At 41.7% G+C, this 72,089-nt stretch overlaps 1 protein-coding gene across 4 annotated transcripts; it reads right to left on the bottom strand.

Moving 5' to 3' along the window:
* Nucleotides 1-29,658: 29,658 nt before the first annotated feature.
* PDK (pyruvate dehydrogenase kinase) lies at nt 29,659-57,830 on the bottom strand. 4 transcript variants are annotated; one of them, XR_015540448.1, is made up of 8 exons: nt 57,669-57,830; nt 56,794-57,618; nt 37,673-37,931; nt 37,117-37,297; nt 36,756-36,903; nt 35,997-36,207; nt 31,686-31,778; nt 29,659-30,501 (listed from the first exon to the last, which is right to left on the bottom strand). XR_015540448.1 is itself a non-coding variant. In XM_087369727.1 (8 exons), the coding sequence occupies exons 2-7, from the start codon at nt 57,040-57,042 to the stop codon at nt 30,443-30,445; spliced, it is 1,107 nt and encodes a 368-aa protein (XP_087225853.1). In that variant the 5' UTR covers nt 57,043-57,618; nt 57,669-57,830; the 3' UTR covers nt 29,659-30,261; nt 30,439-30,442. The 4 variants fall into 4 exon arrangements, 3 of the variants coding, with proteins under 3 accessions (XP_087225853.1, XP_087225851.1, XP_087225852.1); XM_087369727.1 differs by lacking the exon at nt 31,686-31,778 and having other exon boundaries at nt 29,659-30,261; nt 30,439-30,501; XM_087369725.1 differs by lacking the exon at nt 31,686-31,778 and having other exon boundaries at nt 29,661-30,501.
* Nucleotides 57,831-72,089: the final 14,259 nt, after the last annotated feature.

Below are 72,089 nucleotides of genomic sequence, written 5' to 3'. Positions count from 1 at the left end.
TATGGGTCACATGCAGTGACGATCTGGCACTATGCCTAGCAAGAGGTGTGCCTGTGGAGCCCTGTGCTGAGGTGGCAAGAGTGGTCACATGAACTGCCTGTGAAGCACTGTGTGTGCCTACAGGGGTCAGTGCTGATTGGACAGTTGAGGTGGCACTACTGAGGTAGCACAGATGATGATGTCAATAGATGCCATGGCTATGCTGACATGGTAGTTGAGCTGGCAATGATGACATGTTTGTTGATGTGGCTGATGAGCTGGCAAGCTGACATGGCCTATTGACGTGGACTTAGGTGACGTGGCACTTGATTGGACTACTAACATGGTAGTACACTGAGGTGATGATGTGGAAGATAAGGTCTGCCACGTGGTAGATAGGGGTCGACATGTGTCAACCCTCAGACCACACCTCTGTGTGTGGTAACCCTTGTGATAGGGTTGGTCACTTGTGCCACATGTCGTTCAATGGAGGACTAGAATCTTTGGAGATTTCATCCATCGATTCCGTCTGTGGGATGACTATGCTTCGCTATTGGAGTTTGGTGTTGGCACCGTTTGCATGGAGCCTTGGGCAGAGCTGTGGACATCTCGTGCTATGGCGGAGCTTGCATGTGTTGTTGGAGAAGCATGCATAGGGAGCCTATCGAAGAACACTGAGCGGGCGTCATTTCGTTAGAGCCTAGAGGTCGATGGAGTCTTTGATGGAGAGGCAGATGTTGACGAGGAGTCTATTGCGAGGCCTGAGCAAAGGAGTTAGTAGCTCATAGAAGAGGTTATGGCCGACGAACTGGCTGTTGAGGCAGCTGTGAATGCGCCTTTTCGTTGCATGGGCTATGCTGGGCACTGTTGCCTGTTGGAGTTACAGGAGCCAGTTGTGGAGCCTAGGCTTTGTTGTGAGAAGCTTGGGCCCATTGGAGCATGGCGATGCGAACGAGCTGTCCTTAGAGACTATGCAACTATGTGGAGTGCCTCTACTGCAGGGTGATGGGCTCGGCTTTGGACGTGGAGCCGTTGTTGTAGGTTAGTTGTTGTAGATGCCGTAGGTGTTGCTTGGAGAGCTGCGAATTGAGCACAACTGGGAGCTATGGTAGATGGTGGAACCTTAGCTACGGCTGCGTGAGGGCTATAGGAGTTTCTTGGTCGCGGACATGCTATGTGGTGGCTGGCTTAACAGTGCTATGATCACATGATGTTGAGCGTGAACTCTCAACACCAAAACAAGATATAGTATTGTATATATACTCTTGTTTGGAGCAGTATTAGTATAGAATACATAGTATGCATGTATCTAACTATTAGTTCTATCAATTTTAACTATGTATATAGTACAATTTAGAATAATACTAGTACCAACTAAATAACATGTAGCGTGCATAATATGTGCATGTATCTGATTAGGATGTACCATCACTCTCAAAGAAATCCAACTACGTATAGTACTACATATGTAGTATTATTAGTGCAGAGTATGTACTTATCTAACTATCAATTCTACAAAATCTAATTGTGTATTTAGCACTATTTAGAGTATTACTAGTACTGAATACATAGTATGTATTGTGCATAGTATTGTACTTAGCAAATCTAATTGTATATATACTTCTGTAGATGGTACTATTGATACCAAATACATAGGGGTCATTTTTTGCTTGGGTGTAGCCATTTTTGTTGAGGTTCAAGGAATTTTTTGTAAATAGGTATCTTGCATGACCCATAACTTATGCATTGCCCAACAGAATTTGGCAAACTTTGTCTTCAAGTTGTAGTACACATTCCAAACTTGAACATGAGACAAAAAAATTATGGAGTATTGATTTGGAGAGAGACTTTTAAAGCATTACAAATGCTATGTTGCATGTGAAGCATGCATCCTAAAGAGTATAGGAAATAGCAATTTATTCAAAACATCAAAATTTTGTTATGTACATACATGAAACCAAGTAATTATTCGTACTATGTGAGCTTCTCCTCAACCCAAGGACACACCTAAATGAGAATATTAGGCATGGGTTAATGGGCCTCCAATGTTGTGCTAGAGTGATGCACACCCATTTGAGGGCATGCTCCATAACCTTTTTTTTTATTTGTTGAAAACCAAAACATATTGAAAATTTGGAATCCAAACTAGTGGACATCTGCATGGTGGTCTTAAAACATTGATAGTTGTAGATATTGGTATATAGATTCACCCTAAGATGGAAGAAGTTGAGAATGTGCAATTTGTGCATGTGCAAAGATCTTTTAATAAATCCAACACTATTTACAATTTTGAATTGTTTCTTTTTCCATGCAGGTTCTTACTATAATGCTCATAAGCATGCCAAAGGTCAATGCATTTCATAACACATAGCATCAAACCCGATAGCATGCCCTTTGGCCTATTTGTGTTTTGAAGCATTTCACTATATGTGATTGTATTGAACCAGCCTAGGTGTTGAAATTGTTTCATTTTCCCGAAGGTTGATTAGTTTAAATAGATTGCATTTTTGCATGTACTATGTTTTGTTTTGTTTTCCTCATAGTAGTGTAAAAAGGGGGCTCATTATACTATTGTTCCCACATGTTAGGTTTGCAGATGGAGCTATATCTCAAGTTTATGGATCAAAATCCTGACATTTCAATTATGCAGAGGAGCTTTGAGTATTGTAAGTCTTGGTATGTCAGGAAACTCAAAGACAAGAATGTTTGTTGTTGCAAAACACACATGGACTTTGACCTGGCCTAGCAAGCTATGAATGACTTGAGATTTGGTCGTGTTGGAGCATTTATCCATGGGGATTGATGCCCATGTCTCCTCGATGAATGTGCAGTTTGTAGGAAACCTAGATGCTCATCATGTGTTGCAAGGGAGACCAAGTTTTGTAACCTAAGGTCTCTTTGGGAGGAGTGGTTTGTCCAAAGGGAGACCATGAGTGGCACCACATTGAATGCATTTGTGGCACATGTAAGCATTGTAGTATGAAGGTAAAGAAGACGCAATTTCATGTCTATCCAAATGAAATGTGGAAAGACAACCCTGTTGCTCTAAAATGGAGGAGATTTGAAAATGTCAATGTTGAAGGATCTGATAAAAAAGAGATGGCTACTATCATGTAAAAGCACTCAGCCAAGGGAGCTTATAGTTCATGCAATTCAATCTATCCCAAAATATGTGCTTCAAAATTTCACGGCTAGCTGTGGTAGGATAGACAGTTTAGAACCTACCTTGCCAAATTTTCCCATGACATTATTGTCTCTGTCATAGATTTTGTAGAAATTATTTATTTCAAGAACAAGATGAGATACAAAGTGCTCCACTAGTACAACAAGCATAACAATTCTTATGCATATCATGTGCAATTATTTGCTTGATTCTTCTATTATTGATGCCAATCTGCTTGCTGACTCACAAGATTCTAGGTCAGTTCAACACATATATCATTTTTACATTTCAGATGATAGGGAACATTTTGTGCATCATGCTTTTCTATTGCATTGGGAATGGATGAAAAAAGAAGATCCCCATGCAAAAAATATAAAACCAAATTGGGTGTGGTCAGATGGTGTTGCCTCTCAATTTAAATTAGCCCGTGGATTCTAATTTGTCTCAAGGTTCAAACCCCCGACCGGTTGGTCTCTAGACTTGATGTGGAAGTTCTTTGGGTCTAGCCATGGCAAGGGTGAACATGATGGATGTTTTGATGTTATTAAGCAAGCTTTGTTTAAACACCAATTAACATGCCCTCAAGAAAAGCTCAATGATGACCATGATGCTATAACATGGCTTACAACCAACCTCTCCATAGGCATGCATTCAACATACAATAAACAAAGCCTTAAGAATAGTGTAATGCGCAGAGTGTTCCATGAAGTGAAAGTGGATGAAATGTGAAGGAGAAGACGGCATGATTGTAAGAAAATTAAAGGAGTTCATTGTTTGCACTGGATATGGATATTTTCAAACAACCACCTGATCAAAACAAGAAAAATTTCTTGTTTCTATAATGCGTGCATCATAGGGGATCATGACAATTGTGAGAACATTACAATTGTGAAGACATGCCATTGGGAGAGCGAGTTCAAGTTTTCCCTCTACATTCAAATGGAGTGACAAACAATGGAGAGACAAACAACGACTCACCAGAGTATGGGGAGAGTTTCTATGACCTCACTGACTATCCGTAAGAGGGGGATAACTTTGCAACTGTCACTGCCTTTGGGGAGAACGAGGAAGATGACCCATACTTTCTATTACAGTGTACAAAACCTAAGCACAAGGTTGAGGAAGCATTTAAGGTTTAAGAGAAGTGGGATGTAGTAATCAGAGCTTTTTAGTATTGAAAGGTATTAAAAAACATCCAAGAGAGGTCGCAATTACAAACTACTACATAAGAGTCCACAAACATTTGTGTACTCTCATCTAGTAAGAGCTATTAAGTTCCAAATGCAACTTGTGCCACAACAAAATAAGGGCAAGATTGTCTTCAAATCAGATTTAGACACATGGATGAGCACATCTTAGGTTGTCTTGGAGAAGTGGACGAGGAAGACTAAGACAGTACTAAGAAAATGTAGTCTCATTGCAAGGAAACAATATTCCACTTATCCTGGAATATGGAAAATGTATCAGTGAGACTGCACTTCTTTTAGCAAATCCTAAACTAACCACAATACTTGTTTTTGTAAATAACACCATATTAGAGAATTTGGGAAAATCCTGATAACTTGGGAACTTTTGAGGGGTTGTAATTATGTAACATTCAATGTTTTTCATTGATTTTTCCCATAGATTTGGGAGTCCATCCAAATCTTGCAAATGTGCATGGTTTGCATCAACATAAATAAAATGTCAAATGTTGAGGTTTCGACCAATGCATGGTATTTTTTGAGGGGTTACAATTACAATGCATTGAGTGCACTCCATTGACTTTCTCCCTGGATTTGGCCGTGTATATGAAATTCACAATTTGGAGTGTGCCTGTTCTGCATTAGCCGAGAAAAAAACATCATATGTTTAAGTTTAATGAAGCATTTTTTGCCTCTTCTCAAAAAAAGGTGGTGTTCAAAAACACCATTTTAGTTTAGTTGGAGAAAAAGTAAGAATGCAACACTAGTCCTTGATATTTTGTCGAGTGTGCAAAACTTGCAACCACAAAGCAATGGTCTGCAAAAAAAAAGATAAAGAAAAAAGATCAATGTCATACCTTCCAAATATTTGTCAGTATTCAAATAAATTATTGTTGTGCAAGGAAAAAAAAGTCATGCTTTTCAAGTACCTTCACTCCATTGTGGAGTCAGCATCAGAGTCGGAATCTGTTCTATGAGCCAAATTGGATAAAGCTCACTTGCGTGCAATGGTTGGTATCTTCACCTTGATGGGGAGGTTGCTGCTCTTCGAGGAAACCTTCTTTGAGAGGTTACATTTTGGAACCCATGACCATACAATAGCATCAACAGATTCCCAACATGGAGGATCACCTTTATTGCACATCCAAATCTTGTTCCAACAATCTGCATACACCTCCTCAATTTCTGCATTGTGTCTTTTGCATATAGGTGCCCAATATTGTATGAAAACCTTCTTGAAATTTTTAGATTTATTATCCTTCTGTACATCAGTTTGAGCAATGCCTAGCCAAATTGGGTAAATTTTTTCTGCTGGTCGGACCAAAAGAAAGTGTCCTTTTTGTACATCAACCATTGGATCAAATGATTGTTTTGGCTTTTTCCTTTGAGGTCCACAGTAATGATCATTCAACTCTTCAATTCCTTGAAACTCATCGTTTTCATTATCAAATACTTGCACACAATCAATGTGTTGCGTCTTTGGCCAAAATCTCTCGTACATGCCCTCTACACTATTGTTTGGTTTATCAAGCTCATCAATCATGTTCTTCCAGTACTTCACTACTGGCTTGTAAAACTTTGTGAAAGATGCATCTGGACCTTGCAGGTGTGCCCATTTTTCCCAAAAGCGTACATATTCCTTGATACCAACTATCACATCTAAGTGATCCTTCACATACTTGAACATGGTTACATAAGGCGGCTCTCCACTTGGTAGCATTGGATGACCATCCGAATGTCTCTTCCACAACTCAATGCCACCTTCACTTGGTTGCCAATCTAATGATCGTGGATGCACGTTATATTGCATGATAGGAACTTCATTTCGCATAAAGAACCGAAATTGGAGAGGCTTTGAGTGTCCCACTAAAGAATCTTTCCCATCGCATAGGCATTCATCAACAAAGCTCTTGAAATCAGGGACTTCCATTACCAAAAATGGCGTTGGAGAAGACTCCTCACATTGTCTAAAAGTATCCGTGAGATGTGCAAATGTCAATGTTTGGCTAGTTCTTAACCTCTCTGAAAACCTACTAAACATTGCATCAATATCCTCATGTGTATGCCCAACCATCAAGAATCCCAATTGAATTGACTTGAAAATCCCTCGAGCAACAAGTAATGATAGGTATGCAAACAAGTACCTATTCTTGTTTTCAGAACCACAATTATCCAACTGCAACAATAGGTGTTCGGGTAGTTTCTTATAAGGATTTTCTTGATGGGAACTTCCAAGTCCAAGGTCTTTGAATGTTCCACCCACTGCTCCAAGATGAAGTTGTTGCTTGGCATTAGAAACATAGTAAGAATCCAATGCTTCTCTTGAGGTTAGTGCATTTAGCAGAGCGTTGTCAGACCTTGGCATCCCATCATGTACTAAATCTCCAAGTGCATGGTTATCAAATCTTTCAAGATTTCTCAAACACAAAGCCAATGAACCAATCGTGAAGTTAGGATCCGACGGCCACAAGGATAAAGAAAAGTGACCATAACGTCCTTGACCATGTCCATGTGTTATCATGCCAGTCAAAGCCACTGGGAGATGAAAGGACTTGTCTGTGTCCTTTGAACGATTGCGTAATCTAGGGATGGCTGTCTTCTTTTGGTCCATCTTATCATGGATAATGCACAAGTATGTCTGAGGATACATTTCAGAAAATCTGCGCCAAGTGTAGTACACATTTCTACAACTTTTTTGTTGTAACATGTGTTTTCTTCTATCTTCCATCAACTTATTACGTTCATTTTGGCATTTTGTCACTGCAAGCTGAGCCTTGATTGCACTACATAAACCACACTTAGAGAATTCACTTGTTTTTGACAAAGTTACATGCTTGAATTCAGAGTTCCATATGCGGTTGAATGTGGAAGTTGACATCTCTTTACAACCCAAACTATGCTTTAATTGCATGTTAACTTCATAGAGAATATCAACCTGCTTGTATACATCCGGTATCACCAACTGTGTTTCCCTTGATCCATCCTGAAGTGTTCTACTTTTGTGTGGCATACGCTCAGAATTGTTATCCACAAAATCTTGGATTATGGCTCTACCCAGTTTTGTGTGGTCCCAACCTCTCCGCACGATTCCTTTATTACCATGTATGCACCTTCGTATACCAATTTCAAATTGCTCCCTGTATCGATAAAATGTTGTTTTTGGAATACCATGCATTTCATACCATGCTCTACAACAAACTTGAATACCATTCAATGAAAAGACATATTTGAACTGCCCATTGTCATCTTTTCGACAAGCAACCCCAAGAGTGTCATATACATAATTGGTGCGAGCCTCCAAACTTTGGCCCCAATACTCTATGCGTAATTTGGATATCATTTGACGATCGGCAAATTGACAACAATTTTGTTTACAACAATCAATCATAGATACTTTTATGACTGCATCCCTTGTGAGTCTAGATGATGCTAATGGCATGCCATGTTTTTTAGCTTTTCTCTTTATCATGCAGTAACGCCTCTTTTTTGTGGATTTTTCCATTGGGTCCTCATCTTCCATGTGCTTTTTCCCAAAACCACTTGAAGAATTCATGGTGTCATCGATTCTTAATGAAGTTCCATCTAAAAAGGTTATTTTTGCAATGGGCCATTTTATTAAGTGGATGGTATCGATGCCTGATACATCACTATGATACTTTTCAATTCCCACACCTAGATTACCTTCACCAAGCATCTCAAAATTTATAGGTTCAAATGGGTAGACATACAAAACAACACCCTCTGCAATGCTCTTGGTTTTCTGCTCATCCCATATTAAGGCTTTCTTGTCCTTCCATGATTCTCGAATGGAAAACTCATCATATTCACATAGAGGTTCAACGTCAATGGTATCTGATGTTATATCATTCATTGGTACAATAGCTCCATTGACATTGTCCACACAACTCATTGATCGTGCTTTCCAACGAACAACACTACCCAAAGCCTCATAGACTAAGAATGCATCCATTGTAGGAAATGAAAGAAGTGCACTTTCATCCATACAAATATCGATCGCCACTGATACATTGTTTTCTCCCAAGGGCACACCTTGGCACATGTCATCATGTGATGTAGAGAATATTGTCCCAATGGCAACAATCTTTCCACTGACAAGCAAGTTGACTTTAACCCCCACTTTCAATGTGGCACCTGCATAGTACATAGCATTTGTTATAGTTCAATATTGATATCTGATGGTGTGACTTAGGATGAAAATGCTTTACAAGATTTCATTGCAAGACCAAATCTTCCTAAACCTTGGTGCTTTGAATTTTAGGCAGCAAAATTTGGCTACATGGCCAAATCTTCACAAACCATGGTGCTTTGAAATGGAGATAGCAAGATTTGTCCACACAAACAAATCTCCCGAGACGCTGGTGCTTTCAAGAAGCCATCAAGATTCATCCACACATCCAAATCTACTTAGACCTTGGTGCTTTGAAAGAAGCCCACAAGATTTGGCCACATGGTCAAATCTCCCCAGACCTTGGTGCTTTGAAAGGAGCCAAAAAGATTTGGCCACATGGCCAAATCTCCTAAGACAGTAGTGCTTTGAAAGAAGCAATAAGATTTGGCCACACGGCCAAATCTGCTCAAACCTTGGTGCTTTCAAAGAAGCTAGCAAGATTTGGATGCACGGCCAAATCCTTCGAGACCTTGGTGACTTCTTTCAAAGCACTGAGAAGATTTGTTTGTGGCATTCTTTCAAACTTGGGGAGATTTGGTCATGTGGCCAAATCTTGTAGGCTTCTTTCAAAGCACTAGGGTATGGAGAGTTTTGGCAGTGCAACCTCCTCTTGCATGCTTCTTTCAAATCACCAGGTTCTGGGAGATTTGGCCATGCAGCCAAATCTTTCAAAGCATTAGGGTTTGGGAAGATTTTGCCGTGCTGCCAAATGTTGCTAGCTTCTTTGAAATCACTAGGAAGATTTGGCCACATGGCCAAATCTTCTTTCAAATCACTAGGAAGATTTGGCCACATGGACAAATCTTCAAACGTTAAATTTAAAAATTGAAAATCCAGATTTTAAAATTTAAAATTTAAAGTTCAAAATTCAAAATTCAAAATTTAAAATAAAAAATTCAAATTTCAAGTTTCAAGTTTCAAATTTTGAAATTCAAATCTAGAGATCCTACTTTCAAAAAAATCGTACATGCTTTTCATGATTCACGCTATTACACTTTAAAATCATACTATTACTTTAAAAGCAAACTAGAAAATCTAAAACTATTAAAAAACCAAAACTTTAAAAGGCAAAGCTAAACAAACCTTTTAAACCAAGCATAAAAAGTAAACCTATGAGAAGGAATTGAATTCGTCTTCATGGGGGATCAAGTGCTAGGCTCACCTTGTTCTCTCCCTTCCTAGATCTCCAATGTGTACGTAGGGTGGTTTGAGAGCTTTAGGACAACGTCTTAGATGGGGTAGTTCTTGGAAAACACTCCTCCACCCTTGCTTAGCTAATTGCAAGCAAAAAAGTTCAAAACTATGTCAAAATGAGAGGTCCCGGGAGGCTCCCCATCCCAGTTTTGTCCTAACAATGTGTACTTAACTATGTAGGTTTTAAACTTCCATTACCAATTCAACTCTCCATAGATTCCACACACAATAGTTGGATTAGAAAGAAGTCTTTTTTTTTTTTGGCTCTACATGCTTTTGGGTGGATTGCTCCTTCCCCCCAAAACATGCTTTTTTGGGGGGATTGCTCCTTCTCCCCCTAAAACGCATGCTATTTTTGGGTTCCTCTTCTCCCCCTCTCAAGCCGCTCCTCGTCCCTCCGTTGTCTTCTCTCCCGCTGCTCCTCCTCCTTCTCACGGTTCGTCGTTCCTCTTCTCCCCCTGCTCAAGCCGCTCCTCATCCCTCCGTCGTCTTCTCTTCTACTGCTCCTCCTCCTTCTCATGGTTCCTCTTCTCCCCCGCTCGCGCCGCTCCTCCTCCTCCCCGCTTATGCTCCACTCTCCTCGTCCCTCCATCGTCTTCTCTCCCGCCGCTACTGCTCCTCCTTCTCACGGTTCCTCTTCTCCCCCGCTCATGCTGCTCCTCCTCCTCCCCGCTCATGCTCTGCTCTCCTCGTCCCTCCGACGAAAGCTCGCTCACGCTCCGCGTTACTCCTCTCCGTCCCTCTAGAGCTTCCCAAATGAGGAGGTGCTGAACAGCCGCTTCAGAAGGATCACCACCGAAGAGCTTGTAGAAGGAATACACTGATATGAATACTTGCTGTAGGAAACACTAGATTACACAGGGAAGTAAAGAGTATGGTCGTCTGCCCAAGAATTTTTTGCAAGACAAGAGATAGGATAGGAGCCAAAACGTGGAGTCCCAATCCGGCACTGAGAATAACGAGAACACTGTCCACAATTGAGATCACACTCCCTTGGTCCGATGCATGGAGATTTCTCACACTGTGCTTCAAATGCCTGAACAGAGAAGTTTAAAGGTTGTCCTTCATACATTTTCACCACGTATGCTTTTGACAAGTTGCTCTTCATACATTTAGGACTTATCTTTCCAGACTGAGCTGCAAATCGAAAGCGGACATTCGCTCCCCTCTGGTGCTCTTCTCTCCGTGCTTCTCCCCTTTGGCTCCTCTTCCGTTTGCCAGCAAGAAAGAAAACTCCTACAATTGCTACAGCTACTCTCTCTACAGCTCCTACGATTGCTTGAAATCCAAATAGCACAAGCTCATGAACAACAATGGCTACTCAATCATCCAAGTAAGAAAATGAAAGAAATCGAAAGTGTACCTAATTCTTGCATCTTCTCCATTTTTTCCATTTCAAAACACCACGATTTGAAAGAAAGAGTCTTGTAAAAGTAGGAATCTCGAAGTGTGATTTGAAAGTAGGGTCTTTATTATATGATTTGACTTTTAGATCTTGAAATTTGAAATTTGAATTTTGTATCTAAGATTCAAAATTTCAATTTTGAATTTTGAATTTTAAATTTTGAATCTAAGATTTTGAATTTTGAATTTTGAAATTTTTAGATTTGAAATTTGAATCTTAAGATTTGAATTTTGAATTTTAAATGGGGAGATTTGGCCATGCGGCCAAATCTTCTTGGCTTCTTTCAAAACATACAAGATTTGGCCGTACGGCCAAATCTTCCTAGACCTTGGTGATTTGAAGAAGCTATAAAGATTTGGCATCACAACTAAATCTTCCTAAACCTTGCTGCTTTGAAAAGATTTGTCCACATAGCCAAATCTTCATGGACACTCGTGATTAGAAAGAAGATAGCAAGATTTGGCCGCATGGCCAAATCTCCCTAGACCCTCGTGATTAGAAAGAAGCTAGCAAGATTTGGCCGCATGGCCAAATCTCTTTAGACCTAGTGATTTAAAAGAAACTAGAAAGATTTGGCATCACAACCAAATCTCCCCAAATCCTGCTGCTTTGAAAAGATTTGGCCGCACGGCCAAATCTCCCTAGACCCTTGTGATGAGAAAGAAGCTAGCCGCACAGTCAAATCTCCCTAAACCCTCGTGACTTATAAAAAGCTAGAAAGATTTCACATCGTAGCCAAGTCTCCCCAAACCTTAGTGCTTTGAAAACTTGGTGCTTTGAAAAGATTTGGCTGCACGGCCAAATCTCCCCAAACCTGGCGCTTTGAAAAGATTTGGCTGCATGGCCAAATCTTCCTAAACCTGTGCTTTGAAAAGAATTGGCCACACGGCCAAATCTCCATAGACCCTTATGATTAGAAAGAAGCTAGCAAGATTTGACCACACACAAATCTCACCAAACCTTGGTGCTTTGAAAAGATTTGGCTGCACGGCCAAATCTCCATAGACCCTCGTGATTAGAAAGAAGCTAGCAAGATTTGGCCGCACGGCCAAATCTCCCTAAACCTGGTGCTTTGAAAAGATTTGGCTGCACGGCCAAATCTCCCTAAACCTGGTACTTTGAAAAGAATTGGCCGCAAGGCCAAATCTCCCTAAACCTGGTGCTTTGAAAAGAATTGGCTGCACGGCCAAATCTCCATAGACCCTTGTGATTGGAAAGAAGCTAGCAAGATTTGACCGCACACAAATCTCCCCAAACCCTGGTGCTTTGAAAAGATTTGGCTGCACGACCAAATCTCCATAGACCCTCGTGATTAGAAAGAAGCTAGCAAGATTTGGCCGCACAGCCAAATCTCCCTAAACCCAAGTGATTTAAAAGAAGCTAGAAAGATTTGACTGATTTGAAAGAAGCTAGCAAGATTTGGTTGCACAGCCAAATCTCTCCAGACCCTAGTGCTTTGAAAGAAGCCCACAAGATCTGGACACAAGGCCAAATCTCCCCAAACTTTGGTGCTTTGAAAGAAGCCCATATGATTTGGCCACACATCCAAACCTCCCCTTCCTTTAAAAGAAGCCCATAAGATTTGGCCGCACGGCCAAATCTCCCTAGTGCGGCCAAATCTCCCTAGAATCTAGTGCTTTCCAAATCTACTACTATGTCTAGTGTCAATTCTAGATTCTATTTCAAATATGTTTATCGATAATGTATTTTGTCTAACATTAAAGATTATAAAGATGATAGTTTGTATATTGCTTGGGTTTTTTTATAGGAAAGACACAAATGTGAAGAAGGTTGAGAAAGTTATAAGTGGATTTGCAGAAAAAAGCATACCTTGGTACTTTGACATATATAGTATTGAGGGAGCACAGTTGACACGAGTTCACTTATTTGTTTTGTTACCTAATAAAAGTGCATACACTTGTGTTGGATCGGTACATCAAATCACTGAAGATGTGGTTGGAAAAGAGGGAGATATTGGATTGTTGATCATTATAAATCAAAATAAGAAGTTTCTCTTGGATCCCAGCGATTATGAAGCATCTCGTATGAAGTCTGATGTAGATGACAACATGCACTCAAGAGGCTGGATAAGTGTTGAATCAATTGATGGAAATGAAATTGACACAGTGACAACAATCATTGAATCATATCGCAAAGTTTCAGCAACATTAAAGAAGCGTAAGAGTGGGGAAGGAACAAAGAAAGGAAAATCGGCTGTGGTTCAAGCACCAGGTGGTAGCGGAGAAGGGGCAAAGAAAGGAAAGCTAACTATAGTTGATGTACCACAAGAAGGAACACCTCCAGAGGGTATGCTAGCAGTTGTGGAAAGAAGCAATGGTAGTGGCCAGGTGGAAAGGTCATAGGAAAAAAAGGGCAAAAGAAACCATCAGGCTTGGTGGAATATGAAAAATACTACCCATTCGGGTTGCATGCAACATTTTCAATTCCAGTTACAAGATGTCAAAAAGCTCCTCCAAGCTATGTATATAGAGGGTTGAACAAAGAGCATGTGGAGAAGCTTGCTGCAGACTTCGGTTATAACTCTAGGCCTCCTGCTGCTGTAGCGGATTTAATGCCTTTCAATCCTGAAACAAAGCAGCCCCTGGAAAGGGTAGATAAAAAGGATTTAACCAAGTGCCACTACTGGATACTATCTGGACAACATTCAATATATGCTGCTAAAATATTCACATCTAATGATGATAACAGCACGGCCCAAAGAAAGAACTACTACCGCACCCGCCAGGCGAGGATTGTAGTGAATTGTCCCGCACGCTTTTGTGTGGAGATATCAAAGATGGCAAACCTGGAGTCTCAAAATATCTTGAGACAATCTCCATACATTGATATACTTAAGCAGGCGAGGGGACAATGGATTCTCTTTAACAGACCCAAGAAAGCACAACAAGGGCTTGCAAAAGGACATCCGGATCGTGAGAATTGGGATGTAAGTACAGATTTTAATTATGAATCATTTTTTACAAGTCGGTTTTCATAATTATTGCATTCTAATGGATTCATATATTTTGCAGGCTTTCATTGACACTGGCAAGGTAACATTGGGCAATAGCTTTGCCACGAAGGATGTACATATGATAATCACAAGCGATGCCATTTATGATGGTTGGATCTCCATCCTTGAGGATTACATTGCAGGCAAATATTCACAAGATGGAAAATGCCGTAGGCAACCCACAGTCTCAATGTTTAGATGCTTGCGTGGATTGAGTGATGATCAAATTGGTCAAATTCAAAATGACATTAAGGAAGGTAGAGTAGTCATAGCTAAAACAAAGACTGATGCCATGATTCTTGATATTGAAGGACGAGCTATGTAGATCAAGAGAGATGCTGCACTACAAGAAGAACTTTATATGTTTATATCCGCAGAACGGCCTTCTTTAATGTTAAAAAATTGGGATGAGTGCAAATTACATTTTAAAATTACTCCAGAATTGTATCATCGGATTCGTGGTTGCTCTGACTCATGGTTAAAAGTGAAGCTTCAACAAGGCAAGGAAACTCCACCATTGCCTGATGCTGCAAAGGGGTATCTGAGGTGGATTATGGGACAAAGTGAAGGTGCAAGTCATGGACCGAATTCCACCTGGCCTTGGAGGTTCTACACAGTCAGTTCAAACATGGAGGGAATGGAATTTATACATAATGTGTACCAAGAGCCAATGGCAATAGGGGTTGCCTTTTTGGATGTAATGTATGGACCAAGCAGAAGTAGAAATTGGAATGAGGATCGCTTTGAGTGTTTGTTGAAAAGCTTGATGACAATCGCTTCTCCCCCAATGCAATTCCTTCTTGTGGTGTTCTTGACCATGGACCATGTATCATGTTTGAAGAATGCATTAAATAAGACATGCGGACAATATAAAATACACTTCGGTTGCCTTAATTTTGAAACTGCAGATATATTTGTCACTGGATCTATGGATGGCTTAATTGCCTGTGTATTGGTAAGCAAGGAAAAGCATTTCAATGATATTGAGCGCTATACCAATGCACAATGTAAGCCATCAATATATGTTGCAGATGAAAAATATGAAAAATCAAGTGGTGCAGAAGAATCATGTGATGAGGATGATGATGACGAGGATGATGATGATGAATTTGACATTGAATTGTCCTTGAAAAGAAAACGTTCAAGTATCATGAAAGACATGATCATGGGTTTCTGTCGAGAAGATGAGTATGTATTGGACTTGTTCTCTGAGGGGCTTGCTGCAATAGAGTCTCTTTCTTGTAAGAGGCGTGTTGTTTCAGTTGTTGAGACTTATGAGGAGTTGGCAAAGGTTGAAAGTATATGTTGCACGTATGCTTACAGTAATCATGAAATTCGACAATGGGCTGGCTTGCAAGAACCAATATTGGCAATAGAGGGGGTGCTAAAAGAAGATGATACAATTGACGGTGGAGGGGATAAAGAAATTGATACCATACCAGGACAAAAAGAGCTTCAACCCTTCAATGAAGAGCAGCGTGAGCATTTACAAAAACACGCTTCAAAGTTTTGGGAAACAGAAGAGGAAGCAACAGGTCCTTGAAATTGTCCTTTTATATGGTGTTCGCGTTTTCCATATGTTATCTTGCTATATTCTACGGGTTGTGTTAATCCAGCAGAAAATTGCATTTTCCCTACAAAATTTGATATAGATTGTGGTGATTCTATTTTGCTTCATGAGTTATTACCGTACCTATAGATGCTAGATGATGCAGTAGATGTGCGCAGTGCCATCTCTTCTAACAGATTTGGTCAAGCTCCGATTGTCGAAGGGCATGATATGTTCTATTATTTTCAACCAGTGATCCTTGAATTCAAAGAAAAAAACAAAGAAGTTCTCGAAAGGATGAATGTCGAATCTCATATGTCTACTCGTAGTTCAAAAAAAGACACAGAGAAAGGTATTACTTCACCTATAACCAAAACTAGAGTGAGAGGGACTTGTCCTACTACAAGAAGTATGGTGCATGCTCAACATGTTACATTGAATGAAGAGGAAGAATGCATGCTAGGAAAAATTGCCAAAATGGGGCCATTGAAAGATAGTGAGGCAAAACGCTTTGCTATGGTTCTTGGATGCAAGGAAAGGGGAATCACTGCCGATGCTGCAAGGGCATTCTTAGCCAACTTGATTCGATTTTATTGTATAGACAACCCTTAGGGAATGTGAGTGATCTTGTTAATTAGAGTTGCAAACACAAATGCTCAACTAAAACATTTGTACCTACATTCTGATTTATACTTGGACACTATTTGGTTAGATTTGATTTTCAAAACATTATGTTTCAATTTGTTTTGTGAAAGAATTAATAAACATTGAGTTAGTACCTTGTCCAAAAAATGCTATGTGCTTTATGATGTGAGTTTGTATTCCTCCACTAAAAGAATGATTCTTTGATTTTAAACATATGATAGGTGTTGCAGATTGTCCTGAAAAGTTGAAGAGCTATCTTATTACAAATTTTGATCCTGCATCCAATGGCTTAAGGAAACATAAATTGCCCATACCCATTGAGCACGTGTTCGAAATGAATGGCATCCATTATGAAGTAAAGAAATCAACAATACCTGGGGCAGGATATGGTCTTTTTGTACATACGAGCATCAAGAAAAACAAGATTTGATGGTATATAATGGTCCAAAGTATGATTATGATACTTGGAGATCTCTCCTCAAGTTTTTCCCAAGGATGAAGACTTATGGAATGTTTGAAGATCCATTTATTGAGCCATTGACAGATGTGAAATGTATTGTGGGAGATGTATTGTATGGAAACATTGCTGGATATATAAATAGCTCAATGTATTATAAAGAAAGAACAAATGTTATATTTGTATACATCCCTAAACTACCACCTTGGGCTCAAAAGTCACAAGGAAATTTGAGTGCCCATGGCTACATTACTGTGCAAACCATAAAGGATATCTCCTTCGGAGATGAGCTACTTTGTGAGTATGAATACTAGTATGGAATTGTTAATGATTATGTTAAACAATGTGGTGAAAAATTGGCTATGTGTCAATGGTTTTGATTATATTTAGTACAAGAAAGCAATTTAAAAAAAGGTTTTTATCAAGACCATGTCTCTGAGTTTCATGAGCTCTATTATGATGGAACGGTGTTTTTGAACACCACATTTACATGATGGATGTCAAAGCTCTACCATAATCCTATTGCATATGTTAATACTGCAATTTATCAACATAGAAACATAAGCATTTGACATTAATTTGATACATCTAATATACCAAATAAAAATTGACAGTTGTTGGAAGTTTAATTTTGTTTTTGAAGACCACATTTATATGATGGATGTCAAAGATCTATAACAATCCTATTGCATATATCAATACTCCAATTTAATTTACTCCAATGAATCTTCCTAACGCAACATCTATAAATTGGCTTTTCTTTGTGGTTTCGATGCATACGAAACAACAAACATCTTTCTTTCACTAGTAAATCAACAAATGTTTTGGCCATGGAGCCATGTTCACATCTATTAAGGCCTTTTGCCATAGCAACATACGGAAGATTTTTGCTTGGGTTTCTAGGAATTGGGAAAGTATTGTGCATGTCATTACTGCTGCAGTGGCTTTCCATCTCTATTCCTTCATTGTTCCTTCACTGGTTTGTATTGAAGAGCATGCAACTTTCAACAATCTTTCTACATCACTTCGATCACTTTGGAAATATCTCAAGGAGACGGTGGCATCCAAAAGGGATCATGGATCAATTTTTTCAATACACTATTTGAATGTAAGCCTATAAATTCTTCAATAGTGTGGAAGCTTGAAAGATCAATTGCTCAAAGCAAGGTTTTTATCCTTGATGATGTTTTCCACGGTGTCGAAGTGCAACAAGGGAGTACAATAATTCATGCATGATCACTTTGTCCTGATGGAAAGATTGCAACACACAAAAAAAAATTGAGTCAGGAATCCAAAGATAGGGATATTATACAGTTGTAGGTATAATTCCTAATTAAAAGGACTTACAACAATCCTTGAGTGTTGGATTAGGTTTCGTGCAACACGCTACTCTCACAAAAGTGAAATTGTTTCAAACCTTATCAATAGAAGAGACCTCATCATGCCATTCCCATATTCTAATTTTTGTTTTGTGCTGCATGGGAATGGCATGCAATGAAAATGTCTTAATGAATGACAGAATAGTATACTTTTGGTTTATCGAAGCTAAAACACATGCGATACTCCTTTTCGTCTCTACATGGGAAGTGAGAATTTTACCTCTGAGAGTGCTCTCAACGGAAGCGGAGTGGAGAGAGAGAGAGAGAGAGAGAGAGAGAGAGAGAGAGAGAGAGAGAGAGAGAGAGAGAGAGAGAGACACACACACACAAGTTTTGGTGGGTACAGTACATGCTAATCTTCTATGTCATCCATATATATATGTGTGTGTTTGTGTGTGTGTGTGTTTGAGTATTGCACATAACCGGGGTTAAGGTACAGTGTCCTTCTCACATCAAATAATTATGACACTTCTACAATGTAAAGAAATGCAGCAAACAAGGTTACTTATGAAAACCTCCCACTTAAAGGCCAATGTGCCTTTAAGAGAGAACAACTAGTAGACATACTACCCAATGCCCATCAATACATGGCAATTATACTCAAGCCGCCATTGACTAGGTAGACTCTTTATCAGCATATCTGTAAGGTTTTCATCTGTATGAACCTTGACAAGCTCTATACGTTTGTCCTCAATAAGTACCTTCCAGATGAAATGGTACTTGCCCTCAATATGTTTGCTCTTTGCATGAAAGACCGGATTTGGGAGTCCGTGCTCTCATGGAATCACTATGCAATGTCGGTAGACAAAGCATCACACTTTTGTGTGCGAGACATCCACAACACTGCACCACCTACAAAGGTGAACACATAACCAGAAGTGGATCTCCTGCTATCCACATGCCCTGCATAATCTAAATATATCTACCCAAGTACACACATCTCTCCTCTACCAAATCAAATGCACATCTCCTTGGTACCCTTCATGTACCTCATGATACACTTAACTACCTCCCAATGCCTCTTTCATGGATTAGCCATATACTAGCTATACTAACAACTCCCACTACAAGTGCAATGTCCGGTCTAGTAGCTATCATAGCATACATAATACTCCCAACCATTGATTTCTAGGGAACCTTGGCCATCATGGCCCTCTCCTCATCTGATTTGGGACTATCTGCAGTGATCAATCTCACTTCTACTGAAACTCTATTGATACCATTCTCTATGCGCTTGGCCATAGAGACTCTTTTTTAGTTTGCAAAACAAATGTTCTTTGCCCTTTCTTCAAAGCCTTCCAGCAGTGCCATGTAAATTTCCTCATGCAGTTTCCCATGCAAGAAAGCTATCTTGACATCCATATGCATAAGCTCCATATCCTCTCCTGCCACCAATCCAAGTACACATCTAAGTGTGGTCATCTTCACAACCAGAGAGAAGATCTCATAAAATTCCCCTTCTCTTGCTTGAACCCTTTAAATTAACAACCAACCGATCCTTCTACTTAGGCACATCGTCATTGTGACCTTCATCTTGTAGACCCATTTACATGGAGTACTCCCACTTGCGCTGATCCTTGTGCATCATAGCCTCCCTGTAGCAAGAAGGCTCCCCGCAATCAGTAATAAGTGTCACATAGTCTGCCCTTGGAACAAATCTCTCAGGTGGTCTAGACACTCTAGCTGATCTTTTCAAGGGCATTTCAGCTTGTTGTCTTAGGACCACATATGTCTAGATGCACCAAATCAAGCTTTTCATGCTCTTTCTATCCCCTTCTTTTATGGGCTGATTTAGTCTGCTTCCCATAGAGACAATTCTCACAAAATTCGAAGTCAGAAAAACTCAAATGCGGTACATTACCCAAATGGCATAAGAGTTTCATTCAATTTTGGCTCATATGGTCCAATCGGCAATGCCACAAACAAGTACTTGGTTGATCAGTTATTGTAACAACATGATCAGACAACCTTGATACATGTAAGGGATATAAAGTCCCACACTTGGGACCTCTTGCAAAAATGATAAAGTCCTTCTAAATTTTTCAACTCTGGAAAGCCAAAGGTGGTCTAAAAACCAACATCATCTAGCTGACCCACTAAAATGAGACTCTTGGTCAGCTTAGGCATATGTCTCACATTTTTCAAAACATGAGCAGACCCATTTGCAAAAGAAAACTTTATGTCACCTGCTCCCACTGTCACATGCATAGTTATTTCCAAGATTTACACAACTTTCTTTCCACTGTCATAAGTGGAGAACCATTCCCTATGGGGAGTAATATGGAATGAAGCACTAGAATCCAAAATCCAATCCTAGAAATATGCATCATCTGAAGTGGTAAGCAACTATGTGGGTAGCCTAGACATGAAGAGAATGTCATTGTCACTAGTGCATTGATCTCCTACATCTTCACTTTCCTTTGTCGTCCCTTAAACTCGCTTCCTTCTTATTTGCACCCCACTTTGCATTCTTTTCCTTATCCTTTTTCTCTCTTTTCAGCTTGTAGTTACTAGCAATCCTTTTTCATGTGGCCCTTCTTGCCACAATGGTAACACTCAATGTTTCATGCCCTAGATTTGCTATGAGATGTCCATCTCTCTTGAGACTTCCTCCTAAACTGTGATCTGCCCCTTTGCACATTTAAGGCTGCATCCTACTTGTTGTCTTCCATAGACTTTTATCTAATCTCCTAAGCCAAAAAGCTAGCCACAACATCATCAAACTTTAGTACTCCACCAGATGCAAAGTTACTGATAGTTGTATGAAGCGTATCCCATGAGGATGGCAATGAACACAAGAGGAATATTGCCTTAGTCTCCGCATCAAAATTCAGCTTCTGAGCTTGAAGCTGGCTGAAAATAATATTGAATTCATTCAAGTGAGAAAGAATGGACACCCCTTCCTTCATCTACAACTCAAACAACCTCTTCATGAGTTAAACTTTATTAGAGGCAGTTTCCTTCTCACAAGTGGCACATAATTTCATCCACAAATCTTTTGTAGTCTCTTCATATACTACTGTGAAATAAATTGACTTTGCAAGATGAAGTCTAACAGTAGACTTTGCTAATGCATCCAACTCATTCCAATTATCCTCAGACATAGCTGCAAGCTTAGCTACAATCCCTTCCAAGGGTTCAATATGCTTCTTTTGAATAAGCACATCCCTTATCTATTCTTTCCATAGAGAAAAGGTTGCCCCATCAAACTTTTTAATGTTGAAAAACTCTTTTCAGACATGGAAGAGAACGCCATAATGCAAATAAAGAAAAATTCCAAATGCTAGTGCCTATAAGAAAGAATCACACCAAATATAAGGCGCACCCAAATATGTCTACCACAATGGAGGGTAATATTACCAAAAAGCTCAAAGCTCAAATCATCAAAATGCAACTGACTCATGTGCATATACTATGCATCCATATGAGCAAATATGGCCCAAAAGAAAATGTCAACTTGCAATGACAAAACAATGGGAAATCTAATGCCAATAAGAGCCAAATGCCTCAAGCATAAACACCATCCATGGGCATAAACATCATCAATGTCTCATCCAAGAAAGCATAGCACAATCAGTGTATCAACTGCATTGTATCAAAGCTATCCATGCTCATCATAAAATAGCATGTATGTGCTAAACGTCCATCAATAAAGCATCCCACAAAGCAATCTGGGCCCATCCAGTGCATTCAACAAGGATCGCAATGCATCCAAAGGGCTTGTAAAGCATCCACTACAACCCAATGCAAACCACAAATAAGTGCACACGGATCAGACTACAACCAGAGTGATTTGCATAAGGTATGCCCCAAAAATCACGGCCCCACGGCAATGACCGCTACTAAAAATAGGACATGAGATGCCTCAAAACATGGGTGCCACTACATAATCGGGCTCAGCAAGACAATTTGCAAATATCTCTCTTCTACTAGAACTCCAAAATCCCAACCAATGAGTGAGAAATGAGGAGTCAACCCTTGCAGTTTACTTGCAAATATAGCCTTAGGAAACTTAACCTCAGCAAATAATGCCGTGCGGCAACTGTGTAAAAAACTATGAAGAAACAGTAACAGAGATGAAAATTGTCAACACATAGATCTTTAACTCCCCGGATGCTTCCCCGAATTGCCCTGAAATTCGCAAGCAACAGTTATGGCCCGTCCCAATCCATCGAAACAGATAAAATGGAAAATGGTGGTCTATGGGAGTGTATCCGAATCACAAGCATTCGGAGCTAATAGGAGCTCAAAGAATGTGAAATGATTGCTTCCAGTGGGTTTTTCCTGCTCTTGCTACTTCTCCCGGGCTTTCTAGAAGCTAGATGGCGGCCTGGAAGAGCTTTGGAGGGCAATGGAAGCTCACGAGATATTTTGTAGTAGCAGGGGACGCCAGAGGCTCAAGAAGGAAATGAAATTGGATTTGAGCTCACAAGATGAGCCAGAGATTCCAAGAAGAGGGAATGACAGCACCCATAGTACCCACGAGATAATCCTGAGCAAAAATCATCACCCACACAAAGAAAACGTCTCCTTGCTTCAAAAAAACAACCTTTGCTTCCAAAAAACCACTCCAGGATCTTGAAAAACCACTCAGAGGTTTTGCCAAACTACCCAAATACTTCTTCAAGGTTCTAATACCACTCTTTTCAAGATTTTGCATACTAGGATGCACCCACAGAGCTTCTCTTCCTCCCTTAGAGTTGTAGCAACAGTAGACTTTGGGCTCCATGCTCACACACGGCTCACCTAGACCACCCACAAGCATCAGATAGACCACCCAAGCTATGACAGCCGTTGAGAGAGCCATAAGAGCCACATAGGATGATAATTTGCCACTAAAAAAACAAACTATATTAGAAATTCTAATACTCAAACACACACACACACATATGTGTGTGTGTGTGTGTATGTGTTTGAGTTTTGGACATAACCGAGGTTAAGGCACAAGGGCCTTTACCCCCCACAGCCTCTCCACAATGAAGAGCATCTATGTTACATTCTTTTGGGCTCCTTCTTGAATTACATAGTAGACTAATGGAGGTTGAATGTCTTCAGTTTTTCCAAGTATGGATTGGATATGTATACAATATTTCACTCCGATGGTGGGGTGGTTCAGTAAAGCTAAATATCTTTATTAAAGAAGAGTGGTTGCTCAAAGAAGAAAGTCAGACATCGGAAGGCATTCATGTCAACCAACTGTTAGCAAGTGTAAAGAGGAGGATATGCATGATGCCATTTTGGCAATACAAAAAACTAAACCACATAGCACGGTCACATGCTTTGGGTACTTGGGAAAATACACGTCGGAGATGTGGGGTTAGACTTTGGAAGGCATTTAAGTCAACCAACTGCCAGGCTCCAACAAGTGTAAAGAGGAGGATAGGCATGATGCCATATGGGAAATACTATGGTATGTACATGTATGGAGGGGGCATGTAAATGTTGATCTCAAACACAGCTAATGCACCTAACAACCTTACAACTTGTGAGGGTTTGGATATGAAGGTCAACCTCCATAAAGCCAACATACTTATCTTCAATACAACTAAGGCACAGATTGAATTCAGTCATTCTCTCTTCTAGGCATTAGGAAAAAAGGAAACTCATTTTGGGGCCTTTTAGCCTGGAAGGAAAATAGCCATCCACCAATCAAAGGAGGGCCAACGTAATGTTGAAAAAATACAAAAAAGGAAGAAAAAGGAAATATTGTCAAGTTTGCATCAATGAGGATACTTGAGCTACTTTATTATATTCGACGCACAGTGCAAAATTTGGTACTTATGACATCATCGGCACATCCGAAGCAGGCCAAAACCCTCGAAACAACATTTGAAACACTGAAAATAGGCACCTGGAGGCCCAAAAAAGGCCAAAAAGGCCTCACAAAAAAAAATATACTAAAGAAAGCGATTTGACAGGTTGGCTAGGGGCCAACCTTTCAAATAAGGCCAAAAAGGCCCCGCAAAAAAAAAAAACTAAAGAAAGCGATTTGGGGGCCAACCTGTCAAATCGCTTTCTTTAGTACACTTTTTTTGGGGGGCCTTTTAGGCCTTTTCCAAGCTTTTGGGTGCCCATTTTTAGTGTTTCAAATATCGTTTCGAGGGTTTTGGCCCGCTTTGGATACACTGGTGATGTCAGAAGTACCGAATCATGCACCATGCATCAGTGGAGTTATGCCGTATTTTAGTGTTTTAGAGGAAAGAAAAATGAAGCAATTGTGAATTTCTCTCAGGGCCCCAAAATGAGCTCCCTTTTTCCTAATGTGAGCTAATTAGGATAGTCACATCCTATGTCTATATGGGTATATTACTTGGGGGTGTATTTTCAAGGTCCCAAATTCACCAAGAAACCAGGAACACAGACTTTATATTAATGTGCTAGAAGTGTGCTTTGACAATGTCCAATCTCCCTAGTTGTGCATGTCATCTAATCAAGTGTCCCACCCTTTTGACTTCCTAATCAAACTAGAAACCCTAGATGCAAGAACCTTTTGGAAGGTAGACCTAAGAAAGGATGACCTTGGAGAGGCTAGACACGAGTAATCCCCACCCACCACGACTCCATGCCACCAAACAGATAGATCCACCCTTATGAGGACACGGGCAGCACTGAAGGGGACCAAGATCTTTCTAGATGAAGATCTCACACTCCTTCAGTAGGAGCACAAAAGGGAAGGAATGGTACGGGTGATGGCTGCAAGGCAAGAGGGGAAATGGACAGTTCACAGAGATGGTAGGGTGATCATTCGAGAGAGGGTAGAAAAAGAAGCATGAGATGCACCAGGAGGAGAAGGGGACAACACATGACAGTGTCTGAACAATGAGGCGAGTATGCAAAACAAATTGAGGATGGCAATGTGGAACTATAATGGCACCCTATGGTCCGACCCAAGGGGGTTCTTGGAGACATACCATAACATAGATGTGATCTTCTATACCGAAACACATGAGAGCCGAGAGAGAGGGCTACTGACAGTGACAGGATACACATGGAAGTCTACCCACAGGAGCGAATTGAGGAGGGATAGTGGGGTACGAGGATCCGCAGGTGTGCCTGTCCTTTTTAGATCACATATGAGGCCACTCCTCTCTATGGTACAAAAGGAGGAGCATGCACGACACATGTGGATCCACATCCAGTTACTAGACACACAGCCGACCTTCATTGCAGTATGCTATTTTCCCCCAGATACATCATCCTAGGCATGAGAGGTCACCACTGATGGGCACACCCATATGAGAATATTCATGATGATATCACGGAGTTCTCTAGACATGGGAACACTCCTCCTTGGTGACTTCAATGCACAAACTGGGAACAGACAGGTGGGCCTGTTAGATTTTGATGAGGATTCCCTCATAGTACCGGAGATGGATGCAGCAGAGCTGGGGATTGTGAGGCAGTCAGCAAATGCAGATGTACCAATGACAGCTTATGGGAGACATTTACTCGAGCTGGGAGCTATACATGACTTGATCATATATAGTGGTCTTCGCATATGGCCATCAGCTAGTGGCCTCACCTGTTTCCCACATGGAGGGGGGAGTAGTACGGTAGACTACTTGCTCGGCCCACTAGCATTGGCCCCACAGATACATGATTTTATGGTGGCACCTCCTCCACTTGGAGTTGACCACTCATATCTCACTTTCTGCATATCGGTTGCCACGCCAGCCATGAGGAGGGGGCCCCTCCACCACCCGCTCATGTCTATATTCATTTTGATCATGATCTTGACCTGGTGTATGTGAGCCACCTAGCTTCTAATATTCCAATACTACTTGGTGATGGGATGGACCTCGCACATGCATCAGACGCTCTTACATCGGTGATACAGGATGTTGCCACCAGATCCTTTCCCACGACACGATCTGCACGTGTTTCAAATGGGAAGATGCCCCAAAATCCATGGTTTGATGATGAGTGCAGAGAGATGAGAGACCACCTTACACGTGAGATAGCACTGGGACATTTGACTCCACTAGAGGCACACCGGATCACGCTAAGTGACACAGCGTAAGAAGTGGGCTTTCCTCATGCACAGGATGGATGAGGTGATCAGTTCTTTTCGCGGAGGAGATCCTACCATGGGATGGGGACTCGTATCAGAAGGGAAGTCACCCATTCCCATCACAGATCCCGCAGTCTGGCACACATATGCTTGCTCCCTATATGATGTCCCAGGTTAGGCACCACATGATATGTCCTCTATGCCTAGGCCCACCACATGCCGTTTGTTTACTCCACAGAATGTACGAGTTGCCCTTCTCCGGCTTCATAATCGACAATCACCAGATCATGAGGGACTACGCACTGAGCATTTTGTGCATGGGCAAGAGATCCTGACCTTGATATTAGCACAATTGTTCAATCATGCTATATGCCATGGCTTCCCACCTACCTGGAGCACCACCACCATAGTACCGATACACAAGGTAGGCGATCCGATGCACACTGGGAACTACCGTACTCTTATGATTGGCCATACTTTGGCTAAGATATATGGGTCGGTACTAGAGAGGGGAGATCAACAGTCACACAGAGGGCCACAGACAGCGGGCACTTGGGCAGGCAGGATTTCGGAGATATTGCAGCAGACTACTGTGGCTAGCATTGCCCTCCTCTATGGCTCTATCAGATGCAGGTGATCAAAGGTGTTGTTATGCACATATAGTGAGGTGGTTTAGGCAATTGATGCTCCACATGGATAAACTTCCTCCCTTCTAGTACAACATTGATATGATGTTCTCCCCACTACAGTATCATGAGGTCAACAGGGTCATACGTGAGGATCTCTTGCAGCTACATAGATTCCAAACCTGGTTGGAACCGAGTGAGATCTCAGTGAAGCTTACCTTCTATAGAGATCACTGTTTACATATGTCAGATGAGGGGTTTATGGACTTGGTAGTTTTCGGTCTCTTCGCATAGACTTTGTATTGAGAGTGGTCGAGCAGAGGGTTTACCATGAGGCAGTCAGACATCGTGAGTGCCTACTTCGATCACATAGATAGGAGGAACATACCCTAGTACACTCTTCTTAGAGCATGACCATCGAGCTCTTCCAACTGGATCATACAGGCTTCCACTTCACAGGCCCTAGGTGTGATTGAGATCCAAATCCAATGCCATGACAACTCAGACAAAGGGTTGACACACAGATCATGCTTAGGGACATTCCCTCGTTCACAAGAGTGTGACCGTCAAGGGTCACCATTGCACTTGTTAGACTTAAAGATGTGATCAGGAGACAACATAGGACCACATCCACAGGCACCCGACAACATTCTATCTCTAGTTTTCTTCTCTTGCTTCCCCACCCTTCATGAGGGGGGATAGTGTAGACCACAGTTGTGACTTTGGTGCATATCTCACTTTGTGTTCAAATGACATACTATCTGATGATGTTTTATGATGTAACGATGGAGATGAATATCAGTCTGATATGACTATATAAGATTTATCTTTTGGTTTTCTGCATGTCAACTTGCCTGTATTGGGTTTTTCACAATCTCATAGACCCATCCGTCTTCTGAAGACTTTAATACTCTCTCTCTCTCTCTCTCTCTCTCTCTCAACCAACCGTTCCCTTAATTGTTCAACCGGCTCCCTCCCTCCACAACCCGTTAGCTCTGTTTAGCTTCCGCCTTAAGCATCTAGCAACAACTCCCAACAACCTCCCTCTCAGCAACTCTCCTCTTAACTTCCGCCTCAACTCATTTCACAGTCTTCAACTTCAACTTCTTCATTGTCGCAGGGCAACATTTTTCAACTTTCGTGGTCGTAGGGAGCACTATCGAATCTCCATTTGAACCCTTGCCTCCACATTAGCTCTAGCCTTTAGCCTCACTTGAGTGTAGTCGCCTTTTACCTCACCTTGCCTCAGTTAAGACCAGCTCTTTGCTAACCCCGAGTAGGGTTTAACCTCCAGCACAACCTAAGGGTTAGTTCCAATAGGGAGTTTCCCCAATCCACGTAAGCCACCATCGAATTTCCAAAGGCCAAGACCTTTGCCTCGACTACAACCAATAAGGTCTCTTCACCATTGCAACCGTCGCATCATCCCCCTCCTATGCAATGATGCATAAGAAGTGAAGAACCATTTCAACCCCACAAGAGTAGATATATTACTTGCAACAAGAAATACGAGAGACCAAGCTCCAATTTGTAGCTCTCGAAAAGAAGATCAAGACGTGGAGAGCAATAGAAAATAAGAATTCATGGCAAAAGTAATACACAAATTCAATGCACCTCCACCACCACCACAACTTGTCTCCACAGTTAAAGAGATGGTCAGTAACCAAGTAAGAAGGCAGAGATGATTGCTGATGCTGGTAGAAAAGTAAATAAAGTTAATCTTTATATGGGAGTAAAAGAGCAAGAATCTAGAGTGAAAAATAGAATGATCTTACGTGCCTTGGGGTTGAAAGATGGTTGTCTTCATCATGATGATGAGAAAGACATAGATGAAAGTTAGGATACCACAAGTTAAATGGGATGAAAATGATTATGTGCAATATCAGTCAAAACAACACACAAGCACAAGTCTACTTCAGAGGGAGGGCAACAAGAGTTAAGTTCCTCTGACAAACACATAAGCTCAAGGGTACAAAGATTTGGATATCAAAGCTGCCGACTCCGATCCAGCTCAAATAAAGAAATAGTGAACTCACCAAGTAAAGGAAGCACACACAGCAAAACAATGGGCAGTTTTTCAAGATGGGCAAGCACCTAAACCGAGAGACTCTTAGTCTTGAATTAATGTTATACATACCACTCTATGACAGTATTAGAATGTAGTTCTGCCTTATAGTAACTCAATAGGAGTTGAGCTTTGTGCACTCCCTCGATTCTCTGGTTATTCAGATGTAAGTCACTTTTTTTGTGTTTTTACTTTGTCTCATAGACCCGTGAGATCTTTTGTAGGTGCCAATAGATCTCTCTCTCTCTCTCTCTCTCTCTCTCTCTCTCTCTTTCTCATGCCCATGCTTCATCTACATATACCCCAACAAGCATGCACCCACATGCATATGCATAGAAGTACATCCACCTACATCCATTCACACCCACATGCACATGTTTGCACTTTTCTATTCTCCGTTTACAACTTGTGGCAACATAATACCATACTGATTAACTCTCGTCCTAGAGCAATACTTGATCCTGTGTCTTACCATTTTGTTTGGCATGGACCACCTATAGGCACCCACACCAACTTTTTTGGGGGGTGAAATCTGTTGTATTTACATGCTGCTCCATCAGTATTTATATGCTGCATCCCCCCCCGCACACACACACACACACCACACAGGTATGAGCAATTGCACACAGTGCAAACACCAAAATATAACTTTGCAGTGAAATATGTGGTAAGGATTGTTTCAGCAGAGAGACGGGTGTGTGCTGGTGATTCCATGGATCTACCCTGTCCACTGAAGAATTGTTGAATGCAGAATCTTTTTTTCTAAAGTTGATATACTGTCAATAGACATTGTCTGCTTCTAGTATTCATCCATCCTCTCAATATTGAATATTACAGAGATTAATGAAGTCAACAATGAGGCATACGTCAAAGCCATTGTTGTCAATTGGCCCCATCAACTATCTTTCATCTTCTAGCAAATCGTATGCTATTACACAGCCATGCGAGTCAGTTTTCACCCCACTATCACTGAGCTTACAACGTCAAAATACAAATTATTAGAGTGCTTGCTGCACACTGATCCTGACTGACCTTCTGCAGCTTAATGTCACAATATAATGAAATGTAATCTGAACTTATATTTCTTATAAAGCTGCATTATTGCAAAGAGAAATGTGTACTTAATCTACTATTATCCCGTAGCTCAGCCATAGTCGAGTCAATGGATGCAGAAACCAAATTTTAACTGTGGTCTCAGGGTTAAGCCTGTTCCTCAAAGAGGGGGTAAATTTGGCTTCCTTACAATTCAACAATCTGGACCAAGAGAATCTTTGACCTCAAGAACACACTAGTCCTTCAAAGCTAATTCAACCTCAAAATGGATGCTATCGCTTACCGTCCAAAAGTTACACCATTCGGCACCTTCTCGTATATAGAAGAAATCCATTTGCCTTCAATATATCTACTAATCATGTTCAAACATCATTGGTCCCACAAAGTTGATAGAGACATCTTTGCAACAGACAGTTGAAAAGAAGAGGAGCTACAAATGTTGCAGCCAGCAGAAAGTTTTAAATACTAGGGCCAATCTACATGATAAAATAAGCAGTGTTCTACACATCATATTCGCAATACTCACTGGCTCATGGAAGTGGTTCCTGAACATTGCCTAGCCTATTCAGATGTAAATATGCATCTGTACCTGCATTTAACACAACACAATAAGCCAACAATTTTGAATGTTAAAATTGTCTTAGACAAAAAATCCAAAAGAAGTATAACCATGGTACATAGAAAGATGGTCTCATATAAGGACACGCACACACACACACACACACACACACACACACAAACACAAAATAAAAGGTTTACTAAATCATCTCGAAAAGCTAGACAAGCATATGAGACCAACATGTACATCCAAGATCGAGAAGGAGAAGGAATGGCCCCATGCCAGGTTAGGGCAGCAATCAGCCACAGGTCGGCCTGCCACATCAGCAGCCAGCTGCAGGGTGCACATGGCAGCCATGCAAGCTGCCACATTATCATGGAACAGACTGCCATGTAGGCAGACAACTGCCATGTGGGCAGTCACCCACATAAGCAGCAATTTGGTTGACATCAGCACAATTTGGTTCCCGCAGACCAGTCAGTCTGCTGACAGACCAAGTAGGCCTGCATCAGATCAGTGTGTTCAAGGCCTCCTTAAGGGCTACCGTTTTCCATTCTATTCATCAGCTCTTCAGCCTCCAGCAGCCCTTCAATGAGGTTCAGCAAGCAGCCTCATAGCTGAGCAGGGAGAAGGAGAGGAGCTGCAGTCACCCAGAAACACCTGTACTCACTTTTGCCTCTTTGCATCAAAATAGAAGTATGCTATGGCAGTCTTGTGTCCTTACAGCGTCGCGCACATGTATACAGGCAATATTGTCTCTCTCTCTAATTTAGCTTACGCTTCTGCACTCAGTCAAATAACCTGTGCAAAAGTAACGAGAAAAGAAGATAGCTTCCTTGTCTATTGCAGAGGTAGACAGAGCCTCAAATATTATCCTAAGCTTGTGACATATAGTCATGAGATTCTAGCAAGGCATGGTTTCAACACGCTCCAACAGGACTTCATGAACCCTACGGAGCCTCTAGCTCCAGCCAAGACCTAGAAGGCATTCTCTTTGCAGCATACAAGTCCATTGGGACTTCCAAGCAACGTCTTAAATAAAGGCTACTGCCTTAATCAAAGGAGTAGCATGCTCTCGTATTGAGAGCTTGATGATTGCAAGTGCTTTCTGCTGCGTTTCCAAAAGCTGCTATTTCTTTAGCACCTAACTGTAGCCTAGGTTCTGTGCCATCCACAATCTCCTTTAAGTCAAGAGCTAAGAGGCAATTGTGTACCTTGTGCTTCCAAATGTGAGAACTGGATGGCCCTTGCAACTTGTATGTATCATTGATCATCTAGTCACTCATGGAAGCCATTTTGTGATCAAACTGCAACCAAAATGAGCACAAGACCTTCAATTTCTGTAAAACTTTCCATAGTTTGTAAAATCGTGCACCCTAACGCATTTAACACTGCAAATTTCTGTCAACCTGAAAACTATTCCAACCTACCAAACACAGAAATATACACCCATTTTGACTGGCATGTAGCCGGAGGCAACCAAAATCCACACGACCTCTGATTTTTTTCAACTTTCTATTGAACAATGCAATATCTGTAATTTCAGATTTGACTTACCATAACAAGGCTGTACCGTTCCAAAAAAATCACATTGAAATTATTTTGCATATCCTATGCAAAATTTTGCATATTTGCTGCAGCAAGCTGTGCATTCCAAAAGACTATTTCTCAGTCTCCACCACTGCTTGATTCCAAACTAGACAGGCCTTTCATCCCATGGAATGTGGTCTTGCCCCTCCATATACCGTTGCCTGGTCTCACCCTTGTGAATGGTCAGTACGCCTCTCTTGCTTGTTTAGGTACTAGCTCGTGCAAATGCATCTGCTCAGCGCACTTTTCAACAAAGACGCTGGCCTTACATGATGGATTTATATACAGCATGTAGCATCAGTACTTCTATGATTTCCATTTCCATGGCTTCAAAATTTTACGATGCAAGCAGACTTTTTATAGCATACCCATGCATCTACCCTAATCCATCATAATCTGATTTTTGAACTGGTCTGCCAAGCATCCATGAGGAAGCCTATTGCCGGGAAAAGTGAAGTGTGAAGTCTCAGCCAAGATGTTGGTAGACCATGTGTATGTATTCGGAATACTCTCTCTATGGACAGTCTCTAAAGACAAACTCCATTTCTGTTGAGAGAAGCGTAAGTGTGGTGTAGAGTTACAGAGAGGAACCCTCCCTAAACATCAACCCCAAACAATAGCACTAGTATGACTAGTGTATCGAGCATGCATTTCTTCAAAGCCAGCATCTTACGTCAACTCATCTGCATGTGTTCTAAAAGACATAGCAGTAGGACCAACTTGCCTCTATTCTTTTATTTACGCAGATGTGATTGGAAAGACCTCAACCTTTGGCTATTTCAAAGTGTCCAGGACCTGTATGGTGTGGTTTCTTCTAACCCCAAAAAGTTGATTGAAAATCGTTTCTGACTTTTTCCAGCCTCATTATGAAAGACTGTCCTCCTAGACCTTAAAAGATACGATTGGACTGGTGTAACATGTGTACCCAGCAGGTATTTCTTCAAATCCAGCACCATATGTCCATCGATGGGCATGCGTTCTCTGAGGCATCACGCTAGCACCAAGACCAAACGTAATTGGCAAGAACCTCAACCCCTAGGTAATAGAAAGTGTCCATGGACTGACCCCAGAAGAGAAACATTTGTTCGATGTCCTTGTGGGTTTGGACAAACATGACCTCTATATTCATGACATGCCCATTGTGCTAACAAAAAATTGTTCAAGATATGCTTCAGTTTATGTGCCTCAATCTGAGAATGTGAGAAAAGGACCACATCATATTCAAGATATGCTTCAGTTTATGTGCCTCAATCTGAGAATGTGAGAAAAGGACCACATCATCCCACATAATTTGTGGTATTGAGGTCCTATGTGCTTTAGCCTTTGCAAAAAGGTATGTGGTACTTTGTGCTTCACAAAAACCACATTGTCTATTATGATGATCTTCAGCCTCTCAAGCTAGAGGCAGCTTTTCAGACATTTAGTCTTCTACCCCAAATATTAATGTTAGCAATTTCAAGATTTATGACAATGTGCTACCATACCAACATATATCTAGATGAATCCAAGAGCACACCCAAACTCATCCTCTAAAAACATGACGCATAGTGCAGTTTCAATCTCATGATAATCACTCATAAGGTTGAAAACCATAAACCATCATACATAGCAGGGACTAGCTAGGTGGGATATTTTAAGGTTGCAAGTCACATGGACGTGGTCCCCCCCCAAAAAAAAAACCACTCCACGCCAGTTTAGAAAGAGAATCCCATTGTCTACAAGCAATGCTTCTAGTGTCTCACTCTTCAAGGACTTGTCTGATGCCACTAAATTTAAGTGCTCCTCTCTCTAATGCCAGACACATGGCCTTGGGTAGTTCCAGGTTTCCTCTCAACGGCTCTACATCGAGATAGATTAGCGTTGAGGCCCCAATCTCTAAGAAAAATGAATTCTCAAATATCGTGACATAAGAACAGGTTGAAACAGATCACTTCATTTTAAAATGGACAGTATAGTATGCAATTATAGGTCAGCACTACCATTTCTTTTGGGAGAGCTATAATTCCTTGTCACCTTCATCCACCAAAATCAGCCCGGGTTGGCAGTCACGATCTTTCTAGCGACTTGGCTACTGTTCTGGAGTCACCACATGGAACCATGCATGCTCTCATGCAAACTCAAGAAAGGTGGCACATGCAACTCAAAAGTGACATGCACAGGCAACCATGCATAAAATCACTTGTGCTTGACTCTAGCAGCACTCAAGTATACACATGCAAACCAAGGGAAATACATACATGTGTCTACATGCAATGAACCAATAGCCTGCACTTGCATGCAAATCTACCTATACAGCATACACAGGCATGTACTTCTAGCCGCTAGTACAATCATACAAATTTACTTAGAAGCTTTCTTTCTGCCAAAACAGGCCAGAACAACAGCAAGCTGATCATCTGCCCTTGGGTAATCCAAATGTACCTTCATGGACATATACGCACACAAGAGGCTGGGAAAGACAGCCCATGAATAGCTTCTTGTTATTCGCCATCAGCTGGCGAACCAGCCCCAAATGGCTTACAAATACTCCCAGACTGTTCACATCTATAGCTTGGCTTGCTGTGATGAACAGCTTTCCAATCATTCCAATCATGTGCCTGTCCATAACAAATGAACTAATCAACGAATTACCTTTGTCTTCTTTGGTTGAAACCAAATCACAATTCTCAAATCAAATGCACTCCTTGAAGTAGAGTGGGATTCATGCTCATATGTACTGAATTCAATCCTTTGCAACATGCTTCGTATTGCTCCACCTAGAAAGACAATCCTCAAGCAGATGAGCTCCAATAAACAGAATGACAATTGCTTATGCATACAGGGATGAGTGCCAAGATTTTGGTGACAAAGTGGCACTGATACCCACTGAAACGGGTACCCAAAGTGGGGGTAGCTAAGATCAAGCTTGGGTGTAATCCAAAATCTACTCTGAAGCCATAACCTGGAAAACTACCATAGGTTAGTAGGACCGAATTGGAACCATAGATGCAGTATAAAGGATCAACTTGCTAGCCATAACCCCCGTGTCCCATACCACAGGTGTCCACCAATCCAGGTGTGAGGCCAGACTCGACCTAGGTCTCTTGGTATCCTGAGGAGTCTATTACAAGATGTCCATAAATGAGTCCACAGCTCATATATATAGACTCACCCAGGGGCGCCCCTAAGCCAAGAACACTGGTATACTGGGAATAGTCATAAAGTATAAACTGACCCCTCTTAAAGGGTCCATTGCTCGTTAGGTGCTGTCCTCTAGTAAGGGCTCAGGTCTCTGTCAAGAGGGCAGGACCGAGTCCTGAATGTCTTGGTGGGTGATGCTCAGTCCATCTATCTTGTAGGGCTGTAGAAACAATCTCAAGTATTACACTACCCAAATACCCTACTGCCACTTGTGATAAAACTTGCCATGATTACTATTATCTCCTACTAATCCCATATGCAAAAAATGTTCTAGTCTAGGCATGGAACCCTCATAGCTGACGTGACTGAGGGCCTTGTGCCAAATGGTACTGAGTTCCAACAACTGTAATGTGGAAAGAAACCCTAGCATTGCTAGTGATATGTGTGCTGCAATGAAATTGTTCCGAGGACTTGTTTCCTAGTCTCCATAGCCTAGGTAATTTACGAGTCCATAGCCCCTGAATTAGACAATGGTATCATGGCCATCCAGGATATAGTAGAATCTGTTTCTTCTATGTGAGGCCTTCATCAAAACATAGGCCAGCAGTGCATATAGACTGTACAAGGTTGACGCACAGTGCAATCTAATGTTGACAGTGCTTGCTTACCCAGGGTAGTAGAGTTGAAGCAATCAGAGTTCTGTGGCTCAAATTTTGACTGTGTACAAGCAAAATAGTAAATAGCCTTACTAAGCAAACAACAAACAATAACTTTTGAAGGAGATTGAAGATGACTAAAAGTAAGATTGCAATTACCATAACCTTCCATTGAGATAACTTGCAAATCTCCTCCAAAATATCTTGCATAAAGACGACTGATTGGAAGCCCATAACCATATCCTGCCATTACTGGTGGCATTTCCTGAAGCTGCCTACCATCGGAAATAATACTTTTTGCAGTGCTATATAAATAGGTCCAAATTTTTGAGATTCCGCTTCTAGGAATCCCCCCACCTTCATCAGAAATCTGCAATTTTTACATAAACATCAATACAAGTACTATAATTTTCTACTGCCATATGCATTCATTTTCAAATCACAACCGACAGGCACATCATTTTGCTGACCAGTCTCTGAAAATACTTTCACCAAGACAAAGTTGACAGCTTTGCCAATCATTTGATGCTTTGGGTACCCATTGTCCCTATCCACTGAAACTACGAGTCCCAAGCAGTGAAAAGTAAAACACACAGTAATACTGGCCCGCCTCATGTAGTGCATTGAATGAGACATTATCCACTCAGACAGCCCAAAGATCAAACAGCCTGCAAGCTAACCATCAGCCAAACTTGAACCCCATCTGACCTAACCACGTGCTGCAAATAAGAAGGCACAAATACCATTTTGCCTATACATTTGCTACATAGCTTGAAGCAGAAAACCTGAGATAATTGAAGTTTTGAAAAATCAACATCAATTTAACAAAAATATATTAATTTCAAACCTAAGCATCATGTCAAGATGTCTGAAAATTTTCTAGCTCTTCTGTTAAATAAGCTTCCAGCCCATGCATACCTTGATAGTCACATCCTCATCCCCATCAGCAACCACAACTCTAATAGGAGGGCACTCCTGATCTGCATCCATAAATCGCTCCTGAACAGCACGAAGCGAATTTTTCACCAACTCAAACATCATTTGATGCAAGTGTGTTGGGACATACCTGCATACACATGTCAGAAGAGCATAGTCCCAAATTCTTATTTCACATAATAAAATTCATCTGGAAGTAATCACAAAGACAAACCTAGACACATGATGTCAGAAGAGCATGCTCATAAGTCCCAAATTCTTATTTCACAGAACAAAATCCATCCGAAGGCAATCACCGAAAAAACCCAGACACATGATCTAAGGTATGCTGAATAAAACTTACGCAAATATAAAATTGGGATCACCATACACATGCACCTCTGGAGCACTGCCATATGTACGCATACAAGCTGATCGAGCATCATCAATGGCATTCTGAGCAACTTCTACTGGGGACACACGAGTGCATATAAGACCTATAAAACCTGGTGGTGGATCTGCTCGATGCATTGCCACATGCTGACCTGAAATCCTCACACACAAAGATCTCAAAATCTAAGTGCTCATTCTTTTCTTTAAACAATAGAGCTCCGATGGTGTAGTTCAAGCAAAGTTAGATAAACTGGAGCATGCCCTACATTTATAACATAACAAATGTCAACAATAACAATGAATTTGATTCTCCTCTTCTAGGCGAGGTAGGTCCTTGACCTTCGAAGGAAGGTAGGTGCTTGGACCATGTCCAGTTAAGGGAAGATAAGTATTTCCTTGCCCTTGCAAGTTTCTAATTGGGAAAATACCCATGCCTTTTGACTAGAGCAACCTATTAAACAACCAACCCAGCAGCCAGTTACAGTAATCAAGCAAGCTCAGGAAGTACTGGGAAATCTAGCACATACCTATCAACATCCGAATACCTATTCGAGACATGTAGAACCGATCGAGGAACTGATGGATCTCTGGAAGCTCATTTAGACCCACCTTGCGACCAAGGTCATCTTTCAGCTCCTGAATTCCCATAGCCATTGTGGGCATAACATCATTGTGCCGCATTTTGATCTGATTTATCAACTCTGTAAATTTTGACTCATCTTCACCATCAGCAATGTTTGGAAAAGTACGTAGATCCCGAAATGAATCAACATACCAGTCACGTACCTAGAGTATCACAGGCACCTTATTAATATTCAAGCAAAATTCGATGTTTAAATTTTCACACGTACAGATTTATGATTGGGGGAGCTCACCATGAACCTGTTTGTGAGGGAAAGAAGTATTACATGATGTAGGAATGTTTAATGCAATCAGTATGATATTCCCCTACATTTGACTTCAGACATTAACAAATTGATTAAAAAAAATCTTTCCAACTTGTCTAATTAGGCATGCAAGTGGATCACAGCTATTTGACCTATTAAACAATATATACCTTTGTAAGACTAGAATATATCCAATCGTACAAATTAACATTTTAGTTGTTCTAAAGACCAAAATGCCCTTACTCGCACGTGCTCAACATAGCATATACCTAGATGAATCCAGGAGCATTCCCAAACTCATCCTCTAAAAACAACATAGTGCAGTTTCAATCTCACGATAGTCACTCATAAGATTGAAAACCATAAACTCCATCACGCATAGCAGGGACTAGCTACTATGACATCCCCACTGACAACATCAGTGCCCAACAATGGGTGTAGACCGCAGTATAAAAGTATGCTCAACATGGCATGCATAGTTTTTTCCATAGGTTACCATATGGCAAACGCATATGGCTGAATCATACGTGGCCCGAATTTTACCCCCCCCCCAAAAAAAGGAAAATATACATTGTACACATTTAATTGACTAAGGAGTTACATAACTTTCATTTCAAACTTCAAACTTGTATTAATTCTAAAGTCATGAAAGAGTCTAGACTTGAAGTCTCTGATACATCTCTGATACATATTACATAGTGACAAATCAATCATCAAGTTGCACAATGCAATATAAGAAAGGCTGACATGTCAGCCTGCCACAGCCGGGAAATCAAGCTGAAATGCATCGTTACTAATGAGGTTCAAGCCTCAAACTGCATCCTTGTTCTCATCCTCATCCTCATCACTATCATCTGCATCTTCCTCGCCGAGGGACTCCAAAAGACTAGAGCTGCTTGAAGCTGCAGCAGCACCCATCCATCTTGTAACAAGAGGCTCTGTAATCTCTTGCAAAGCAAGCAACCTCTCATCAACCTTCTCTATGTTGATCATATCCAATGTTCCTTCTATCTTCTTAAATCTTCTTTCCTTGATTTTGGAGATGAGACGCACATTAGTATGGATGTATACTAATTTCTTTGTATTCTTTGGAAGCCGTACGGATAAGAGGGAATGTGCTTGAGCTCCTCTCACATGGAGCAGCACATGTGCCTCGTGAGAGCACTCGAGGAGCCAACTGTTGTAATGTTGGTGGTGAGCCCCAAATGTCTCTCACCATTTCACCCCTTGGTGCATCTTCTTTTCATTCTTTGCGATTGCACGAACAAAATGTGCCTGACATGGACTTGCAAATATCTAACTCATCACATAAGATGACCTGGCTTTCAACATCATATTTCATGTACTGCTCTATAACATCCATCCACCCATCATGCACCTCCTTGACTAGATTCCAAATAGGATGGAGAATAAAACCCGCTGCATGCACACTTGCATCACATTATCAGCCCCAACATCAAGAATGGCATCTTCAATATCCCAAAAATGTATTCCTCTAAAATATATTGCCCATTTGTCTCCACCGAATTCAAGAAGGCTGAGCAAAAAATGCATGAGACCATGATATTCATGATAGGCAAACGCCAAGTGTCAGACCAGCCATCACACACTATGTTGAAGCCATATTTTTCCACTTTTCCCTAAGCTGTAGTACCTCTTAATCCATGCATACCACCTTATTATTTAGCTCCTTCGTGCACAAAACTTTGTAAGATGGAGGCTTGAAGCTAGGCCCAACTTGACGAATTACACGAACCATTTCCAAAAAAAAGGGACTCCTCACCTTCCAATGAGGAATGTTCTCTACCAAAAAAAAGCGATGGAGAGTAATGTATGCATCCTTCAGCCTGTGATTGGCCAAAGCTCCCTATGACAACCTCTGTTTTGCATTTACACTCCTTTTCCAAAGGCTTCAATGTGTCCACAGATTGCCATTCAGCTCCACGCTTTCTTCCCATCTGCGTAGTTCTACGCACAATGACAAAAGTAGATGTCGCTCATTAAAAGAGAGAGGAATTCCAATTAGATTGCTCAACAACAAATTGCTCACCAGAGAGAGAGAGAGAGAGAGAGAGAGAGAGAGAGAGAGAGTCTAAGAACTCAAAAAGTGCAGACTCCAAAGTCTAGAGAGCGGGAAAGAGAAAGGGTGTCGAGTCACTAACTTCACCAGAGAAGGAGAGAGGGACACGGGAGAGATAGGAGGGGGGCCGTACTCCTTCAAGAGCTCTCAGGATGAGGGCTCTCTGCTCAAGAAGTCTTTTGCAAGCCCTGCTGAAAACATAGCCTTTTGACAACAATTGAAGACTCCAAGTTCCAAGTGTCAACGATGTACGGTGTTGTTAAGAACAACACCCTAGAAACACTGAATGTCACTCAGCCTGAAGCAGGTCGGGACTCCCAAATGCTGCGTGCTGCTCCGAAAAGCATATGAAATAATTTAAAAAAACGTTTTCTTAAGGTCTGGGGACCCCATTTTCCCCCCAAAATTTTGCCATGCTAAGGACTAATCTATGTGATGGTCTACTACCCTTTCTAGAGGTAAACCTTTCAGCTGTTGGAATGGAAATACATTATTAAATAGTCAACAACTTCTTTAATCGGTTTGTTAAAACACAATTCATTCCTATCAAGAGCAAACTAGGAAGAACATGGCTTCACGGGCTGGTGAGCATGCCATGCTTTCGAAATTCAAGCCCAAAGGGAAAGGGCAACATAAGCAGCATGCAAATCAACCTACACATCAGCATAAAGCTGATTTTGGACAACCTTCTCACAAGGCTAAGAGTGATGCGGAGAAGCCCAGGAAAAAGGGCATTTGTCATTATTGCAAGAAGCGGGGTCACTACATAGGAGAATGCAAGAAAAGAATTGCCAAGGAAAAGAAAATGGATTCAAGCATGGTTGTCTCACATTCAGCTCCTCATGCACATAATGGTGGTGATGCTTCAGAAGGCTAAGAGCCATGCAAAGAAGCCCAAGAAAAAGGGCATTTGTCATTATTGCAAGAAGGGGAGTTAGTACATAGGAGAATGCAAGAAAAAAATTGCCATGGAAAAGAAAATGGATTCAAGCATGGCTGTCTCACATTCAGCTCCTCATGCACATAATGGTGGTGATGCTTCAGCCAACTTAGTGGAAGAAGACTATGCCTTTTTGACTTGCATTTTTTATTTTCAGGTGGCTACTCCGGATACTACAGCCACATCTGAGGATGACTCTTATGCTTTTTGGACTTGCAATTATGACCCTTCTAAGGATGCATGCACTTTCAATGTCAATGAGACATTGAAAAATTGGTATTTTGATAGTGGTGCTACCAAACATATCACTTCCAAGAAGCGTTTGTTTGATTCTCTCCATCTATCACCCGCTAGAAAAAGAGTGTCTTGTGCAAATGATTCTTCTTATTCAGTTCGTGGTATTGGTGAGATTGTGCTTACAGCCTCAGATGGCACAAATTTTAGAATTCATGATGTGCTTTATGTGCCTGGAATCAAGAAAAATTTGCTTTCAGTGTCCCCTCTCAATAAAAGAGGATTTCAGAATGTCTTTGAGGATGACAAGTGTGCAGTTCGAGACAAACAAGATGATTATGCCTTCAGACTATCTGGCACACTGTTTCGTGGTCTTTTTCAGCTTGACGTGGTTGAGGGTGAGTCAGCTAGCTCTCCCTTTATGTACGTGCTAATCTATGAATGTCTTTGGCATTGGAGTCTATCTAACCCAAGGTGATCTGGGCCTACGGATAAGGTCATACTCGTCCATATAGGTTGCTTCAATTGGCATCAGAGCAAACTTTTGGATTATTGAGATGGATATATACCTAGATATATCCAGGAACATTCCCAAACTCATCCTCTAAAAACACAACATAGTGCAGTTTCAATCTCATGATAGTCACTCATAAGGTTGAAAACCATAAACTCCATCATGCATAGCAGGGACTAGCTACTATGACATCCCCACTGACGTCATCAACACCCAACAGTGGGGGTTAGACCATAGTATAAAAACATGCTCTCACACATACAAATCCACATATCCACACATACTTGAGCATCCATTTATAAAAAGTCTTCGTACTAAGTTTCTATCGGCACTCAGGAGGTGAAGGGCAGACTTAACCATGATGAAGGCTAGCACTAAGAGAGAAGGCTAATCGAAAGTAATCCAAAATCTCTTCATTCAAGCTACAACTGCTTGTGAAGTCTAAACGAATTCATTTTAGTCTCTCCCAAACGAGCATCTAAATCTAGCTGATAGAGCAACACACCAATTAAGATAGAAAGAATTATCGCAATACCAACAGGCTGCGAACATGGACGAAAACTTCACAAGGTGAAATTTGCATGTCCGCTAATACGGCACAAGCATATACCTAGATGAATCCAAGAACATTCCCAAACTCATCCTCTAAAAACACAACATAGTGCAATTTCAATCTCATGATAGTCACTCATAAGGTTAAAAACCATAAACTCCATCACGCATAGTAGGGACTAGCTACTATGACATCCCCATTGAGATGGATATACAATGTTTGGTTTTGACTTGTAAATTTGGTTCGAGTTTTTTGATAAGAAACTTCATCAAATTCTAAGCATTCACCACATGTACAACTTGATTGCTATTTCTTAGATACTTAGCTCCTATGAGACAAAAGTATTAGTGAGTTGATATTTAATTCCAACACAGAGTGGTCAAGCTAGAAATTGGATACCAAGGAGCTTCAAACATATATCCTTGAGACAGACAGGTATACACGATCATTCAAAGGATTGAAATCTTGGTTAAGTGTGTTTGGGAGAGTCCTATTAAAGAAAGTCTTCCACATGAATGACTAAATAAAGATAACACCCTATAGTGTGGTGGTATGGGACGCAAAGACTTTCTCTTTTTTTGGGCAAGTAATGATGGTTCATATTCATATCGAGCTTGATATATATATATAATGTGAAGCTCAAAAAGATGACAAACGAAAGCTATAAAGGCTACAACAGCTGACCATGATACATCAGAACAGTAACATACTACATCTAAGAGCTGGATGAACTCAGAAGTGAGTATAACAAGAGAAGAACTGCTACATGCCAACAGCTGAGAGAACATACAGCATAGCATTTGCACGGGTATGACCCTGTGCCCTCAACTGCACCTCCCATTCATTCAGATATAGTGAAATGGCCTGACTGACATATGCAGCCTCCGCAGAAAAATCTGTTGTCTCTCCATCATCTCACTGTAACTGGCCCGAAAGCTGCTGCAGGTTCCCCCCAATGAAATCTCAAATCATATTAAACCAAGAATAAATTTCAATTGTAGCATCAGTGGAAATATTATTAAACTGAAAACTGTAATGAGCAATCCACAAAGCCCACAAGACAGTAGCACAAAATGTAACCGACCTTTGATCAACAAAGGGCAGTGTAACTGTCTCTACTATCTCACAAATCTCAAATACAGCCAACTTGAAACATTTCCATTGTCCACAAACAAAACTCAGAGCATATAACTTCACTGCATAGCATCATTGAACCATTTAAAACAAGGGAGGCTAGAATGCCCCTACTCAAAAGCATGAAGAGTGACACCTGTTGGCCCCAACACTTGGTGCCCCTTGCGGTATTTATTTAATTACTGGTTAGCTCAAATACAAAGGGTCTCCCTTCAAGAGCTCACCCGCAGTGCACAATGCCAAGCCATGGCTGTGCTAGTGACCAACTCCCAGTGCTATTCTCTTCGTTCCTTTCAGTGGTCATGCATAACACAAGTAGAACAACCCGACAGCATGCCAAGCAATGCATTCACACATATCCAAGCCATTACTGAGCCCAAGGCTAGCCACTGCACCCCCAGGAAGAGAGTATCACAACCAGCGCCCCAATCCTCTCCCAGGCCAACGGCAAGGCATCCAACCTTGCAAAAACTCAGTCAGAATGACAATAGCATAGAGTACAAAGGGAAGATGAGAATCCAGCCAACAGAAAGAGCCTGTTCCAGCCCGGAATAGCTCCAGAAGTAGGTTGAATAGCTGACAACCAACTCTGGTAGGAGGGAGCTGCCTATGAGTGACTTCCAGCACCAAAAAAAATCAAGAAAGAGAGGGTTCAGCAAGCTGAGACAGATCTGCCATGATTGCGACCACCAAAATGGTGATTCCAGCCCACCAGCAACTCTGTTTTCAATGCGCCTTGCACCAGGCAGGAGCAAGAAGAGAGGCGTCCAAGAATATGGCTTTAGAATCAAGAAAGGAAGAAATTTGTCACGAAGAAAGTCAAGAAAAGCTCCAAAAGTGGCCCAGAATAGAGGCATCCAGGTCTAGCAAAGAGCATCAAGGGGAGGAGTACTGTCGCGAAGAAAGTTCGAAAATCGACTTCAGCCAGCAAGAGGGAGGCCGCCAAAACCGCCATTTTCAGAATAAGGCTGCTCTAGTAGGGGAGAAGACTCAAAACAGCAAGGAAGGCTCCAGGGGCTTCCAGGGGTGACACCTAGGTGCCACAAGGCAAGCAGAGAAGCCAAACACAGACACATGTACAAAATGAGGCGTGGGATTTTAATGCCCCTAGGGGGTCAGATGGCACACCATGACCCTAATGCTTGGGAACCAATGACCCTAGTTTGTAGGATCTCTAGGGGGTCAGTTTTTAAAGAATGACCCCACTGAACCAAACCAATGACCTTAGAAATTGAAACCACTCTAATAGCACTAGGAGTTGCACTTATTGCACATGAAATCATAGGTACCTTTTGGGCATTGACTAAGGCCCCTAGCATGGTACCCTAGGCTAAATTCAGTGACAGTTAGTTTAGACACTTCACCATTACCACCACGTCCCCGTGACACAAACCGATCCCCAGGCATACCCATGACATCACCCAGCAAACAAGTGTTTCAGCTGGCACTAGATTCTAGTGACATCCCTAGCCATTGTCCAAGCCTATTTTTTTTTTGGGACAAAAAAGAGACTTCTATTAAGTATTAAAGAAAACCGTTAGAGCAAGCTCCATACAAGAAGACGAGATACACCATGCAATGCATGAAAAGCTCAAGAGCCAAAAAGAAAGGATTGGGGCTGATAGTGCCATCTCAATCCGGTAGCAATCTCCGAGAAAAAGGGAGAATCCCTCCAAACTCGAAGAAATGCAGTCCTCCTAGAAGACGCTGCCTGTGAAGGGCCCTGCATGCTAGTCCATATGGCTATCAAAGTGTGAACCGTGTCACTCCAAATACCCGTGAACACCTGTGATGGGTGTATCTGGGTATCATCCAAGGCCTCTGTGCATCTGGCTCTCTAAATGTGCCAAGAGGAAATGCTAGCTAAAATCTCCCAAGAGATGTCCACTGAAACATATGAAGCTTTGAAAGGAATATGTGGTACATCCTAAAGAGAGCAGGGTTCTATCACATGTCGGCAGATCAAGAGTGCCCAAGAAGAAGGCTCACCCTTATAAAACACCTGGGGCTCAGTAAGGGATAACCATGCAACCGAGCCTCAAGTCATGAATAAAGGGAAAGTATGAAAAATGCTGAGTATCCGAACAACTCCTTTTCAAGTAATTCTCGCTTGATTGCAGTCCCAAAGGCAATGTCGCACTGACTCCTCTGCAGAATTGATGGAGAATTGAAGGGAAAGCATGAAGTCAACACAAAATGAGAATTCTTGCTTATTGGAATGAAGAAAGGTGAGGTCCATATGTAGGCACCTCTTACATGATCACTGACATCACTGATGACCTCTGACCAAGGCTCCACAATCATCTCCTCAATCGGTGGGAATCAATCCCTACATCAGTGGGATTCCCTTTGTCTTACATCATCACTTAGGTCACACATTAGACACATCCTAGCACTTGATGTGCCTTTACAACACACACAAACACACATGTGACTCCCCTAGATGCACACATGCACCATAGAGCAAGCCCTTGATCATACTTACCCCAACAAACTCCCCTCAAGGGATTGCCTCTTGCAGTGTCAAGGATTCATCTAGTCTCATAGTTTCTCATGCCATCTTATGGTGGTCAAGGATTAATCTATGGCTAGGATCTCATGCTAGCAAGGGTTCCCAAGGGTGTGAGTTTTTAGTCAAAACACATATCACATGCTCTACATCATATGGTGACAAGAGGTGATTTACATAACATATTCTTTTTGGAGTACTACTCTAGGCAGAGAACCTCAAAATTTTGACCAAGTGATGATAAACAAAAAAGACAAAGTGCCTAAAAAGCATAGTCTTCATCATGTGGAGACTCATCAAATGAAAGTAGATTGGCAGTTTCTGACTTTGTAGCTTCTTCCTTTTTGGCTCTACAATACTTTCCATGGTGATTGTTTTTGCCACAATGTTTGCATGGATTGATCTTGAAGCAATCTTTTGAGAGGTGATTAGTCTTCTGACAATGTTTGCAAGGTGAAAACTTGCCCTTTTGAATTTTTATGGCATAGGTTGTGTCACTGCCTCTCTGGTATGCTGTGTCATTGCCTCTCCGGAGTTCCATGTGCCTTTCTTATTCTTGAAGAGCAGAAATAAGACCTTCAAGATTAAGATTAGGATTAGGAAGATTTTTCAAAGTGGTAACAACATGATCATAATCTTCAGGCATACTTTTGAGCAACACTGCCATTGCATCATCTGTAGTGATTGGATAGTGATTGGAGAGTTGATAGAAGCAAGTTGAGTCATGAGACTCCGCATATGATTGACATGAGCAGCCAAAGGAGTGCCACTAACCATCTTCAATTCAAAGAAAGCAATCTTAAGTGACAATTTTGAGATGTGAGAGCTAGCACAAAAAATAATGTCAAGCTTCTGCCAAGCTTCTGAAGGAGACTCTAAATCAGAGATGTGATGAATATAGTCATCTCCTAAGGCAAGAGCAATGATGCCATAGGCTTTCTCCTCTCTAGCAGGATCTCTTGCCGGGCGTGTCGGAGCTGAGGATTCTTTAACATTAGAGGCTGTTGAAGAAGAAGTTGAAGCCGGTTTGACAAGCCCCCAAAGGTTTTCCCTCATCAATGCAAACTTAACCTTCATCTGCCATGTGTGAAAGCCTTTACCATTGAACTTATCCATATTCAAGATGGTAGCCATGAGAGGGTCTAACCCAGAATGAGCGTCTACTCTGTTACAAGGCTAGAAAAATTTGAAGAGCTTCAAAATACAAGCATTTAGAGTAGCAAAGGCTTGTAACCAAATTCCATACTACAAATCAATGATGCTTTCACTTGCATGCTTCATAGAGGTGACTAAATGAAAGTATTTCAAGAAAATCCAGGTATAGCATCTTAAAGCAAAGCTGTAGCCACAGTTGTACTAATGCTATTCAACACTTTAAACATTAGAAATGCTAAAGTAGCATCTAATGTAGCATCAAACTCACAACCTTCTCAAAAACTGTCCAAAACAGAGGCCTGATCTTGGAGGGCTTGTATCTCCTTCTTCAGAGCAAAGAAAACCGGGCTTTCTGGCCCAAATGAAAGCTCACATATGGGCGAATTTCTGGTGCGGAGGTCAGACAAAATTTCGCGCGATGTTGCTGGCTGGAATGTCGTCAAAATCGACTGGTTTTTGGCTCTGTTCTCCTCGAATATACAGCCATTGTTGCTCAAATTTCAACACAAGATAGCCCAAGGTATGGAGAAGCTTCCCCTAAAAGGAATTAGAGAAAGGTGGAGCAGAAACAGAGAATACGTGAAAGGGAGTTTCGACGATCTTCGGGGAATGGCGACCAGCAGCGACGATCTTTCTTCAATTCCTTGCAGGTGAAAGTTCGCCCATACGAAGGGTATCTCTAGCTCTGAGGATTTGGAGAATGGCGGAAAAACGAGGGAGAACAAGCTCTAGCAAGTTTTGGGAAGAAATGGTGAAGATGAAGAAGAAGAAGAAGATGGAGAAGAAGAAGATGATGTGGCACATATGGGCTCAAGGAGGATCATAGTGCTCTGATACCATGATGGAGAACTGAAGGGAAAGCATGAAGTCAACACAAAATGAGAATTCTTGCTTATTGGAATGAAGAAAGGTGAGGTCCATATGTAGGCACCTCTTACATGATCACTGACATCACTGATGACCTCTGACCAAGGCTCCACAATCATCTCCTCAATCAGTGGGAATCAATCCCTACATCAGTGGGATTCCCTTTGTCTTACATCATCACTTAGGTCACACACTAGACACATCATAGCACTTGATGTGCCTTTACAACACACACAAACACACATGTGACTCCCCTAGATGCACACATGCACCATAGAGCAAGCCCTTGATCATACTTACCCCAACAAGAATGACAGCGAGAGCAAGTGGGATCAGCCCCAAATCATGATCTCCACAGGTTCATTGCAATCCCTCCATGAATAGAAAGCCAAAAGAAAAGAGTGATCTTTCTATTTCTGAGGGATTTCCAGAGCCTCCTCCAAAAATTCCTATGCAAATCTGCGGTGATGAAGAAGCTATCCCAATGGGGGGCTCTGGAGGGAATCCAACCTCTACTGCTCAGCTGAAATATCCTAGCATTACTAACCGTGAAACAAAAGAAGGAAATCCCCCTCTCTTAGTGCCCACGATCTATCCACTCCAACTCTCCTGGGTCCCACTATAAGCACCTGATAGGTGTACCTCCATATAACCACAACCTCCAGGATCCCAGGGCCAAGAGCAGAGGGTCGAGGCCTAAGTACCACTGCAAGCCCGCTCCATGGTCTACAAAACCAACAATCCTAACAGGCTGAAAGCCAACTTCTAGAAGAATATCATCCATGCATCTAGAGAGTATACCTCCATATCCAACGTCAAAGACCAGAGCATCTTTCCCGAGACCTCGAAGAGCGATCACCTGTAGAGGAACTGCTGTCCTCGAAAAAGCTCCCATCCAAGTGGTGGAAGTAATAGGCATCTCAACTGTCCATTCCACCGGGATGGCTGCATCTATCTACTGAATCCTGCGTGCTACCCCTCTGAGGTGACTCACGGACTGTAGCCTTTGATCCTCAAGTAGCCTGATAAAAGCCTTCCAAGTGCCTACTGTGTAGACAGGGCCTCTCTCCTACCCAAGCCACTGCATATAATGGAAAGTGCCCAGAGGTCTGCCATGCTCATCAAGTATACTATCGTTCCAAATGATCGGCTACCTATTAATCTCTTCAAGGTAGAGGGCGGAACCCTTCGAAGAGTGTTTCTGAAGCTCCCCCAAGCTTTGAGGATGGTAGTCATGAGAGGAGAGGCACGAGACCTGAGAGAGACGGAAGTAAAAATCCAACGAGGGCTGTCCACCCAATCATCTCCTAAGGTAGGTATGCAAGCCTAAATGCATCCATAAAAGAAATCCTTCCAAGGTTCCTACCCAGACATGAGTCCCCTCACCACCACCTTACAAAGCAATGCCTTGCACTGCAAGTCCGGGTCAATGATATTAATACCCCCTTCCCATGTAGAGAGAATAATGGTCTCCCAGGCCACCCTCGCTGCAACATCTACCATGCCATCAAGTCCACTCCATAAAAAATTCATGACTGGTCTAATGAGCTGAGTGATGCAATCCCTAGACCAGCATCAACAAGAACACACAAACCAGGTGGTGGCCAAGAGAACCTGGTTCACTACCACAACTGTAGAGGCAAGGTCGAGTTTGGCTGAGCTCCAAAAAAGAAGCTTTTTCCTTATACTTTCTAGTACTGGGGCAAACTGTTGTGCTGGAAAGATGCCCAATCCTACTTGGCATCCCAAATATCTGACAGGAACACCCCTCTAAATCCAAGAAAAGCCAATGTCAACTCTCTAGCCTGGAAGCACAAAGGTGCAGATAAGGTGCTGACAAAGCCATGATAGGGTTCCTCCCTAAGCTAATCAAGTGTCCTCATCACTGATCCAAAAGCCAAAGGATTTATGCCAATTAATGTGTGTCCTTGTAGCTGAGCAAAAAATATCCAAGGCTGTCCGGAAAGAATCAAGTGACTGTGAAGAGGCCTCAATAAAAATAGCAGTGTCATCAGCCAACTCATAGTCAAGAAGCTCCTACTCCTATCTCAAGGGCAATCTCAACCCATAAAGCTCAACCTGAGATCTAAGGAAGATACTCATAGCTTCTGTCACAAAGAGAAAGAGGAAGGGGGCTAAAGGACATCCTTGACGAACTGATCTGAAAATCTGAAATGACAAAGGAAGGGGGCTAAAGGACATCCCTGACGAACTGATCTGAAAATCTGAAACCTGTCACCCCTTACCTCCCCAATCAAAACCTGGCTGTGGGCTGATCTGTAAAGGGAGGCCACCCCTCTAATCCATGCATCTGAAAATCCAAACCGTAGAAGAGTACCCTCAAGAAAACCCCAATCTACTCTGTCATAAGCTTTCTCAAAGTCCAGGAGTAGAACTGCCAGCCTCTGCCCGCTCTGCAAAGCCCACTCTGTGGCTTCCCAAAAGGAAAATATATTATCAAATATGCTCCTACCATGCACAAAGCCTGTCTGAGTATCATGGATGAGGTTTGGAAGAAGGAGCTGCAACCGGATGCTAATCGCCTTGGCCAAGATTTTGTACAGAGTGCCCAAAAGAGTGATGGGTCTCCAATGGGATACAAAATTCATGTTGCCACCTTTCGGGATAAGGCGTATGAGTCCCTCGATCAGTGAGTCAAGCATCTCACCCGAGTCCCAAATGCCCTGTAGGGTTGAAGTAATATGATCACCTATCATATCCCAAAAGGCTGTTAAAAAAGGAGTAAGACCATCGAAACCAGGGCATTTGCCTTTATGAAGGACGGAGAGAGCACTCTTGAACTCTGTGTTGGTAAAGCGTGCATCAAGTGAGCATATCATCTCTGGTGTGACGAACACAGGTAGACTTTGCCAAATCTCATCTCTAGCCACATCTCTGGCTTGTGTGTCAGGATCTGCAGAAAGGAGGGAGGCATAGAAAGCCGTCGCTAAGTGCATGACGGTATCCGGATGAGACTGCAAAACACCGTCAGAGTCAATAACTGCCCGACACTCTCTCTACTATGTCTGGGACCAAGTGTAGAGAAAAAGTGTTTATTGACTCTCCCTCCCATCTGTATCCAAAAGGACTCCCGTGCATGGAAGGCATACTTTGCTCTCTGATCAAGCAATGTTTGTAAGTGAGCCCTTGCCGTAGCAAGGCGCTCCTGTACCCAAGCATCTGATTGTCGTTCTGCTCCTCCCTCTGCAAGGCTACCAACTGCCGGTGGATACCAATCTCCCGCCTAAGTACCTCACCTCACCGAGCACTAGCAACGGAGTGATAAAAGTCGTTGATATTGACAAGTGCTGTGGCCACATGTGAAGGACCGACCACCCCCCCTGCATGTGAGAAACCCATATCTCCAAGACTGCCTTTGTGAGGATCTCATCTGTGTATAAGGCATCGGGGATCCTGATACTGTGAGACCGTCCTCTCAAATGGGACTCTGAGATGGACAAAACTACCAGAAAATGGTCGGAAGTGGAAACACCAGGTGCAATGCAAACTGTCCCCCCTCTATCAAGAGCCCAGTCATCCACATAGAATCTGTCAATCCGGGCATGGATAGGCATCTGCACCCTATGGTTCGACCATGAAAACAAAAGTGACTGAGACTGAACATGACATGCATCATTTGACCAAACATCTCTACCACTGAATCTGAACAAGAAGGCATCCCAAGCTGCTCTCTCTCGGAAATGAATACCACCTTCTCTGCCCCCTTGCTTATCAGAAGGTGCCTCAACTATGTTGAAGTCACCTCCAATAATTCAAGAATCTACAATGTTAGCCCACGAGAGCAACTCTTTTCAAAACAGAACACGGCCCCCTCTGTTGTTCGGAGCGTAGAGGTTGAGGAAACCAACCTTACATCCATCAATCACAAGTAAAACCCATTGGGCCCTGGAGGGGGTTATGGTACCGTGTCCAATGATCAGAGGGAGAATAGAATCGAAAATTGATATGCATGTACCTCCTCTCGTTCCCAAGGCAAGAAGCCAAAAAGTTCGGCCTAAAAGCAGCTTACCTGACTTGGAGCAATCTCTGACATCCAATTTGTGTTCCTGAAGAAAAAGCATGTCTAGGGAACCACCTGAAACACCTGGATGGAGCTGATTCCTGATCAGCTATCTGCGACGGCAATGAGGGATGCCGCCCAATCCCTATATATTCCAACTGGCTATCCTCATCAGTGGGAGAAAGCGGGTTGAAATACCTTACCCGACCTGGTGGCAGAAAAAGAGCCCTCCACCGGAGCTAATCTCTTGCCATATACACGAGGTCCAAGGGGAGGAAAGTCCACAGGTGAGAGAGAGAAAGATCTCTCAAAGGGAATGCCGATAACTGGCTCTCCGAAAGTGGAAGGTATCATCATCTGGGAGGTCAGAGAGGTCCTCTAGAGCGAAAAAAGAGTTCCGCTAAGCCAGTCCTGGGGAGGGGGTACGAAGGATTCCTACTGAAGCAGGGAGAGAATGTAAGACCTTTTCTCTATCCACAAAAGGAGGCACCTGTACTAAGTCCTGATCAAGAAGTGTTGCAGATGAGGTGCCAACAACTTGGGCTGCTGAGGAAGGTACAACCTGATCCTGGGGTGGAGTCGCGAACAAGGCTCCTGAACACTAGTCTCCTCCCGAGGCTCCAAGGGGATAGCCTCCGAAGCGGTGGATGTGTGATCTGAAGTAGAGGACCTATCTGAGGCTCCAAGGGGATAGCCTCCGAAGCGGTGGATGTGTGATTTGAAGTAGAGGACCTTACCGTGATTGGAACCCATTGTGGGCCAGAGGTGGTGCGGGGTGCAATAGGGACTCATGTAGCCCTAGGAGGGGGGGCGCCCGTGCCTGAGGCGGTGCCTGTGGAGCGGTAGGTCTTGCTTCTGCTCTCTGTCGTAAGCTAGTACGAGCTGGTTGCTTTCTGGGCCTCTTTTTCTTCTTTGGGAAATCTCTAGCAAAGTGCCCTGAGGATCTGCAAATCCTGCTGGTCCTGCCGACCTGCAACCTCAAATCTCTAGCGGAAGAAGGACCCATTGGGTTGCTGTAGCATGATGTGGTCATTTGAAATATTAGGGTCCTGGACAATGACCCTAACCTTGGGTATCCTATCCATCCTGACCGCCTCAGCAGCCGAAGAGGATTCGCCAGGAAGAGAGGGAATCTCTGCTACCACACTAAACCTCTCGCCAATAACTGAAAGAAGCTGGTGATAAACTAAGGGAAGACCACGGAACCTTATGAAAACAGAAACTCCCTGCTTGTCCTCTTCAACTGGGTCAAAGCCCAATTGAAAGGAAAACAAAAAAATCCTCCTGTAGCCTAGAAATAGAAACCCCGCCTGTAGCAGGTCTCTCATGACATCTAGGGAATCTAGGCACACCTGAAAGAAACCTCGTCCCAACAAATGAACATCCTTAAGGTGGGGGGCGAGCTCTTGGGGAAGTGCCGCAAGCATCCAATCTCTAGCTTGTGACCAGGAGGAGAGCCATGGATGGGTGCGAAGAGAGTCGTGGAGCACTCATGCTTCAAATCCTTTTGCAACTGCTGTAGCTCGTCTTTTGAGAAAGTGACGGTTCTCGTGACCGGTGTGGGTGGTAACGGATTGATTGAGTGGAAACCCATTCGTCAATTGAGGTGGAAAAGGCCGATTCAAACAAATGCAAGGAAGAACTCCGTCTGCTTTCCTGAAGCCCAAGAGACTCCTAAAGGAGCATAGGGTATTCCAGATGAGGGGAAAGGGTGAAAGGAAGGAGGGAGAGAGAGGATGAGCAGAGGAGGGGTCAGCAAAGGGAAGGGAGGGCAGCAAGAGGAGAGGAGGGAGAGGAGAGGAGGGGGGGATAGAGGAGAGGAGGAGTGGAAGAGAGGGGGGAAAGCAAAGAAAGAGCGGAGGGGGCGGGGGGTGGGGGAAGTAGCAGGTAGGGGGGAGGGGAGGGAGGAGGCAGCGTGCGGGGGGAGGCTGCAGCAGTGCGGGGGAGGAGGTAGCGCGCAGAGGCTGCAGCAGCGCAAGGAGCAACAGCAGCAAGGGAGGGGAGTCGGGGGGGAGGCGGGAGGTAGGGGGGAGGGGAGGGAGGAGAAGCAAGGAGGGAAGGGAGGAGAAGCAGGGGGAGCAACAGGTAGGAGGGAGGGGAGGGAAGAGGCAGCGCGTGGGGAAGGAGGCAGCGCGCAGGGGGGGCTGCAACAGCGAGGGGGAGTCGGGGGGGGTGGGGGGAGCAGAAGGTAGGGGGGAGGGGAGGGAGGAGAAGCAAGAAGGAAAGGGAGGGGGCAGCAAAGAAAGGATAGAAAGGGGGGCAGCAGGAGCCTGTCCAAGCCTTTTTGGGATGGAGACAATGTTAAATATCAATGCTCCACTCTCATGTAACTACGCGGGAACCAGCTAACTCTATTTATAAGCCCCCCATATGAGAAGAAGGCATTTAAGTAGCTCGCTTATCCGGTAGGTCCTGGTTTGGACACCAGATGGGAGCCATGTGTGACTTGATGGCTGGAAGGAGTTGGCACACTGCCAACTAGACTACATGCAAGTGCGAGAAGGCATCCTATGACTAACCGCATTGAGGGTAGACGGAGCATTTCCCGAGGCAGCCCACTCTTGGGTTACGGGGCCCGTTTGGAGTCCCAGATGATTCCGGATGGCTGTGGGCAGAACGGAGATCGTAGGTTAGTTGCTCTATTTTGCGCACCGGTTCTATCGTGTGGTCGGTGGCCTATTTCGGGACCGACCCCCAGTCGACCGTTTTGAGCGGACTGAGTTGGTCACCCAATTGAGCCCAACCGACTACGACTGGTGGCTATATAAGAGCAAGCCCGTGAAGCCCATTTCATCACTGGCTATAGCAACCCTGATTCCTTAGCATCCAGCCTCCGTCTCCTACTGTTTCCAGCTCGCCATCGAAGCTTCTTTCACAAGAGCGCACGGTTGGGAGGCAGCGCCATCTATTGTATCAGTTCTACAGTAATCAAAATTTTGATTCTCCATACTATCCCTTTTCTCTCTTGCATACAAGATCCTATTATCTGTTGAGCACAGACATTGTATTGTTTTCTTACAGACAAACCATAAAAACATGGAAAACATCCTCCCTTACACCCAAACATCCCTTATAGCATCCATCTAACTATTAGATTCAGTGTGTCCTCATGTTCATCCAGATTACTTGACGTAAAATCATCCACATCAGCGCAATTTCTTCTCTGGGGTATTCCGGATCGTTTTGGATCTGTGCTTCTTTTCCTCCATCTGTTGTTCAGGAAATTGATCAAATGATTACAAAACTTAATAAGGGAAGGTATAGGATGCAGTGAGGACTGGCCTCTCCACATGACCTCCTTAAGATAATTGATCTGATAAGCCCCCTTCCAAAAAACTGAGAATGTTGCAAGTCACCAAGTAATACTCTGCTCATCACCAAAGCCTGATCACGATTAGTAAGACCAAATTCTCTTCTAATCTCTCTCCAAATCAACTCAGTTTTGTGCCAGGCATCACCCAAAGACCATATGCCTTCCTTGCTAAAGCTCCATGCTTGAGTCAGGTCCTCATCCCTCATAAGATTCTTTGAAAAAAGTGTTGTAAACCAGACCAAACCCCTTGCCATTCGAGCACCTCCTCCCACCTCTTCCTCACCTTCACAATGACTATGGTGTTTAACAGATTCTTATGCTGTCGACAAAGATTTCCAAACTTCACTGCCTTTGGAGCTGGTGCTTCGAGGCAGAAGGGTGTAGCCTGAGCCAGCTGTGAATAGTTCTTCCATCTTCTACATCTGGCATGCATCAAGTTTCTGGTCAAGAGCTGAGAGCTTAGTTCATTGGGCTTTTCAAGCATAGTGACGATCAACTTTTCTGCTAGTCTCTGGACAGTTCCTAAAGTATTCTTTAGTTGGCCTGTCTAATTTACCCGACCACCAATCTCGAAACTCTTTCAGAGCCTTGGTCCACCCTGTCATCCTCTATGGCTGGCTGAAATACATCCATAACAACAAAGGACCTTGATCCAACTAGGCTCCCCTGCAAAGTCACAACAACTACAGCTGAAAGGGCATGGTACAAAGAGACATACAATTGTTGGAGAGATGGAATTTGACGGGAAAGACTTTGACCGAGGATTACAACAGCTTAACACTCTTGCCAACACGTTAAGACAACTCGAATCCTTCAATCAAAGAGACACAAACCCGAGGCTAACTTATGCAGAACGAAGACACCTGCTGATGAACACTTCCATGTTAACAAGATAGATTCTAAGCAAAATAAAAGTTGAATCACATAAACTTGAAAGAGAATTTGAAAACAAAAACAGAATCTGCAATGCACGTGATACTACTGGGGTGGCACACAAGATCTTAGCTGTGAGAAAAAAACATCTGAGTAGGGTTTGCAACTTTCTACGAGCCAATTTCCACAGCTTTCTAGAGCAAGCAGCAAAAGTTTTGAAGCTTTTGGAGACCTAACCAACTTTATTTTGGCCATGACAGAAAGGGAAGGAAACTTAAACAGGTAAGAGAGCCCAAGTCAAGAGCTACGTTTGATTTTGTAATTTAAATTTGGCTGGCTCATGGATCCTGTTGGATTCTCATGAACATCGATATCGAATTCTCTCTCTCTCTCTAGCACACAAACACACACACAGCTTTTCAATCACTTCATTTCTCTCTTCCTCTTTCTCGTATCCACATGTACACAAGCAAAGAAACACAGAAGACTACAGATCTCAGCTTTCAAGTAAGGCAAACACAATACACTCAGTCATACGATGAATCAAATCACCGAAAATTCGACTTGCCTTAAGAACAGGGGCTTTGATCGAAAGTCCGTAGGGTAGATTTTCTAGCTCTATCACTCTATGAGCAAGCCGAACGGGCAATTCTTTGTGAAGAAACTGCGCTGAGACCAACAAATTATTCCTTGTAGGAAAAGCACCGAAGTCCATCATGTATTTTAGGCTCACCCCCGTCTGCTTTTTTAAACTGCACCTGTGGATATCTTCTGCTAAATGTCTTGATATCGAATCGACAAGCCTCCGAACAGCCATGAAAAATATCGGCAAACAGCATTCGGGCTCAAAAAAATAAACCAGCTCCCGTAATAGCAATTGGAAGGGCTAGAGCCTCGCTTGATTTTGTATCTAGTTCTTATGACTGACAGAAACCAGAGATTGATCCTCTGACTATTGATAGCTATCGATGAAAAGCCCAAAGTTTATTCCCAGGCTTAGCATCATCATAAACAGACGCCGCGCAGTCACAAAGCTTCAATTTGATCTTTGATGCCGGACTGCCCTGTTCTACGAAGCCACATACGTACAATCATCTGTAAAGACTCTTCCCATTCCGCAATTTGAAATTTCAATAACAATGAAGACCGATTACTCAAGCTAAGCGCTAAAATGTTCAGAGCTTGGTAGCCACAAATAACAAATGGGTTCTCGAATATCTCTCTCTCACTGCAAATTGCACGGAGGATCTCTCTCTCTTTCTCCCCCTCACACACACACCGTCTCCCACACGATTTTATACTCTCGCTTTCTGAAATCTTCGGCGTCGCAGTTTAGAATGACTGTACAGTGTAGCTCGCCACTCTCTCTCTCTCTCTCTCTCTCTCTCTCTCTCTGTCTCTGTGGGTCGCTCTCTCTCTGTCCTTCAGCCACACAAACAGCACGCCAATGGGTACACAACACAAACAGCACGCCAATGGGTGCACAGTGTAGCGCGCGCGCGCTCGCGCTGTCTCTATCTCTCTGTCTCTCTCCTTCGCGAGCGTCTCTTTGTCTATCATTCACACTCAGAGGAGGCGAAGAGGATAAAGGGGACAAGTGCGAGCCCAGGTGCGTGATGAGATTCCTCTACGCAAAGTGTTGTACGTGTAGACAGCAGAGTCTTGAGGTAGCCAGTCCTCTTCACCCTCTCATATTTTGCTTACTCAGCAGCCCCTTAAGCTTCTACCTCAGTTGGCTGCCGGCATTCGATTCCCTGTATGCTCCATATGAGAGTGTTGGCCCTGGAAAGGTTGGCCCCTTGTAGGTTTGTTAGTGCGTGGGTGGGTTTGACTCTTGGCTACCCCCAGTCAATTCCCTCTTTGCTCCAAGAAAGGTTGGCCCCTTGTAGGCTTGTTAGTGCGTGGGTCGGTTTGACTCTTGCAAGACTCACATTCAATTTCCCTCGGGAATGGAAACTTGCTACCTGTCATCACATGCACATTGGCATCGTGCCCCTCGTCGGCCATGTGGACAAACCAAACAAGAGGCACAGGGTGCCGGGTGCATTGCCCTCCACTCATCTCTCTCAAAAGAGGGAGACGTTGGCGAGAAGGGAGAGGAGAAGGAGACAAGGTGCAATGGAGAGAGGGCTGAAAGGAGGTTTTTAGTTTTAAAAAGGGATCCAAGGAAGCTTTGGGGGAGGAAACTCTCCTTTTTTGCTATTGAATTCAACGGACGACGGCTACTAAAAATAGCATGTTTCTTGTTGCTATAGCCTGCTGCCCCTAGCGGGGCAGTGCTAACAAAATGTGGGAGGGTCTCTCTCACCTTGGATCGCACCCTTGGAGGCATTGCTCAACGAGGTCTATCACTTGACTCCTCAAGTCATCAAAGCATCGCGCACACCCATATCAGCTTTTAACCTACTCAAGAGATGTGCACTGAAAGTTTGAGGCACATTTTAGCAACAAAAATAGTACCTACAACAAGGTGGTAAAAACATAGAGGCTAGGGGTCAAAAATTGGACGGCGTCAGATTTCAAGTGGAGGCATTTAAAAATGGAAGGGATCTAAGGTGATATCGGAGACAACTTAAAATGGATGGGAAAGAAGTGCATAGTTAATGAAGGGGAAAACATAACAAATTCCCGAATAATCCTCCTCCATACCTTTAACACATTTCAAACAAAAATTGTGTTGAATGCAACCTTGAACCCATAGACCCTAGCAAGAGGCCCTTTTAGCTCTTCTACACACATGAAGGTTGGATGCCTAGTCTTAATTTGGTACCACCACATGCGTGTAAGGAAAGGGGGTTATTACCACTATGGATTTTCAATCACATTCGTGTACATATATAACATACTAAAAAATTGGAATATATAATGAAGGGATCTATAACGTACTAAAAATTGGGTATATAAAATGGGGTTTTTCATTGAGGTCCAAGCATGCATATTACAAGGGTCCCTCTAGTACATGTGAATGCATTAGGTGGATGCCATTGAATTGCACTGAATGAGTAGCAATTCGTGAACAAAACAGAAGGTGAAGAGCAAGGCATGTTGAACCACGCCATTGACACGACAAATAACATAAGCTAAATACAAGTTCGAGCACACGCATACGGTTGCCTTTGGGAGTTCTCATAGACGCACGGGGGTTGCCTTTGGGGTCCCCCACCCTCCACAAACACAACACACTTTTGTTTGAAAGCGAATGATGGCCCACCACGTGGTAATAAGAGAGCTAGCCCACCTTATCCTCCAGCAAACATCCTACAAGGGGCCTCATCGCCCTATAGGTCGTGTTGTCACAATAGTGTGGTTGAATGTTGCAAGCATCTTTTTGTGCATGTGATAGTTCTCTCTCCTTCTTGCTTATAATGCCTTAGTCAACCAATCATTTCCTTTCAATTGTGTCTTTCTTTGTGTACATACATGTAGCCTTTTTACAATTTCAAATATTACAAACATAGAGCATGCAATGCTTATCCTCACAAACATTCTACAAGGTTGACACTATATTCTGTCAATACGATAATGACATACTTTTCAGAAAAAAAATCTACTATGCTATTATTTCTCTTCTCCCAAATGCTAGATAGTTAGATCCTAGTGTTAATAACAAAGTATGAGCAAGGCATTTACTAGTAATGACACATATTATCGTATGTAATAAGCATGCCTATAAATTAATATTACCAACGGTATTTTGTGTACTGCCAATGGTTAGTTTGACACAGTTTAGGCCTGCTCTTGCCTTGATATAATTCCATTGCTATAATTTCCACACATTCTTCCCTTGTCATAGTATCATAGACTTTGATAGCTTAATAATAGGATCAAGTTGAATCTCATTATAAGAGGCTCATTGCCCTAAGACTCTTCTAAACGTATTGAGGGTTCTCCTTCTTAGTTATGGAGGATTAGAGTCTTGATCTTGGAGTTGCCACAGATCTAATGATGATAGCCATTTCATTGATACATTGGCTATGTCAGCTCTTGTTTTCGCATAGGATTATTATTCCAAGGCTCAGAGATATTTGGTGGGGCCCCATTTATCATGTCACTGTTGTTGGAGGTGTTGTAAGATCTATTTCATTCATGAGGTAGGGTTGGATCTATTCTTGAAAATAGTAAAGCAAAAGTCTCTTTTGTAAATCTCCTTGGGTGGATTGTTGTTTGAGGTAATGTAAGCTCTACTTTGGTAATGAATCGAGGCTAAGTTGGTCCTTGTTGAAGGTGGTGGCCTTTGCCCCTCACGTATGCATGGGAGTGGTTCAATGACCTTGGTGGAAGACAAGTGTACAAAGGGGAGGTTGCTTGGTCCCATAAGCATTAATGCCCTATGGATACCCTTGAATTTGTAGAGCTTTGGAGCCCTCTAGAGTAATCCCCTCCCTAGATTTTGGGAGGCTTTGGAGTCTCTGTGTGGCTATGGAGTTAGACCCGAGGGCCTTGCACATGGCACATTTCCCGAATTGCCAAGTGCAAACCTCCGGTCCTTAATATATCAATCATTTGCATAAAAGAAGAGTTTAGAGAAAGGCCATTTTGACAAGTTCTAGACTTCATGCTCCTTGTGCGTTTTGGTCTTCATACTCAAACAATGGTCACAAGAAATCAAGAAATAGAAGGGATGGGTGGCCTTGAATAAATTTGAATGTGGTAGTAGTAGATACAAATGAGTGCTAGAAGGAAAAATAGCATGCACTACGAATATGATGTGAAGGAGAGAAATCTATCATCCAAATCCAATGTGTCTAACATTATGGGTACTATTTTGCCTCAAGTACCAATTGTGAATATAATTGTGATGGGAGTAAAGGTTCAATTGAATGGACAATTTGTATAGAGATCAAACCTCCTTCTAGTGCAAAAGGAAATGAACTACAACAATTCATAGATTGGAATATAGAATTTACCATTAACTCATTTATCCACAGCAATTGTTATATTACTAGTGGTAGTTTTTATGAGTGGTATATTGCATTTTATGAATATCTTACTGAGCAAACCAAAACTCTAACTGATAACCCTTTTTGTAGTTTTTAGTGTGTTTACATCATTTTCATTATGGCATTCATTAACAATGAAAAAACTTGTGTGATTACCTTGATATTCCAATGATAGTGTGCCTTCTATCCAGAAAGATGGTGTTGTAACGAAGAGCATGAGTAAACAGATATATGAATTGAAACATTACCAAGCAATCACGTTCTTGTATATCATTAGTGTCCATACTATTGCAAATGCTTTAAGGACAAAGATTCATCTTAAAACATTTATACTATGCATAACAATATAAAGTGTAGGAATATTAAATCGTACACTTGAAATAGTACAATTGCCAAATTTGATGTGTCCTTTTGTATGCATAAATTGTCTATCTTCCTTTTTTTATTATGGAAAGGCTTGACTTGGAAATACTTTGCATGGGCTCTATAAATTGGCTTGTCATAGTAGTTATACTATGTTGTTATTCCATGCTTGCCTTATTTGCTATCTTCTTCTTGGCGCTTAAACATTGGAACATTAGACTCTAAGTCTTATTTTTATATCTAGAAAGTAACGAATTGAGAAAAGAAAGGAAACAATGTCCCTTTCCCATATGTCCATGATCTTTGTCGTATCCTTCTTCATTTTAAAAATCAAGATCCATGTCCACTTGCATTTTCAAAACAAAATATATTGTAATGAGTCCATTCATTGTATGATCATTCATATTGATTCTAAAAGGTAGGTGACATCCATCATATGGACTTTCTATATAGATAATATTCCTTAGGAAAATAATGTTTAAAAGCATCCATCCCCATGCAAGCTTTTATATAGCTCCATTGCAGAAAGTTTTATAACATTCACAATAGAAATAATAAACTAATACAAGAATGGTGAAAGGGAATCTTTTGACAAAATTCTAAACTCTTATCATTCAAAAAGGATGTCGTGTTAAGAACTTTCTTTTTTTTAACTTTTTAAGTCCCCTAAAAGATACAACTTCAAAACCTTTCGTCTTGAAAAGTGACATCTTTCTCCTTGCTCTATGTTGATACCCCGATAGCTTTCTTCGTATTAAAAAAGAAAATTCATAACCTCTTGCATGTTCAAAAAGAAAAGTATTATATTGAGTTCACACCTTCTATAACCATTCATATTTATTCTAAAAGATGGGTAACACCTACATTGTGGACATCTATAACATTCCTTAGAAAGGGATCGATGAAAGATCCATTCCCACTTAAATGTTTATATGGATTTATGAACAACTTTTGGTAAGTTTATTTGCCAAGGTCCCAAGAAAATACACCTTTGAAACCTCATCCTAAAAAGGTGGCATCTACCTTCTGTTGATACCTTTCTATTGATATGACACTAGCATTTGCATTAGTATGATCAACCTCCAAACTTCTTTTCTTCCTACTTATATGTTTTTGCATTTAGACCAACCTATGGTAAAGTATGATAGATCATTTCATTTTGAGCTACTTGGGTTGATAGCTCAAAGGCATACAATAAAGTGAGAGCATAAATAAGGAGTTATATCTGAAGATTTGGGAATATTCTTAGTGGCTCTTCTTTTTTGCTCATTGTTTAGCATAAACCATCATCTCTTGACTATAGCAACCAATGAATGCATATAAAACTTGGCACAACACTAATTCTCTCTTCAATGTCTTAAACAAAAACTTCAAGTGGCATAAACCAAGGCAACCCTCCCCATTTGCAACCAAATGTAAACTTCATGTCCATGTTCACATCCTTGGAAAGTACCTTCTTCTTGTACAATTGCATTTCCTTCAGTTCACAATATTATAGTTTATGTCTTGAAGATTGTGGTGGTGGAATGTTTTGAAAAAGGCCATAACGTGATTCCCCCTTGGAACAGTGTACCTTGCATTATGGCAATACACATTCTTCTTTCACAAAGAGACAACTTCCCTCTAGCATACATTTGGCTACCCTCTTCTTCATGAATGGCAATATTTTTCCCTAATTAGTACACTCACATAAAGAAGGTACACAAAGTAAAGGACTTATAATGTGATAGTATCCTAGCTTGACTAAGTGAGCCATTCAAGTGGTATTTATGTAACCCCTGCCTCTACAAAATTTTCTAACCAATATACACCCCTTTTGTAATTTTGAGAGAATAAAAGTACCCCTTCTATATAGAGATTTTCACTTTTTGAGTTAAAAACACCTCATATCTATATAATTTTTGTAAATACCCAAAAGAAAACCTTTTCCTTTTAACTCATGTGTTACCTTACATATTTGTTAGTGAGCTCGTTGGGTTAAGTGATGGAGGTAGGCATACATCTTGGTCTTCAGGAATGCATGAGTTTGGACAATTTCATAGTTATATAGAGACGTTCCTCACCATGCTTGTAGAGCAATGAAGATGCAAATAAGGGATAGAAGAATGTGTTATTTATTGAAGGGAAGCACAGAGAGAGAGAGAGAGAGAGAGAGAGAGAGAGAGAGAGAGAGAGAGAGAGAGAGAGAGAGAGTTTATCAACTAATGTGTTTTAGCCATACAAATTCATTTGCACTTTCAAGGAGTCTATCAGAAAGAGAGAGAGTTTATCAACTAATGTGTTTTAGCCATACAAATTCATTTGCGCTTTTAAGGAGTCTATTAGAGAGAGAGAGAGAGAGAGAGAGAGAGAGGGAGGGAGGGAGGGAGGGAGGGAGGGAGGGAGAGAGAGAGAGAGAGAGAGAGAGAGAGAGAGAGAGAGAGAGAGAGAGAGGGGGGGGGCACATAGGGTGCGCCTTTGAGGGAGAGGGGGTAGCACAATAGTTAAAATTGCTCTATACAAAGCTTCAAAAAATGGATGGAGTGATTGGTAGATGAGAGTAAAAGAGGAGAGGAGGAGGGGGTAGAAGTGTAATAGACTAGAGTAGGATGAGATCCTAGAGAGGATTGCACCAAAAACACCCATAGGTCTTTGAATGAGAGGGTGGGACTAATCTAGGGAAAGTGCAAGTGCAAAGGGACTTGATGAGGTTCAATCCTAGGTTAAGGGGGAGGAGGGATGTCTTAGGTTGGTTGGCCCTTAGTGTAAGAGGACTAGTTGATGCTCACTCTCCACATGGCATTGTCCCATAGGAAGGATCAATCCCAATGGCTTGCCTAAAATCCATCTCCTAATCCAAAGGCTTAGGAAACACTAACAAGAGGCCTCTTTGGGATACCACATCGCCCCTAATTCTTTGAAAATTTCTTTTACTATTGGCTAGCAAACTAAAATTGCACATTGGCACAAGGTGTTTTCGGTAAAATCTTTATTCTCATTGCAATAGAGGGATATATTGACTATGGAATTTGGCTTGTGGAGATTCTGGATACACGGCACTAGGGAGGTTATTAAAAAGTGTGGTGCTTTTAGGTATTGGCCTACGAAGAGCTTACCTCTCTACTATCATTAATTCAATTCAATTAGTGATCTAAAGGCACCTAAATTAGCTCACTAAACTAAACTCTTGAACCACATTAACTTATTAAGCTACGTACCCCTCCCCTTCACCTAACCACCACTGCCTAGCCTGGCCCTTCCATTGCACTTAGTCAAGGTGATATTTTAACAAAGAGTAGGAAGATATTTTAGTAGAGGCAGGGATGGCGACATAAATATTTCTCAATGGCAGCAACAAGGATCGACGAACCTTACATTAATTTTTAATTTGAGAATTTGGGGGCTCCTAACTTATCTTAAATTTCTAACTTACCTTAATTTTCTAAGTTCTAGATTTGGGGGGTTAATTAATCAAAATTTTGATTTTATGTTCTCTAGGGGGACATATTCATTTAAATGTTTCCCCAAATTCTAAAATTAATCACATTTTGTTAGATCTTAAGTGATATAAGAAATTATCAATTCCAACAATGAGGATCCATACCATTGAGGCTGTATGCCAAATCAAAGAAAGCCTTGGATTAGAAAATATTGTAGACATCTAATTGCATCATCTAATCCACCTAATGGGAGAGATGGAGTTACAACATGTAGGATGCATAGTTGAGGGATGTTCTTCGTTGAGTGTTTCATGAAAGTATTGATAGGCAAGGTGGTTTAAAAAGCGGATGGTACAAGAACTAATGTTTTATGTGATAGAGTTCCTAGTACCACTAGATCCATCTTTGCCTTATCTTTTAGATGATAGGGATGGTCCAAGGGTTTTAAGGTGTGGCACAAGGACAAGGAATGTGAGAGAGGATGACTCTTGTAGCTTTAAGCTGACAACTTTTGACTCCTCAAGTGTGGAGAAATGGATCAAGAGGCATACAAAAGCTACAATCAAATGGGAGAATGAAATGAATGCTTAGAGGAGAAAAGACAAAGAGTAAGACATTTCGAAGGAGCTATGCATTGCCTAAAAAATGCACATTAGAGTGGTTAGAAGTTTCTCTTTCGAAGGCCAAAGAAAAGAAACGATTGTAAGCAAGAAATGGAAGCAAAATTTTGCATTTGGTTATGATATGCATGTAAAATAGTCTAGATTTGCATCAAGATGGACATAGCTGAGGAGATGTCTAAGACTCTCATAATCCTCAACAGAAATGGTAGTGTCTTTAATAGTCCCTTACTTATAAAAATCTTCCTCATTCCTATTTTTTATGTGGGATGTCACTCATGTGGTTAAAAGCTGCCCTTTAAAGAGATCCAAAGTCAAAGAACTAGAATCCAATGTTGCCAAGCAGCCTTCTCCTACTAAAAAGTAGGTACCTAAAGCCTAAAACCCCCTTGCTAAAAGCCAGCTCATTGCTCAGAATATCACTAGAGTTAGTGATAAAGAAAAGGATATCAGACGTCCAAAAACAGTAATAAAAACTTTTTTGATCCTCTCAAGGAACAAGAAAAGAGTCTGGAGAATAGACACAATGTCAACCAAGATGACAACATGGTTATAGAGTCTAGATGGTCCAAGGAATTTGAAAAAGATGTCAATAGAGAAGATGCCATGGAAGAGGCAGAGGCCAGTGAGGAAGAGTCAGAGGATGATCAAGGGAAGGGCACTCAAATCAATGCACCATCTCAGGAGGAGACTAATCAAGGCAAAGCATTCACAGTAGTTCAATACAAGAAAAGGAAATCCAAGGCAGCCACAGTGCAAGTGAATAGCCCCAACCCCAAGGCTAAAAAGGGGCAAAAGAAGAATGTTAGATAAAATGTTGACCTTCTTGAATCTTAATGTTAGAGGTCCTATGGACCCTGGCAGAAGTGAATAGTTAGCTTTCTGGTTGAGAGCTAACTCTCTATCACCTCTCTTTCTAGCATTGCAAGAAGTCAAGGCATGTAGGAATACTCTTGAGGATAGACTAAAAGTGATAGATAGAAGAAGAGTTCGACACTATACTTCTCATGAGGATGGAAAAGTGGGCACAGCTATAGGAATTTTGTCCCACTATAAAGATAGCATTACTCAAGTCACTACAGATGACCGCAATAGGTGCTTAACGCTGCAATGTTGTGTGAAGAGAATTAATCTCTCAGTTATCTCTCTTTATGCTTCTAATTCAGCCTTAGAAAGGAGGGCTTTATGGGGAATCTCTATAGTGTGCAGATGGCAACTGCCTTCTAATGGGAAACTTTAACATGGTAGAGAACAAATCAGATAGATGGATGGAAAAGGGCACATGCATCAGAGGAGATGAACTGCTTTCTTGGGAAGAGTGCAAAGAACACTCGCAACAGCTGATTGATGTCAGCACAAGTAGGGATTTTACTTGGTGCAACAATCAAGTTGGAGATAACAGAAGGGATGCTAGATTAGATAGGTTCTATGTTTCCCAAAGTTTATTAAACAGTCATCTATCTTTGAGAGTGGTAATATACTTTTCTTTAAGCTTGTGACATCACAAACCTATTTTGTTGAGGTGTGATTCTGGCTCTGGTGAGAGAAGTCCCTCTTGGTTTAAAGTTGACCTAAACTCTTCCACTTGAAGAGTGTGCAAAATCTAATAAATAAGGCTTGGAAGAGTGCTTTCTCTAAGCACACCTCAGCCTCAGCCTGGGCGCCAACTCCCTTTATTAAGAAAACCTATCAGAATCTTGAGTATGAGATGAATTTAACAATATGCCATGAGTAGAAATTATTCAAATTAACACAGTTGTGTTCTACACTAAAAGAGTTTCAAATATGTCTTTACACCTTGAAATTTGGGTAACACATGAAAAAGTTACATTGATTTGAAAGGAGATGGGTTTTCATATTTTAGTGTACTTTTTGTTTTACCCCCCCTCATCTAAGACTCCCCTTCTTGGGCCTCACATATTATGAAAAATATGTACAAATCTTAAAATCTTGCATATTTTTCAAGGTATCTACCTTATATTTTGTGGGATGGGGGACATGAAAATTTCATATTTTTTCCTTGCATATTTGATTTTAAAAAAAGAAAGCCATGCATATTATATATGGACCTTGCCCCCCATACCCTGGATTTTGGACGAGGGTAGTAACATATTACACATTGAGTTGGTGCCCTAGGAGCCTCATATGCTTGAAAAGGGCACAGATTAGAGCTCACATTAGAGCTCAAAGAATGGATTGCATTCAAGACAATATCAGCACTTTAGAACAAAAAGCCAAAGCTGGTGATGAGGAGGCCCATGCAGACTTGAACAAGGCAAAAAAAGAGCTCAGAAAACAAGAACAAATCAGATTAAATGACTCCAAAGTTTACAATAGAGTTTGGTGGGCTAGCAAGATTGATAGACCCACTAAGGAAACCTTCAAAATAATCAGAAGAAAAAGGTGTCAAGAGGAGATTTCCCTCCTTAAAAGACGAAATGGCTCCCACCTAAATAACACTGAGGAGAATTTTGAGTATATCCAGAATCATTTTCAGGAACTGCTCTCCAACACTTGTCCCCTTAATGATGACACTCAAAGGGCAAGACAACTTTGTCAAATTATAAGGGAGAAGGGTGTTAAAAATTTTGACCTTCCCTACCTAGAGAGACCCTTTAGTTTAAAAGAGTTGAAGGAAGCTATTGTAGTCATCTCAAATGGTAAGACACCAGGGGAAGATGGGTTACCCATTGAGTTTTACAAAGTCTTTTGGGAGCTAGTTGGCCCATATCTCTTACTTTTATGGCAAGAAAGTTTAGTGAAAGGTTTTCTTCCCCTTCACATTAATGGTGGCATTATTAAATTGATCCCTAAGGAGGGTCTTAAAGATGAGATTAAAAATTGGAGGCCTCTAACAATGTTGACTTGCAGTTACAAAATATTTTCCAAAGTTCTAGCTTTAAGGATTCAAGGCAAAATGAAAGATTGGATTCCATCAGAACAAAAGGGCAAAGGGACGTCACCTTCTTGAAGCTATTGCCAATATATGGAAAGGATGTGAGTATGCTAAGGAAACTAAACAGGACATTTGATTTCTTAAAGTTGATTTTGATAAGGCCTATGATAGTCTGGAATGGGACTTTATAATTCAATCTTTGCAAGACATGGGAATGGGACCCTCTTTTGTGTCAAGTGTTAAAGTCCTGCTCACTAATGCTACAACTAAGGTCAATGTAAATAGTATGATGAGTGATCCCTTTTTTCTTAAAAGATCAATCAGACAAGGCTACCCTTTAGCTCCTCTTCTTTTTGCTATAGCTGCAGACTCTCTAGGTTGGCTTCTTAGAAGTCAAATTCAAGAGACATGTTTGAAAGGCATAGAGTTGATTAATGGCAAACAATTGGTATGCCAACAGTTTGCTGATGACACCACTTTGACTCCTAGAAACATTGATCAAGATGTTAGATGTGTAATGGGATTGTCTTGAAGTTTTTTTTCAAGCTTCAAGATCTTCTATCAACCACTCCAAAACAGGGTATGACACTCTCAATGGCAAGGAACAGGGTGTTCTCTAAGAGCTAGGATGCCTTAAAATTCAAAAAGGGTAGTCATGAAACTTTTGGGAATACCAATGGGTTTCGAGGTCACAAGGAAACAGAGATGGAACTGGGTTTGGATAGAATTTAGAAGAAGCTGGATAAATGGAGAAGCTTTCAAGCCAACCTGGCTGGAAGTAAAATGGTTCTTAACCATTTCCTCTACCCCATTGTTATCTTTTATCTCTCTTGTTGGTCTCCCTCTAAAACATCTCTTGATAGATTCATTAGATTATGCAGATCATTTTTATGGGGAGGTATTAACAAAATTTCCAAAGTGAGATGGGACTACTGTATCAAACCCAAGAAAGAAGGAGGACTAGGGGTTATAGATATTTCCTCTATTGCTAAAAAGCTTTCTGCAACCTGGATTATCAAAGCTGCACTCCATCTAGAGGAGGATTGGGCATAGTCGCTGTTGAGAAATATGAGGTATATTAGATCCTGTAGGGCCCTAAACTGGAAAAATTATCCTTTAATCTCTGCTCTTTTTAACCCTGAACCCTATAAATCCAAGGGGAGTCTCCTATGGAAGTCTATTTGGGGGGCTTTTGAAGAAATAAAAGCTTACCTCCTTTTCTCTGGCAAAGGTACATTTATGGCCATTGATTCTATTTGGGTGTCATCAATATTCAAATCTGACCTTCTATCAAATGAGCAGTTTACAGTTGTAACTAGATTATTCAAGAAAGGTCTTTAAACTTGGGGTACGCTTTGGAATACAAAGATTTTTAGGTGGAAATCTTGGCTTGAAATTAGAAGAGAGTTCTCCTTAACCAATCAACATCAAAGATTGATCATGGGAAGACTAGATGGAAAGGTGAAGTGATTTGGAAGGGAGGCTCAGTACTATGCATGCACAAAGAGTTCAGCTGGGTAGGGTGCTCCTCTTTATTACCTATACCAACTCTTACTGTAGATATGGAAGATCTTTTTAGAACCCTTAACAACGGGTGGAAACTGAATGATGAGAGATCCAAATGATATCTCAGATTTCACAGAATTTGGAATAGGAATGTGCCTGAGAAAATTTCTTGTCTTGCGTGGTTAACTCTTCACAAAGCAGTTTGGTCTAATTCTAGAGGACTCAGCATTGGTAAAGGTGATGGCAAATGTATGAGATGCCTAAACTCTGTGGAGGATGTCTTTCATCTTTTTGTTGCTTGCCCTCATGCCAAAAAAGTATGAAAGTTCATTCAGATGGTGTCTGGAAAGCTATATTGCTAGGAGATGCTTGCAAAATAAGGCATGAGCCTTGGTTTCTAATAAGGGCCCATGCTCTCTAGTTCATCTGGGTCTCTAGAAATAACTTTCAATTTAATCATATAGATATTTGTATTGATGCTATGTTTGCTGCATGGTGGGATAGGAAAAAAGAAGACTTGACTTCTTTATTAGTGCATACAACATACAACACCAGAGATTAAGTTCAGATATCTCCGGGCACAAATGTTCTTGTTTCATTTCAAATGATCATGCCAAATTACCGCCCTTCCTACAAAGGAAATCTGCAATAACTGGTGCTCCTTTACCCTCTTCTCCAGGATCAGCCTCTCATCCTCTTGATGGCTCTTTAAGCAAAGCTCCTATCACTTTTGCTGCTTTGCTGATGCTGTTGTCTCTCCCTTTCAGTATACTATGGCTAGCCTCTCCAGCAAATCCCCCTCCTTGGCTATGGAATCAACAAATCAGCCCCATGCTGCCTCTCCGAGATTCAACATATAGCTCCCTGTGCTAGCTTTTCTGCTCAATTCCCTCCTACCCTTCCTGAACATACACAGGGTCTTGCATTGGTTCTCCTTTTTATAGGACAAGACTTTTGTTCTATGTCTATTGACCCTTCTCAAGGCCTTGCTACTGCTCATGGTTACTCCACACATATTATTGTTGCTCATGGTCACTCTACAGATACTACTGCTACTGCTGCTTTAGACTCCAAAGAGGAAACCTCTAGCTTCTCCTTTCATCTTTGAGTAGCCCCTCTTAGACTATTTGGAAGTTGATAGTTTTGTGTTACTTCATGATGTAAGTGCTGCTATAGCTAGAACTGATATTCCAGGAGATATCCTTTTGATGCATCACATGTTATAAAGCAATAAATAAAAATAAAATAAAAATTTAGCTTCTTGAATACTAAAGGTTTTATACACAATTTCCATACAATAGACTATGCAAAATCAACATTATCTTATCAAAGTGAGGAATGCAAAAATTTGCAAGTTTGCAATAGAGTTTAAGGTGGAATAAGCATTATTGATGCTTATTTTGACAGTTATTTTGATGCTTGTTCTATTGCCTATATCAATGCTTATACCAATGCACATCAATTTTTTAAAACATCATTAAAACCAAGCATCTTAAAAGGGTAGTGTATGTATTAATATTCTTTCATCCTTACATGAAAAGAGAAGAGAAAATAAGAATGAAAAGAGAAGAGAACATGAGATATTAGACTAGCTTGTATGAAAGAATGTGTCCAAACTAATCTAAGGTAGATCAATCCTAAATGCACACATATTGATAAAGAGCTACATTAATAAGCACACAATCAAGTTCAATTAGGCTCCAAGATTGAGATTGGTACACATAGAGTGACTTGAGATGTTGCATATGTTATTGCATGAAATGACCTCCCTTTTATAGGAATGGATACATATATGCATAGCTTGCTCACATGTGAGATAATGCCTCCTTGCCATGTGAAAGCATGCCCTTGTCTCTTCTTGCCTAAGTCATACCTTATCTCATACCTTTACCTTATCTTGTTCTTATGGCATCACAACTCTCAACACCTTATGTTGGTGCCATGACGTATTGGCTAAAGTGGTAAGCTACAAAAGAAATTCCATCACCTCCCCTAATTGCATACATTGCTACTTCAGGTGGTAAGGTGTGGCATTTCAACATGTCAAATATACCTACCTTGGATGCTTGAATAGATACTCTTAGGTGGTAAGGTTTATAAAAGAATATAAGCTTAGATCT

Source organism: Dipteris shenzhenensis, chromosome 31 (genome assembly GCF_047967505.1).
Source record: "Dipteris shenzhenensis isolate YYH24624 ecotype China chromosome 31, Dip_SZ_1.0, whole genome shotgun sequence".
In the NCBI taxonomy this organism is placed as follows: Eukaryota; Viridiplantae; Streptophyta; class Polypodiopsida; order Gleicheniales; family Dipteridaceae; genus Dipteris; species Dipteris shenzhenensis.
This window is presented reverse-complemented; position numbering and strand designations above follow the sequence as displayed.

Excerpts from the sequence above, each read along its gene's own strand:
- PDK (XM_087369727.1), bottom strand. The coding sequence starts at position 57,042 with ATGGCTGTTCGGAGGCTTGTCGATTCGATATCAAGACATTTAGCAGAA. Across the intron at positions 37,932-56,793 it reads TCAAAGCCCCTGTTCTTAAG|GTACGTGACTGGTATGTTGA; the intron begins GCAAGTCGAATT and ends GTGATACTCTAG. Across the intron at positions 36,904-37,116 it reads GATCCCAATTTTATATTTGC|GTATGTCCCAACACACTTGC; the intron begins GTAAGTTTTATT and ends ATGTGTATGCAG.